At 45.2% G+C, this 72,089-nt stretch overlaps 2 protein-coding genes across 3 annotated transcripts in view; one reads left to right on the forward strand and one right to left on the reverse strand.

The window, feature by feature from the left end:
• Positions 1-222, reverse strand: part of LOC123142345 (uncharacterized) — a 750-nt gene extending 528 nt beyond the window's left edge. The window contains exon 1 of the mRNA XM_044561300.1: positions 1-222. This exon is cut by the window's left edge and continues 528 nt beyond it. Coding sequence (XP_044417235.1) covers positions 1-222 — 222 coding nt within the window.
• Positions 223-40,662: 40,440 nt separating this feature from the next.
• LOC123140846 (uncharacterized) lies at positions 40,663-44,769 on the forward strand. 2 transcript variants are annotated; one of them, XM_044560118.1, is made up of 2 exons: positions 40,663-42,019; positions 44,340-44,769. In XM_044560118.1, the coding sequence occupies exons 1-2, from the start codon at positions 40,756-40,758 to the stop codon at positions 44,375-44,377; spliced, it is 1,302 nt and encodes a 433-aa protein (XP_044416053.1). In that variant the 5' UTR covers positions 40,663-40,755; the 3' UTR covers positions 44,378-44,769. The 2 variants fall into 2 exon arrangements, with proteins under 2 accessions (XP_044416053.1, XP_044416052.1); XM_044560117.1 differs by lacking the exon at positions 44,340-44,769 and adding an exon at positions 42,138-44,333.
• Positions 44,770-72,089: the final 27,320 nt, after the last annotated feature.

Genomic DNA, 72,089 nt, shown 5'->3' on the forward strand with positions numbered 1-72,089 from the left:
GGCGGGCATTCCGTCGAACAGGTTGCGTGCGCCCGGCAGCACGTCAGCTGGCATGTGCCGCGCGCGTTTCCTCGCGCCTCCGGATGACGAGCCACCAGCCACCGGTGTGGTGTTGAGGTCGATGGGCGCGGGCGCGGGCGTGGAAGGCGCCACCAAGCTCACCTCGGGCGAGCACTCCCCGGAGAGGCGGGAGGCCTGCGGGTAGACGTGGAAGCCAGGCATCAGGGTGCAAGCCGACGCGCGGGGCGAGTCGGGCAGCACCATCCGAGGAAACGCGGATGAGCCGGTGCTGGCCGCGACCACGACCGCATTGACAAGGCCGTGCTGGCTAGGGTTTAACCCTAGCATATATAGCGCCTCCCTCGTTGCCACAGCGACGCGGGCGTTGGTGACCTCCTGCTGCGCGGCGGCGGCGGCCGCCGCGATGGCTTCGTCCCTCGCGTCCGCCGCGTGCCACCGACCCTTCCTCTTGGCCGACTCCCTTGCCCGCTGTTCTGGCGTCAGCGTCTTTTTCGGCTTGGGCGCGCCGGCGGTCTTGCAGGGGGCGTGAGGCTTGCCTTTGCCGGAGGGGGCGGTCGTCATGCCGGACGAGGCGAGGGAAGCGAGGCCGGCGGCGGCGTTGAGGTCGTCCTCCATGGGGGGGGAGGGGGAGCGCGCGCGGGTGGGAGGGTTTTTGGGGGGAAATGGTGGAGGCTGCCACCGATCAGCGGGCCATGGGGGGGAGGGGGAGGGAAGGCGAGCGCGCGCGTTCGTCTCGTATCCGCGCCGACGCAAATCCGGCTCAAAAATGGGCCAGGAATGTGTCGGCAGGCGGACGAAAAGCGGACGCGCGTCCATTTAGGTCGGCGCGTTGGGCCGACTTTTCTATCCGCGCCGACAAACGCCCGCGGACGAAATATGTCGCCCTGTTAGAGTTACTGTTAGTTATCTCCTTCCATCCATAGTTACCGGACATCCCGTCTGATGCTCATAGTTCGTTTTTGCGATTGGTAAGTCTTGTTACATGGTATGCTAATTTTTGTGATGACACTTTGCCGTTATGACAGCCGCCACTTCCCTTGATTGCTGATCGCATTGATCGGCTGCCTGGAGAGTCTTTTCTCAGATACATTGGTAAGGGTTATTCTATCTGGTCGGCCGATTGATCGGCGTTCTTTCTTTTGGTTTCCGTAGGTTCTGTTTGTGTCGCCCATTGTTGTTCCTCCGTTCGTCATCTACGTGCCTCTACTTCATCGTTGACGTCGGCTCCACCATCTTTTTTCGCTAATGTGGCGGCTGCTTGCGAACTCCTGTGCTGGCTCATTGGCTCGGACCATGTGGCCCACCGCCACTAAGAGCATCTACAACCGGGCATCCCAAATCGGCCTCAAACGCCCGGGCGGCCCGCCCGGCCACTGAACGGTCACGAAAATGCGACTCGGCCGGGGGCCTCAAACGAGCCTCAAATGCCCAGGCTGACCAGCACCCCTCATATCCATCCCAAATATGAGACATATATGGGGTGCCTAGGCGTGCCCGGGCACGTCCGCCATATCTGATTAACGTCGGGGTCCCACGCGGAATTTTTCGGAAACCCTCCAGCCTGACGGACGTCTCCTCTGTCGTCGCAGTGTGAACGTCGTATGGCGCCGCTCCGGCTATTTAAGCCGGCCGGCGTCCGCCAACCCTAGTCCATCCACCTCCTCCCTCTCTACGCCGCAACCCGAGCCCATCCACCTCCTCTCCCCCGCTCTCCCCAAGCTCTTCTGCATAGCCATGGTCTAGTAGAAGATCACCACCTACGCTATGCTCACACCGGAGCGCCGGTACAAGATCGCAGAGGAGATTCGGGCGAGGCGCGCCGCCCGCATCGCTGCCGAACTGCCTCCGGACTCACCGGAGCCGGAGGAGGAGGAGGAGCAGTAGCCGGAGAAGGAGTAGGGAGAGCAGCCGGAGCCGGTGGAGGTGGCAGATCCGGAGGAGGACTACGCGGAGCAGCCTGCTCCGGGCTTCAACATGGAGGATGCGGAGGCGGAGTTCACCATCGCCCATGCCCCGGAGATAGCGGTGCAGCAGGCCATCCTGGAGTCCATCCAGGATGAGGCCAATGGTGGTGTACCGCCTCAGGGGGTTTTCTAGTAGGCAAAGTACAAGCCATGCTCTTGGATCATGTCAGCATGGCCAACTATTGGCACCCCTGTCCACATCAAGGCAAAGCTCTTCTTGCGTGATGGTTCACGGGCTCGGGACGCCTCCCACTACTGGAGCCTCGCCGACGGTCTTCGGCACCTGACACTGATGCGTCCGGATCTTCAATACGTTGTGCAACAAGTGTACCTCCACATGCATGCCCCGACAAACAAGCACCCAAGCCTTATCAAGTGTATCCTTTGGTAAGTCAAGGGCATCCTCCACCATGATATGTGCATCTTGGGCTCTTTGCTCCAACATCGTTGCCTATTCGAACATCGATTAGGCCGGTTGCTTAGACACACGTCGCTCCACCAACGGATATTGTGCGTTCCTGGGCGTCTCGTTGATACCTTGGTTGTTCAAGCAGTAGGCAATTGTCTCGCGCTCTAGTGTGGAGGCAGAATATTGCGTCGTCGCTAGTGTCATCTTGGAGACCCGTTGGTTTCGCTAACTCCTCGATGAGCCACACAGTCTAGTTGCCAATGCCACTATGTGCTATTACAATAACGTATTTGTCGTGAATCCAGTGCACCACCATTGGTACCAAGCACAATGGACTCGATGTGCATCTCATCCGTGAGAAAGTTGCACTGGGTGACCTTCGCATTATGCACATTCCAACAGGCAGGCAATTTGCTAGCATCATAACAAAGCGGTTATGATTCTTGTAGCGCCCCATCATTCTTTGTATTTGTTACAATAAAAACGAGTCTCACGCCTCAATACGATCGTGTGCAACTATCTAGAGATTAGTTAGCATGTTTTCGTGTGCATGTATATATTGCCGATGTGTGTGTTGCATTTCTCTCATTCTCCTAAACTCAACACTAATTATTATTATTTTTGCGGGGTGAACTCAACACTAATTATACCTGCAAAACAAAAACTCAACACTAATTACATTGCCACCGAAGTGATCAAATTACAGATCAAATTGTCACCGAAGACTACAAAAATCACAAAATATTACAGATTTGCATCCACAATGAGCAGAAGTTGAGGAAGCACTTGTCACCACAACAGAATTGTGCTCGTTCGGTGCATAAGCAACGAACTGGATGGGAGCTTGGGAGTTAAAGAGAGGGCGTGGTATCGGTGACCCGAATGCCCCCCCCACCCCCGCGTCGTCTCCTCTGAGGCGACTCGAGGGTTGCCCTAACCGCCGCCGCCACCCTCCCTCCCCCTTCCCTACCCTCCGCCGCCGCCCGAGGTGCCCTCCGACATGCGCGCGCGACACCGATGAAGGTGGCGGCGGGGATCTGGCGGCTTCACCTGCGTGGAGGGCCTAGGCAGCCGGGGCGGCAGGCGCGCCCACGGGTGTGGGTCTTCGTCCTCGGCCGCGCGGGCGGCGAACGACGGGGGACACGGTGCGTGGTCGGTGGGCTGCTCCGGTGGCCCTCTGACCTCATATCTGAAGGTTGTTTCTCCTCTTTCCTCTAGCCCGCTCACAACCTGTGCTAGCGCTGGTGCTTCTTTGCCGGTCTGTTAGTAGCTGGTTGTGGTGGTGTTCGTCGGGACCGGGAGAAATCCCTGGTTGGTGTCTCCGACCACGGCGGTGGCCAGGCCGTCGGGCGCGGCTCCCCTTCTTGAAGGCACCGCCGAGATCCCCTCTTCCCACCCCTTCCCCTCCGTTCCAAGGTTAAATCCTGTAATCCCTTGCGGATTCGGTGGCGGCGGCGCTCGGCGTCGTAACCTCCCTGGGGGCGTCGTCTGGTTAGAAGGGTGTAGGTGTGTGGTGCTAGATCCGAGGTTTGCAATTGCAGCGGGGGTCCGTGTGACAACTTGGTTTCCAGCGATGTCGGGCTTGCCTTTCTCTGTTTGGTGCTTGTTGGCCATCCCCTATTCGCCGGTGCTCGGCTCCCTTGAGCCTGGGTGGAAGAGGAAAGGGTTCCCCTTCCTGGCAACAGAGCCGTGGCAGCTCAATGAGCATCAGGGCCATTTCCCTCGCATCCTGTGCATGATCTGTTTCCCTGTTGTTCGCCGCAAGCTCGATGCTTCTTCAGCTCCGATGTGTCGTTTCCTGTAGCTTACTCTCTTCTTGTTTGGACACCGGCGGTCTGTGCTTAAATGCCCAGTGAGTTATGCCCGTTGCTGCGACATGGATGCGAGCAAATGTTCTGTGTCTGCTACCCCAAGATCGTGCCTTTCCTTGTTCGAGGGTGAACTCATCCCTCGCTCAACGGTGCGGCGTCCTTCGAGCCAGGACGAGGGGGTAGGGACCCTCTTCGGCGAGGGAGAAGGATGGTGTGGTATCTTTCTGGTCCAGTGCAGGAGTTTTGGCGTGTTTGTGGCCAAGGCGGTAGGCAATGCCATTGTCGCTGTTGTTTCCTTGGGTGCCGATGTTTCGAGCTTCAAGGGCAGTCCTTTCTTCAAGCGGTTCTTCATCTCTATCTAGTTTAGGTGCTTGTAGTTTGGGATTGTGTTGTAAGCTGTATCTTCAGCACCCATGTATGTTTGGGCCACTCGTGTTTTATTTTCTGTGTATGTGGCGTTGGGCTGCACTTGTTGGCTGTAATACCTGGCCGGTTGATGGCTTTGTTAATTCAAAGCCGGGCTCATCCTCGAGCCTTCGTTCTAAAAAAAGCTTGGGAGTTGGGTGGTGGGACACCGGACTCTTCATTGGTGATATTTGCGCCAAGGTCCTTCGAGATGTCTGAATGGCAGCAACTCCCTTCTCATTCCCCCAAATCCTCTCACAGTCTCACTCCTCGCTCCCGTGTCGTCCGTCCGTAGATTCCGAATCGGAGGCGGATGGCCGGCGGCGCGGCGGACGAGCGAAAGATCCGCATGGATCCGGCCGTTCTCGAGCACCAACCTGAGTCCCCGCCTCGTCCGCTGCCGCGGCCGCATGGTGCCCGGGAAGTTTCCTCGCTGCCAATCCCAGGGGACCTCTTGCTGGACATCTTCCACCGCATTCCCGACCCAGCCGACCTCGTCTTCACCTCCGCCACATGCGTCACATTCCGCCGCCTCATCACCGACCGCTCCTTCGTCCTTCCTCCAGCAGTACCGCAAGCTCCCCGCCCCTCCTCGGCTTCGTCAACGCAAGCCAAGGCTTCCAGCCCGCCGAGCCGCCTTACCCCTCCGCGTTAGCAGCCAGAGCCGTCGCCCTCGCCTGCGACTTCTCCTTCTCCTTCGTCCCCGCCCCTGCCCACGCTGACTGCTGGGCTGTCCGGGATATTCGCGAAGGCCGCGTCCTCCTCGGCACAACCCCGGGGGTATTTTATGACGGGGACCGGTTCACGGAGATGGCAGTGTGTGACCCGTTGCACCGGCAGTACCAACTGCTTCCCCCAATCCCCGACGACCTAAGAGCTTCGGTTGAGGAACCAATCCGGCAGAATTTCTGTGAGACTTTCCTCTCGGGATGGCGATGAGGCGGCAACTACTGAAGAGACATCGTTCAGTGTGATCTGGATGGTGGAGTGCACAACTAAGCTCATTGCCTTTGTCTTCTCGTCCAACACTAGACAATGGCGAGCCATATCGCAGAGTTGGACCAATTTATTAGATGGTCTGCTAACATCCCTAAGGATTCCACTCTTCCAAAGGCGGCAGTATGCGTGTGGCTGCTTTTACTGGCTGCCAGACTGGCACTGGGAGCATGAATTGAAAATGTTGATGCTCGACACCCGGATGATGGAGTTCTCCATTGCTGAACTCCCATCCGAAGCCAAAAATCCATCCTATCTTTGTATAACTATATTTGAGTCAAGAGAAGGCAGGCCTAGAATGCTTGTTAGTCGGCCTGACATATCTAGCCGCAGTTACACTACTAGGAAAAGGCCTGCTAGTGACGCACCTGTTTTGCCTACTAATGGTGCACTACAGGTGCGCCACTAGCATCACGCCATTAGAATTTTTACTAATGGCGCACCAGGCAGTGCGCCATTAGTACATCACACGGTGCGCCATTACTATCTGACTTAGTAATGGCGCACCACATAGAAGTGCGTCATTACTAACATTTTTTTTCAAATTTTTTCAGAAATATTTTTTTCAAATTTTTTTTCGCTTTTTTCTTAATCTCGGGTCACTATGGCTTAATAGCACGCTTAACTTCAGAGTTCTATCCAACCCCAGCACTAGCTCACTTAACAGGCACTTGTTAATATATGTAGCATATCAATCCTATTAAACCTTGTTGATGTCTAGGACTTTGTTCATGTTCATGAGTGTGATGAAATTTTGAAACAATATTTCAAACTTCCGTTCATATTACGTATCATATTTCGAACATTTTTTCCAAAAAAAAATTTGAAACATTTTTTTTTCTGTTACTAGTGGCGCACCTAGCAAATGGTGCGCCACTAGTAAGTTTGAATTTTTTTTCATTTCCCCCCTCTAGATCTTAAAATCCCCATATATTTCGTTCTGTTAGGTTCAAATCATATGTAACTTTTCGAGTAGATGATTTTTCATATAAAAAACTTTTTAATCCGAGTTCGTATGCAAAAGTTATGCCCATTTTACAAATTCCACAGAGATTTTGCAAATAAAGTCGAAATTCATATTTGTAAATTTTCCCAACAACTAGACCACATATCACATGGGAAACTTATTTTATTTTATTTTTTTGACATTTCTATCATTTTCTTTTATTTTTTCTAAAACTGAAAAGGCAGTCCCGGGGGTGCATTCGGTGGAATTTTTGGGCAAAGTTAGTAATGGCGCATCGTGGGTGTGGTGCGCCATTACTAGTTTGTTAGTAGTGGCGCACCGAGGGTGTGGCCCTGGTGCGCCATTACTAGTTTTGAAAAAAAAATTGTCAATAGTGGCGCACCGAGGGTGTGGTGCGCCATTACTAGTTAAACTAGTAATGGCGCACTATCCCCTGGTGCGCCATTACTAGTTTTGAAAAAAAAATGTTAGTAGTGGCGCACCGTGGATGTGGTGCGCCATTAGTATTTGGACACTAATGGCGTACCAACACATGGTGCGCCATTAGTATATAGTAGTGGCGTACCACATGTGTGGTGCGCCATTAGTGTCCATGTTATTTATAGCCCTTTTCCTAGTAGTGTATCACTAGTAGAAAAAGGGCCTATTGTCCCGGTTCGTGAGGTCCTTCTGTCCCGGTTTGTGAACCGGGACTAAAAGGTCGTTATTAATGCCCTTGGCCTTTAGTTCCGGTTCTTACATGAACCGGGACAGAAGGTCCTCCACGTGGCCGCTGCGGCCAGCCCAGGACGGGGGGCCTTTGGTCCCGGTTGGTGACACCAACCGGGACCAATAGGCATCCACGCGTCAACATCTGGCTGGAGCTGAGCTTTTTGTTTTTTTTTTGAAATGGGTTGATTTAGGGGTTTTGGGGGTTAATTTAGGTTGTTATTAGGTAGCTACTAGAGAGAAGGTGTCCTCTCTTATATCTCCGTGCTTGGTTTACCAATGCTACGTACTGCTATGCCTAAACATGGCTTAGATTGAAGTGAAGGCAACATGTGGTGCATGTCGAAAGTAATACTAATCCTAACTTGATCAAGTTTGGATTGTACTACTTTCGACATGCACCACATGCATGTTGCCTTCGCTTCAATCCAATCCCTGTTCATTTCACCCGCTGATATATAATAACTCTTCATGCGCGCATCATGCATCATCATATATAATAACAAGTCGTACTAATCATCATCATACAACTTCTACTCGTTATTAATAACAAGTCATACGATCATCATCCACATAGTCATCGAACCAACCCTACTTAATTGTTCTTAGCACATGATCATCAGTATTAGGTAGGACTGAAATACCCTCTTTAAGGTAAAATAGTATAAAACAATATAGACCCTGACTCTCCATTATGGAGAATGGAGATCACCCTGTCTCCAATTCTTGCGCTTCGCTTCCTTTTGCTTCCAAGAACCTCCTTGCGACTGTCCATACATTTTTTCCATTCTTTGATTTGCATGTCTCCACTTCTTTTAGAAATCCGGTATGGACAGTTGAGATTCGTAGGATGACCTGGTTGTATGTTCAAAACATCAAGCCTACCATTCTGATACATCAAATGAGGCACACAATCCTCTGGGATTATCTGTTGAAAAACATAGTAATAACTTCATAGTTAGCAATGATGTACTAGTTTTAGGAGTATGCAAAATATGCACGGATGTCGTAATAGTAAGAAATCTTACCAAGGTATCTCCATAGTAGTTACTGTAGTTCAACACGTGCACTAGTGGCACGTATTGACCATAATGTGGAGGAGTTTTACAATAGATATTGTAATTCTCAAGATTAGTACAAAATCCGACCAGATGAGTTTTCTCCTTATAAGTTAACTCAGAGCCATCGGTGTAGTAGGTGTCTACCATGTTCCGCACATTGTTTGAACAATCAAAATAAGCTGTCAATGAAAATAAGTTGTCAACTATTTTGAAATGAACAATATAAATTAGCTAATAACTATGTTTGAGAAACTCACATAGCGGTAGAATTGGAGGCGTATCAACAAGGACCCAAATGTCCATATTGTCTTGCTCGATGTCAGGATCACCAAGATCCATGGTGACAAGCATACCCTCATCAAAACCATACATCTTGCATTATGCTTCCCAATTTTTGCAACCAAAATGGGTTACGCTATTAGAATTATACAGATTTACTTCAAAATCTATATCACAATGGGTCCTTTGGTGAATTTTCTTTGTTTCCATACTTTCATGGTCTTCAAAACCCATCCTCTCCAAGACGTAGCGTCTTGCATGGCATGGGATAAGCTAGCCGAATTGTAAAAGATGAAAAGTACACATTGAAATAGTTGAAGTCGTGCTTAATTACGAAAAAATAACACTTGTCGTCGTTGCGTACCGTTTCAACATCGAAGGTCTCCTCCAGCTTAATACTGAAGCGCCGATCTTCGTCCAGGTGAGGCCTGTCGCACTGACCTCGGTCGTCGTGGCACCAGTCGCACTCCCCCGGGAGACTTTCGTCGTCCGAGTACGACATTTCCTATGTTCATAATTCAAATATTAAACGTCTACAATTAAATATATGTACTAAAAAACCTAAGTTAGATCATTATTATTCATCACGGGTTGACTATCGGTTTGTCGAGTCTTTTCATGAAAACTCTCAGCTCACGTGGTGTATACATTCGACCGTTGGTGATTGTCGCTCCTCCATTTGTCCCCGAGTGCATTACACCAAAATGTCTAGCACACGGGAACAAAGGAGTGTTGCAAATATGCCCTAGAGGCAATAATAAATTGGTTATTATTATATTTCCTTGTTCATGATAATCGTTTATTATCCATGCTAGAATTGTATTGATAGGAAACTCAGATGCATGTGTGGATACATAGACAACACCATGTCCCTAGTAAGCCTCTAGGAGACTAGCTCGTTGATCAATAGATGGTTACGGTTTCCTGACCATGGACATTGGATGTCGTTGATAACGGGATCACATCATTAGGAGAATGATGTGATGGACAAGACCCAATCCTAAGCCTAGCACAAGATCGTGTAGTTCGTTTGCTCAGAGCTTTTCTAATGTCAAGTATCAGTTCCTTAGACCATGAGATTGTGCAACTCCCGGATACCGTAGGAATGCTTTGGGTGTACCAAACGTCACAACGTAACTGGGTGACTATAAAGGTGCACTACAGGTATCTCCGAAAGTGTCTGTTGGGTTGGCACGAATCGAGACTGGGATTTGTCACTCCGTGTAAACGGAGAGGTATCTCTGGGCCCACTCGGTAGGACATCATCATAATGTGCACAGTGTGACCAAGGAGTTGATCACGGGATGATGTGAGTTACGGAACGAGTAAAGAGACTTGCCGGTAATGAGATTGAACAAGGTATCGGGATACCGACGATCGAATCTCGGGCAAGTAACATACCGATAGACAAAGGGAATTGCATATGGGATTGATTGAATCCCCGACAACGTGGTTCATCCGATGAGATCATCGTGGAACATGTGGGAGCCAACATGGGTATCAAGATCCCGCTGTTGGTTATTGGCCGGAGAACGTCTCGGTCATGTCTGCATGGTTCCCGAACCCGTAGGGTCTACACGCTTAAGGTTCGATGACGCTAGGGTTATAGGGAATAGATGTACGTGGTTACCGAATGTTGTTCAGAGTCCCGGATGAGATCCCGGACGTCACGAGGAGTTCCGGAATGGTCCGGAGGTAAAGATTTATATATGGGAAGTCCTGTTTTGGTCACCGGAAAAGTTTCGGGTCTTATCGGTAATGTACCGGGACCACCGGGAGGGTCCCGGGGGTCCACCAAGTGGGGCCACCAGCCCCAGAAGGCTGTGTGGGCCAAGTGTGGGAGGGGACCAGCCCCAGGTGGGCTGGTGCGCCCCCCCACCAAGGCCCAAGGCGCATGGGAGAGTGGAGGGGGCAAACCCTAGGTCCAGATGGGCCTTAAGGCCCACCCTAGTGGCGCCCCCCCTCTCCCCCCTTGGCCGCCCCCCCTAGATGGGATCTAGGGCTGGCCGCACCTCTTGGGGGGGGAACCCTAAAGGGGGCGCAACCCTCGCCCCCCCTATATATACTTGAGGTTTGGGGCTGCCATACAGACACGAGAACGTCTCTCTTTTGACGCAGCACTACCCCTCTTCCTCCTCCTCCTCTCCCGCGGTGCTTGGCGAAGCCCTGCGGGATTGCCACGCTCCTCCACCACCACCACGCCGTCGTGCTGCTGCTGGATGGAGTCTTCCCCAACCTCTCCCTCTCACCTTGCTGGATCAAGGCGTGGGAGACGTCACCGGGCTGCACGTGTGTTGAACGCGGAGGCGCCGTGGTTCGGCGCTTAGATCGGAATCAACCGCGATCTGAATCGCTACGAGTACGACTCCCTCATCCGCGTTCTTGCAACGCTTCCGCATCGCGATCTACAAGGGTATGTAGATGCACTCCCCTTCCCCTCGTTGCTAGATTACTCCATAGATTGATCTTGGTGATGCGTAGAAAATTTTGAATTTCTGCTACGTTCCTCAACAGTGGCATCATGAGCCAGGTTTATGCGTAGTTTCTACGCACGAGTAGAACACAAAGTAGTTGTGGGCGTCGATGTTGTCAATTCTTCTTGCCGCTACTAGTCTTATCTTGTTTTGGCGGCATTGTGGGATGAAGCGGCCCGGACCGACCTTACACGTACGCTTACGTGAGACAGGTTCCACCGACTGACATGCACTAGATGCATAAGGTGGCTAGCGGGTGTCTGTCTCTCCCACTTTAGTCAGAACGGATTCGATGAAAAGGGTCCTTATGAAGGGTAAATAGAAATTGGCATATCACGTTGTGGTTTTACGTAGGTAAGAAACGTTCTTGCTAGAAACCTATACAAGCCACGTAAAAACTTGCAACAACAATTAGAGGACGTCTAACTTGTTTTTGCAGCATGTGCTATGTGATGTGATATGGCCAAAAAGGATGTGATGAATGATATATGTGATGTATGAGATTGATCATGTTCTTGTAATAGGAATCACGACTTGCATGTCGATGAGTATGACAACCGGCAGGAGCCATAGGAGTTGTCCTTATTTTTTGGTATGACCTGCGTGTCATTGAATAATGCCATGTAAATTACTTTACTTTATTGCTAAGCGCGTTAGCCATAGAAGTAGAAGTAATCGTTGGCGTGACAACTTCATGAAGACACAATGATGGAGATCATGATGATGGAGATCATGGTGTCATGCCGGTGACAAAGATGATCATGGTGCCCCGAAGATGGAGATCAAAGGAGCAAAATGATATTGGCCATATCATGTCACTATTTGATTGCATGTGATGTTTATCATGTTATGCATCTTATTTGCTTAGAACGACGGTAGTAAGTAAGATGATCCCTCACTAAAAATTTCAAGAGACGTGTTCCCCCTAACTGTGCACCGTTGCGAAGGTTCGTTGTTTCGAAGCACCACGTGATGATCGGGTGTGATAGATTCTAACGTTCGAATACAACGGGTGTTGACGAGCCTAGCATGTACAGACATGGCCTCGGAACACATGCAAAACACTTAGGTTGACTTGACGAGCCTAGCATGTACAGACATGGCCTCGGAACACAAGAGACCGAAAGGTCGAACATGTGTCGTATAGCAGATACGATCAACATGGAGATGTTCACCGATAATTACTAGTCCGTCTCACGTGATGATCGGACACGGCCTAGTTTGACTCGGATCATGTATCACTTAGATGACTAGAGGGATGTCTATCTGAGTGGGAGTTCATTAATCAGATGAACTTCATTATCATGAACATAGTCAAAAGGTTTTTGCAAATTATGTCATACGCTTTAGTTCTACTGTTTTAGATACGTTCCTAGAGAAAGTTTAGTTGAAAGTTGGTAGTAGCAATTATGCAGACTGGGTCCGTAAACTGAGGATTGTCCTCATTGCTGCACAGAAGGCTTATGTCCTTAATGCACCGCTCGGTGTGCTGAACCTCAGCGTCGTCTGTAGATGTTGCGAAACATCTGACATACACGTTTTGATGACTACGTGATAGTTCAGTGCGTAATGCTAACGGTTTAGAATTGTGGCACCAAAGACGGTTTTTGAAACATCGCAGAACATATGAGATGTTCCGAAGACTGAAATCGGGATTTCAGACTAGTGCCCACGTCAAGAGGTATGAGACCTCTGACAAGTTTCTTAAGCCTGCAAACTAAGGGAGAAAAGCTCAATCGTTGAGCATGTGCTCAGATTGTCTGAGTACTACAATCACTTGAATCGAGTGGGAGTTAATCTTCCAGATGAGATAGTGATGGTTCTCCATAAGTCACTGCCACCAAGCTATTAGAGCTTCGTGATGAACTATAACATATCAGGGATAGATATGATGATCCTTGAGCAACTCGCGATGTTTGACACCGCGAAAGTAGAAATCAAGAAGGAGCATCAATTGTTGATGGTTAGTAAAACCACTAGTTTCTAGAAGGGCAAGGGCAAAAGGGATACTTCATGAAACAGCAAATCATTTGCTGCTCTAGTGAAGAATCCCAAGGTAGAACCCAAACCCAAGACTAAGTGCTTCCGTAATGAGGGGAACGGTCACTGAAGCAGAACTACCCTAGATACTTGGTAGATGAGAAGGCAGGCAAGGTCGACAGAAGTATATTGGATATACATTATATGAATGTGTACTTTACTAGTATTCCGAGCAGCACCAGGGTATTAGATACCGGTTCGGTTGCTAAGTGTTAGTAACTCGAAATAAAAGCTGCGGAATAAACGGAGACTAGCTAAAGGTGAGATGACGATATGTGTTGGAAGTGTTTCCAAGGTTGATGTGATCAAGCATCGCATGCTCCCTCTACCATCGAGATTTGGTGTTTGCGTTGAGCATGATTGGATTATGTTTATCGCAATACGGTTATTCATTTAAGGAGAATAATGGTTACTCTGTTTATTTGAATAATACCTTCAATGGTCTTGCACCTAAAATGAATCTCGATCGTAGTGATACACATGTTCATGCCAAAAGTAATGATAGTACCACATACTTGTGGCACAGCTATTTGAGTCATATTGGTATAGAACGCATGAAGAAGCTTCATGTAGATGGATCTTTGGACTCAGTCGTTTTTGAAAAGATTGAGACATGCGAACCATGTCTATTGGTATATATGCATGAAGAAACTCCATGCAGATGGATCGTTTGGACTCACTTGATTTTGAATCACTTGAGACATGCAAATCATACCACATGGGCAAGATGACTGAAAAGCCTCGTTTTCAGTAAGATGGAACAAGAGAGCAACTTATTGGAAGTCACACATTTTGATGTATGCAGTCCAATGAGTGCTGAGGCATGCAGTGGATATCGTTATGTTCTTACTTCACAGATGGTTTGAGTAGATGTTGAGTGTATTTACTTGATAAAAGACAAGTCTGAATTATTGAAAGGTTCAAGTAATTTCAGAGTGAAGTTGAAGATCGTCGTGACAAGAGGATAAAATGTCTGTGATATGATCATAGAGATGAGTATCTGAGCTACGAGTTTTGCACACAATTAAGACATTGTGGAAGGTGTTTCAATATTAATACCGCCTGGAACACCATAGTGTGATGGTGTGTCCGAACATCATAACTGCACCCTATTGGATATGGTGCATGCCATGATGTCTCTTATCGAATTACCACTATCGTTTATGGGTTAGGCATTAGGGACAATCGCATTCACTTTAAATAGGGCACCACGCAATTCCGTTGAGACGACACCGTTTAGAGAAACCTGAGTTGTCGTTTCTTAAAAGTTTGGGGCTGCGATGCTTATGTGAAAAAGTTTCAGGCTGATAAGCTCGAACCCAAAGCGGATAAATGCATCTTCATAGAAAACCCAAAATAGTTGGGTATACCTCCTATTTCAGATCTGGAAGCAAAAGTAATTGCTTCTAGAAACGGGTCCTTTCTCGAGGAAAAGTTTCTCTCGAAACAATTGAGTGGGAGGATGGTGGAGACTTGATAAGGTTATTGAACCGTCACTTCAACTAGTGTGTAGCAGGGCACAGGAAGTTGTTCCTGTGGCACCTATACCAATTGAAGTGGAAGCTTATGATAGTGATCATGAAACTTCGGATCAAGTCACCACCAAACCTCGTAGGACGACGAGGATGCGTGCTACTTCAGAGTGGTACGTGATCCTGTCTGAGATATCATGTTGTTGGATAATACTGAACCTACGGGCTATGGAGAAGCGATGGTGGGCCCATATTCCGACAAATGGTTAGAAGCCATGAAATCCGAGATAAAATGGATCTTTAAGAAGAAGACGGACGTGGACGGTAATGTTACCGTCTATGAAGCTCGACTTGTGAAAAAAAAAGGTATTTTCACAAGTTCAAGGAGTTGACTACGATGAGATTTTCTCATCCGTAGCGATGCTTAAGTCCGTCGGAATCATGTTAGCATTAGCTGCATTTATGAAATCTGGCAGATGGATGTCAAAACAAGTTTCCTTACCAGTTTTCGTAAGGAAAGGTTGTATGTGATACAATCAGAAAGGTTTTGTCCATCCTAAGGATGCTAAAAGGTATGCTAGCTCCAGCGATCCTTCTAAGGACTGGAGTAAGCATCTCGGAGTTGGAATGTACGCTTTGATGAGATGATCAAAGATTTTGGGTTTATACAAAGTTTATGAGAAACTTGTATTTCCAATAAAGTGAGTGGGAGCGCTACAACATTTCTGATAAGTATATGTGAATGACATATTGTTGATCCGAAATGATGTAAAATTTCTGGAAAGCATAAAGGGTTGTTTGAAAGGAGTTTTCCAAAGGAAGACCTGGATAAAAGTTGCTTACATATTGGGCATCAAGATCTATAGAGATAGATCAAGACGCCCGATGATACTTTCAAAGAACGCACACCTTGACATGATTTTGAAAGAGTTCAAAATAGATCAGCAAAGAAGGAGTTCTTGGATGTGTTACAAGGTGTGAGTATTGAGTAAGACTCAAGACCTGACCACAGCAGAAGAAAGAGAAAGGACGAAGGTCGTCCCCTATGCTTCAGACGTAGGCTCTACAGTATGCTATGCTGTGTACCGCACATGAAGTGTGCCTTGCCATGAGTTGGTCAAGGGGTACAATAGTGATCTGGGAATGGATCACATGACAGCGGTCGAACTTATCCTTAGTATCTAGAAGACTAAGGAATTTTCTCGATTATGGAGGTGAAAAGGAGTTCGTCGTAAAGGGTTATGTCGATGCGAACTTTGACACTAATCCGGATGACTCTGAGTAGTAAACCGGATTCGTATAGTAGAGCAATTATTTGAAATGGCTCCAAATAGCGCGTGGTAGCATCCACAAGATGACATCGATATTCGTAAAGCACACACGGATCTGAAAGGTTCAGACCCGTTGATTAATAACCTCTCTCACAAGCATAACATGATCAAACCAGAACTCATTGAGTGTTAATCACATAGTGATGTGAACTAGATTGTTGACTCTAGTAAACTCTTTGGATGTTGGTCACATGGTGATGTGACCTGTCAGTGTTAATCACATGGTGATGTGAACTAGATTATTGACTCTAGTGCAAGTGGGAGACTGTTGGAAATATGCCCTAGAGGCAATAATAAATTGGTTATTATTATATTTCCTTGTTCATGATAATCGTTTATTATCCATGCTAGAATTGTATTGATAGGAAACTCAGATGCATGTGTGGATACATAGACAACACCATGTCCCTAGTAAGCCTCTAGGAGACTAGCTCGTTGATCAATAGATGGTTACGGTTTCCTGACCATGGACATTGGATGTCATTGATAACGGGATCACATCATTTGCTCAGAGCTTTTCTAATGTCAAGTATCAGTTCCTTAGACCATGAGATTGTGCAACTCCCGGATACCGTAGGAATGCTTTGGGTGTACCAAACGTCACAACGTAACTGGGTGACTATAAAGGTGCACTACAGGTATCTCCGAAAGTGCCTGTTGGGTTGGCACGAATCGAGACTGGGATTTGTCACTCCGTGTAAATGGAGAGGTATCTCTGGGCCCACTCGGTAGGACATCATCATAATGTGCCCAGTGTGACCAAGGAGTTGATCACGGGATGATGTGAGTTACGGAACGAGTAAAGAGACTTGCCGGTAACGAGATTGAACAAGGTATCGGGATACCGACGATCGAATCTCGGGCAAGTAACATACCGATAGACAAAGGGAATTGCATACGGGATTGATTGAATCCCCGACAACGTGGTTCATCCGATGAGATCATCGTGGAACATGTGGGAGCCAACATGGGTATCCAGATCCCACTATTGGTTATTGACCGGAGAACGTCTCGGTCATGTCTGCATGGTTCCCGAACCCGTAGGGTCTACACGCTTAAGGTTCGATGACGCTAGGGTTATAGGGAATAGATGTACGTGGTTACCGAATGTTGTTCAGAGTCCCGGATGAGATCCCAGACGTCACGAGGAGTTCCGGAATGGTCCGGAGGTAAAGATTTATATATGGGAAGTCCTGTTTTGGTCACCGGAAAAGTTTCGGGTGTTATCGGTAATGTACCGGGACCACCGGGAGGGTCCCGGGGGTCCACCAAGTGGGGCCACCAGCCCCAGAAGGCTGCGTGGGCCAAGTGTGGGAGGGGACCAGCCCCAGGTGGGCTGGTGCGCCCCCACCAAGGCCCAAGGCGCATGGGAGAGTGGAGGGGGCAAACCCTAGGTCCAGATGGGCCTTAAGGCCCACCCTAGTGGCGCCCCCTCTCCTCCCCTTGGCCGCCCCCCTAGATGGGATCTAGGGCTGGCCGCACCCCTTGGGGGGGGAACCCTAAAGGGGGCGCAGCCCTCTCCCCCCTATATATACTTGAGGTTTGGGGCTGCCATACAGACACGAGAACGTCTCTCTTTTGACGCAGCCCTACCCCTCTTCCTCCTCCTCCTCTCCCGCGGTGCTTGGCGAAGCCCTGCGGGATTGCCACGCTCCTCCACCACCACCACGCCGTCGTGCTGCTGCTGGATGGAGTCTTCCCCAACCTCTCCCTCTCACCTTGCTGGATCAAGGCATGGGAGACGTCACCGGGCTGCACGTGTGTTGAACGCGGAGGCGCCGTGGTTCGGCGCTTAGATCGGAATCAACCGCGATCTGAATCGCTACGAGTACGACTCCCTCATCCGCGTTCTTGCAACGCTTCCGCATCGCAATCTACATGGGTATGTAGATGCACTCCCCTTCCCCTCGTTGCTAGATTACTCCATAGATTGATCTTGGTGATGCGTAGAAAATTTTGAATTTCTGCTACGTTCCTCAACAAGGAGAAGCGACCCCACGACAACAGTCGGGATTCTTCGTCCTCTCATATATATATGGTGGAACTCTCCCTCACTGATTCCTCTCTGACATTTGCGACCGTCGGTGATGGTAGCTCCTCCTTTCGTTCTCGAGTGCATTACACCAAATTGTCTAGCACACGGGAACGAAGGAGAAGCTACCCCCACGACAACAGTCGGGATTCTTCGTCCTCTCATATATGGTGGAGACTCGACAGACTTACAGTCAACCCGAAATATCGTTTAATTATCTTTCTAAAAGAGGATTTGGCTGGTCTCACCTCGATGTCAGAGGGGGCGGTGACGGGGATGACGGTGGGGATGATGGAGGGGCCGGGGGCTCCTAGATTTCTGCGAAAACAAAAACCCTATAAGCTATCAACTAATCATATGCATACGCCTTGCATAGTGCTCTCCAATTTTAGCATTCAAAGTAGGAGTAGTTTTCCAATTTGAGCATTCAATAAGCAAAATCAAATCACAAAATAAAGTAGTATTCAAATTAGGATGCATTCAATTATAAGCAAAACTACATCATCTCCATGCGACCGTACATCGTCGAATATTATCACTAATACACCTCGAATACTATCATACATATAGCATCGCTAGTACAGCTAGAACCGTAGCGCCCGACGGGTATCGGCGCGGGCGGTGGACACCCAAAGGGACGGAACCATCACAGGATCATAGCTCCAGTGAGATCCCTGAAGAACCTGCCAGGTATTGTCGAACCTGCCCTCCAATGCAACCATGTAGCGACGGACGTGCTGGTCCTCCTCGCTGACACGATGACGTACCACCTCTGCGGTGTCCGGAAGCCTCGGCACCGTCACTGGCCCACGCGACCGCCACCAAACAAGGATCGGGTCAACGACGGGCTGGCTCCTCACCAACCTACGCCCACCGGTAGGTAGCACCTCCCAAAACCAGCCCGGCGGAGCCCAGTCCCGGACATTGCCCCTCTGATCAAGCCGGCCTCCTCCGCCGAGTCGACGACGAGGATGCGGGATAGGCATCGTCGACGTCGATGCGGGAATAAGTGCTTTAACTAAAAAAACAATCTAGTTCTATTAATTTCCTTGCTAAAAATAAACTACTTCTATAGTAAAATAAACTAGTTTTGTTAAATCAACTAGTTCAACTACTAAACAGTACAACTAACTACAACGACTTCGCTTGCATACATATGAACAAATATGATCGATCATCTATGAACAATATAAAAACATCATATGATATATGAACAAAAAAATCATATCTATGAACAAAAAAATCATCTAATCATATATTTTTTACGCCGGCAGCGGTGGCGGGGGGCAGGGCAGGAGCGCGGGGGCCAGGGCTCACTGGGGGCGGCGTCGGCGACGGCGTCGGGGCAGGGGCGGCGCGGACCGGGGCGGTGACGACGCGGGGCGGCGCGGCGACGGCGTCGGTGCGCAGGGGCGGCGCGCGGCGACGGCATTGGGGCAGGGGGCGATGGCGTCGGGGCAGGGGCGATGCGGACCGGAGCGGTGACGACGCGGGGCAGCGCGGACCGGGGCGGTGACAACGCGGGGCGGCGCGGCGACGGCGTCGGGGCAGGGGCGGCGGGCGGCGATGGCGTTGGGGCAGGGGGCGGCGACGCGGCGACGGCGTCGGGGCACGGGCGGCGTGCGGCGACGGCGTCAGGGCAGGGGCGCGCGCGGCGACGGCGTCGGGGCAGGGGAGCACGCGGCGACGGCGTCGGGGCAGTGGGAAGAAGAACTGAACCGAAAATTTCACAAGTGTGGCTTATATAGACAGACCATTGGTCCCGGTTCGTGGCACCAACCGGGACCAAAGGTCATTTTTCAGCAGCCCAAAGGGCGGGAAGCAGAGGCCTTTAGTCCCGGTTGGTGGCACAAACCGGGACTAAAGGGGGGGGGGGCATTGGTACCGGTTGGTGCCACGAACCGGTACCAATGTATGCCTTTAGTACCGGTTGGTGGCACCAACCGGGACTAAAGGCCTTGTGCTGCCCACATCGCGGCATGAAAGTTTAGTCCCACCTCGCTAGCTGAGGGAGCTCGAGAGTGGTTTATAAGCCCCACTCCCGCTGCCATCTCGAGCTCCTCTCAAATGCAGGCTTTCGGGCCTAAACACACTGTATCTGCCTGTGGGCCTATTGGGCCTTCTGCGGGCCTGAATCCTGGCCCATGGGTGGGTTTCTAGTCGTATTCAGGCCGTGGTGGCCCAGTAGGTGGCTTTTTTTTCCCAGTTTATTTCTTTTCTTTTTTGCTTTATTTATTTTATTTTGTTTATACTTACAACAAAATACTTATTTATTTTATATTATTTTGTTTCTAATTACTTATTTATTTTATTTTATGATAATTCTTTTTGCTATTAAAGTTTCTAACAAAAAAAGTTCTTTATGAAAATTATTTTTGCTTTTAATGATTTTGAACATAAAAAACTTTGATAATTTTAGTTGCATCAATTATATATAATTTTAGTTTCAGTAATACTAGCGGTTGCTTATAATGTTTTGAACAGAAAATACGTTGATAATTTTAGTTTCATAAATTTTATTTATGTTATTAAATTTATTTTATTTTTTTCCTACTTATATGTTTTATTAAAGTTTATTTTATTCTGTTTCTAATTACTTATTTATTTTTTATGATAATTGTTATTTTTCATGCATTTACGGATTATTTTGAGCTATAAGACCCTGACATTGAAAAGCACTAGAAATGAACTCTGAAAATGTTAAAAGTTGGCATGGTATCATCATTTGACCCACATAGCATGTGCAAGAAAGTAGAGAGGGTTACTGCAAAAACTGGATGCACTTCGTGTACAAAACGGATAATCTCTTTCAAAGTATCAGGATTTCATACGGAAACTCGTCTGTTACAAAAGGATTTCATTTTTTAAAACTTATTTGAAATCCTGACTTTTTGTGTGTTCAAAATGCACCATTCAAAGCCACATCATCATTTTTCAATCCTTTCTGACTTCATTTGTTATTTTTCATGCATTTACTAATTATTTTGAGCTATAAGACCCTAAAATTGAAAAGCATTTCAAATGAACTCTGAAAAGGTTGAAAGTTGGCATGGTATCACCATTTCACCCACATAGCATGTGCAAGAAAGTAGAGAGGGTTACTGCAAAAACTGGATGCACTTCGTGTACAAAACGGACAATCTCTTTCAAAGTATCAGGATTTCATACGGAAATTCGTCTGTTACAAAGGGATTTCATTTTTTTAAACTTATTTGAACTCCTGACTTTTTGTGTGTTCAAAATTCACCATTCAAAGCCACATCATCATTTTTCAATCCTTTCCGACTTCATTTGTTATTTTTCATGCATTTACTAATTATTTTGAGCTATAAGACCGTAAAATTGAAAAGCATTTCAAATGAACTCTGAAAAGGTTGAAAGTTGGCATGGTATCATCATTTCATCCACATAGCATGTGCAAGAAAGTTGAGAGGGTTACTGCAAAAACTGGATGCACTTCGTGTACAAAACGGACAATCTCTTTCAAAGTATCAGGATTTCATACGGAAACTCGTCTGTTACAAAGGGATTTCATTTTTTAAACTTATTTGAACTCCTGACTTTTTGTGTGTTCAAAATGCACCATTCAAAGCCACATCATCATTTTTCAGTCCTTTCTGACTTCATTTGTTATTTTTCATGCATTTACTAATTATTTTGAGCTATAAGACCCTAAAATTGAAAAGCATTTCAAATGAACTCTGAAAAGGTTGAAAGTTGGCATGGTATCATCATTTCACCCACATAGCATGTGCAAGAAAGTAGAGAGGGTTACTGCAAAAACTGGATGCACTTCGTGTACAAAACGGACAATCTCTTTTAAAGTATCAGGATTTCATACGGAAACTCGTCTGTTACAAAGGGATTTCATTTTTTAAAACTTATTTGAACTCCTGACTTTTTGTGTGTTCAAAATGCACCATTCAAAGCCACATCATCATTTTTCAATCCTTTCTGACTTTATTCGTTATTTTCCATGCATTTACTAATTATTTTGAGCTATAAGACCCTAAAATTGAAAAGCATTTCAAATGAACTCTGAAAAGGTTGAAAGTTGGCATGGTATCATCATTTCACCCACCTAGCATGTGCAAGAAAGTAGAGAGGGTTACTGCAAAAACTGGATGCACTTCGTGTACAAAACGGACAATCTCTTTTAAAGTATCAGGATTTCATACGGAAACTCGTCTGTTACAAAGGGATTTCATTTTTTAAAACTTATTTGAACTCCTGACTTTTTGTGTGTTCAAAATGCACGATTCAAAGCCACATCATCATTTTTCAGTCCTTTCTTACTGCATTTGTTATTTTCCATGCATTTACTAATTATTTTGAGCTATAAGACCCTAAAATTGAAAAGCATTTCAAATGAACTCTGAAAAGGTTGAAAGTTGGCATGGTATCATCATTTCATCCACATAGCATGTGCAAGAAAGTTGAGAGGGTTACGGCAAAAACTGGATGCACTTCGTGTACAAAACGGACAATCTCTTTCAAAGTATCAGGATTTCATACGGAAACTCGTCTGTTACGAAGGGATTTCATTTCTTAAAACTTATTTGAACTCCTGACTTTTTGTGTGTTCAAAATGCACCATTCAAAGCCACATCATCATTTTTCAGTCCTTTCTGACTTCATTTGTTATTTTTCATGCATTTACTAATTATTTTGAGCTATAAGACCCTAAAATTGAAAAGCATTTCAAATGAACTCTGAAAAGGTTGAAAGTTGGCATGGTATCATCATTTCACCCACATAGCATGTGCAAGAAAGTAGAGAGGGTTACTGCAAAAACTGGATGCACTTCGTGTACAAAACGGACAATCTCTTTCAAAGTATCAGGATTTCATACGGAAACTCGTCTGTTACAAAGGGATTTCATTTTTTTAAACTTATTTGAACTCCTGACTTTTTGTGTGTTCAAAATGCACCATTCAAAGCCACATCATCATTTTTCAATCCTTTCTGACTTCATTTGTTATTTTTCATGCATTTACTAATTATTTTGAGCTATAAGACCCTAAAATTGAAAAGCATTTCAAATGAACTCTGAAAAGGTTGAAAGTTGGCATGGTATCATCATTTCTCCCACATAGCATGTGCAAGAAAGTCGAGTGGGTTACTGCAAAAACTGGATGCACTTCGTGTACAAAACGGACAATCTCTTTCAAAGTATCAGGATTTCATACGGAAACTCGTCTGTTTCAAAGGGATTTCATTTTTTTAAACTTATTTGAACTCCTGACTTTTTGTGTGTTCAAAATGCACCATTCAAAGCCACATCATCATCTTTCAATCCTTTCTGACTTCATTTGTTATTTTTCATGCATTTACTAATTATTTTGAGCTATAAGACCCTAAAATTGAAAAGCATTTCAAATGAACTCTGAAAAGGTTGAAAGTTGGCATGGTATCATCATTTCTCCCACATAGCATGTGCAAGAAAGTCGAGAGGGTTACTGCAAAAACTGGATGCACTTCGTGTACAAAACGGACAATCTCTTTCAAAGTATCAGGATTTTATACGGAAACTCGTCTGTTACAAAGGGATTTCATTTTTTAAAACTTATTTGAACTCCTGACTTTTTGTGTGTTCAAAATGCACCATTCAAAGCCACATCATCATTTTTCAGTCCTTTCTGACTTCATTTGTTATTTTTCATGCATTTACTAATTATTTTGAGCTATAAGACCCTAAAATTGAAAAGCATTTCAAATGAACTCTGAAAAGGTTGAAAGTTGGCATGGTATCATCATTTCACCCACCTAGCATGTGCAAGAAAGTAGAGAGGGTTACTGCAAAAACTGGATGCACTTCGTGTACAAAACGGACAATCTCTTTCAAAGTATCAGGATTTCATATGGAAACTCGTCTGTTACAAAGGGATTTCATTTTTTAAAACTTATTTGAACTCCTGACTTTTTGTGTGTTCAAAATGCACGATTCAAAGCCACATCATCATTTTTCAGTCCTTTCTTACTTCATTTGTTATTTTCCATGCATTTACTAATTATTTTGAGCTATAAGACCCTAAAATTGAAAAGCATTTCAAATGAACTCCGAAAAGGTTGAAAGTTGGCATGGTATCATCATTTCATGCACATAGGATGTGCAAGAAAGTTGAGAGGGTTACGGCAAAAACTGGATGCACTTGGTGTACAAAACGGACAATCTCTTTCAAAGTATCAGGATTTCATACGGAAACTCGTCTGTTACAAAGGGATTTTATTTTTTTGAAACTTATTTGAACTCCTGACTTTTTGTGTGTTCAAAATGCACCATTCAAAGCCACATCATCATTTTTCAATCCTTTCTGACTTCATTTGTTATTTTTCATGCATTTACTAATTATTTTGAGCTATAAGACCCTAAAATTGAAAAGCATTTCAAATGAACTCTGAAAAGGTTGAAAGTTGGCATGGTATCATCATTTCACCCACATAGCATGTGCAAGAAAGTAGAGAGGGTTACTGCAAAAACTGGATACACTTCGTGTACAAAACGGACAATCTCTTTCAAAGTATCAGGATTTTATACGGAAACTCGTCTGTTACAAAGGGATTTCATTTTTTAAAACTTATTTGAACTCCTGACTTTTTGTGTGTTCAAAATGCACCATTCAAAGCAGACTGATTTTGAATGGTGCATATTCAACACACAAAAATTCTGTAAAGATCGCCAACCCTAACATAAAAAAATGAGCATAGATGCGTTTATAGAGAAAATTCAACCTAAATTCATAATAAATTTCTATGAATTTTAGAGAAACTCACTCTAAATTTAGATCAAATTCCCTGTATAAGGGCATCTATTTTTATTTTGAGAGGAGCTCAACAAGGCAGAGAGGGACGGGCTTATAAACCGGTGTGAGCGCCCTTCAGTTGGCGAGGTGGGTCTAAACTCTGGCCGCAACAAGGACCAACCCTTTAGTCCCAGTTTGTGGCACAAACCGGGAATAATGGTCATGGGCCAGGGGTGAGGCGCATTGGTCCCGGTTCGTGCCTTGAACTGGGACCAAAAGGTCCAGACGAATCGGGACCAGTGGCCCACCTGGCCCGGCCGGCCCCCTGGGCTCACGAACCGGGACTAATGCACCCCATGGGTCCCGGTTCGTGCGGAACCGGGACTAATGGGCTGGCCAGGCCTGAACGAAAGCCCTGTTTTCTACTAGTGTATACTTACCATTTGGAGGAAAAATGGTGGGAGCTCCAGCCAGTGGCAGAAGGAGAAGATAATCTCACTCCCACTGATTTCTGGGAACATGCTCAGATGTGCAAAAGGGACGTACTTCCTCCTGGATCATCCCGGAAGCTCATCGTGCGAGCAAGGCAAATGCACACTGGACATTGAAACATTACAGCTCAAGAGAGTGTGTGCTTCGACGGTGCATGGCCACACATATAGCAACTACCCACCGTCGTTCTCATCACCAAAAGTATCAAGTGGTAAACTTTCTGTTGCTTTGTAGTTATTCCCTGCCTTTTATTGTTATCCCACAGCTTTGTCTGATTCCTGATAGTTAGTTATTGTGATCTCTTTTTTGTTTACACATTTCATAGTTGTTAGTACTTCTGTGCTTGTGGCAAAGATGATCAAGGCTCACGAACATGATTGTGATTTATTTGCTAGTCTGTTCTAAATGCTACTTTATGGTAATCAGACAAGTAAGAGTGGATCTTGAACGCCATGAGTACCATTTTAGGAGCATTGTGGATTTGTACAGAACACCATATCAAAACAATTATTTTGGAGAAATAGCGTTTTTTTGTCAAGCTAATGGAGAAGGAATACAGCTTTGGATTTATGTTCATCCCTAGATTATTTCACCGTGGAAACATTTTTTTCCTAGTAGCAGGAGTTGGTTTATCTCAATGTGTTGGCTTCAGATAAGATATAAGGAGGCATAGCTGGTATGGTTGCAAATAAAAACCCAAGCAATTGCTACCACTAATGCATCGGTTTGTATATTGTGAGGATAATTGAAGGGTTGAGCTTGATTAATTTCTGAAGGGAGTACTATCCCACCCAGCAATGGTGTTGCGATTCAAATAGCTAAAAGTTTGTGCTGAGAAGCTATTTGATTTGAAATAAGCTTCTCGAGATAAATTAGAGGTAGGTGTTTGTACATCGTTTAAAATTTTGACCTTCTCACCATCCTTCAAGGCACTGCCGAATGCAAGTAGTTTGTTGGTTGTTGTTACTAAGACCTTTGAGTTTTTTTTCCTTTACTTGACTTGGAAAGTTGGTATAATATTTGGTAATTTATAAAGTCCTGCAACATGAATCTATCCTTTGTTTTGTGACTTTTAAGTTCCTGCATGATTCATTTCTAATTGACCGCGCCTATGTTTTTACACTTGTACTGCAAATTAGGATGCTAAACAAACAAAAGTGAGTGTTTGAGGTCGATATTAGTAACTGAACCATGGGGAAAAAGAATTCCGAAGGTTTATTTTCCATGGATCATGTGTGTCAGTTTGTTTTAAGCCCTAGCATTTTATCACATCTATTCTGATAGTTTCTTTATGTGTTTCCTTCAAGCGATTTGCTAAGTGTATCCAGTATCGAGAGCTGCTGTAAACAAAAAAGCTTCTGAATACACACACACACATTTTGGCTGTGCATAATTTTGAGTTATTGGACAGATATTGAGGAGGTGGTGCTGGAACAAGGCGTGGAGGCCTGCAAGCTGAAGGGCCCATGGATGGCCATCAACATGAGAGTACTGATGAGGCGGATGCTGGAGGTCAAGTTGATAAGTTGAGGGTTGGAGATGGTGCCTATCAAGGTTGTGCTGCAACTTGAAAATAGACTTGTTGTATGGTCATCTATATTTGACCTGGAGTTTATCTGAGAATTGTGGTGTATCTTTCGCAAAAGTTGGCGAGAGCATCATCGATGTTTAGTTTTTGTGCAATCAATTATCAAGTTAATTAAGACTCTGTATTAAGTCAAACTCATTGTGATCTACTGATGGTGTATGCCTGCAAGTACAAGTGTGGAATGACACTAGTCAGGTAGTATTTGGAATTGAGGAGAGAAGTTGATGTTTGTACAAAGAAAGTGATTTGCATGGTTATGTATCTGCTCAGTTGTGCAAACTGCGCTGCGTTCCAGGAAGGAATCAATGCCTAGGCTAAGTGTCGTTGGACATTGAATGAACAGAGCTATAAGTAGAGCAGCTAAGAGCCGGCCTGGCCTGGCCTAGCTACATGGTTATGGTTTACTGCTTGATGAGCACAAGAATTGTGGTCTGCAACTACCTTGCTCTGTGCTGTGACAGGTTATATTAATTCAACTTTTCTAGCAGGATAAACCACCGGAAGATCGAAAGAGAACTGCTGATGATGCAGGTGTTGGTTGTCAGACCAGTTGTATCACTCCAAAATTAACCACAGGTCGGTCATCAAAAGAGTACCTTTGGCTCAGTGTGGTCTGTAATATGGTCATCCAGAACAAACATGGAGTTCATCTTATGTGCCTTGATCTCACTATGGTTGGCAAAAGCATTACCATTTTGTTTCTGTGCTACCAGCAGGCTAATCAAGATTGGCAGCACCTCAACATCAAGTTGTTGTTGGCAGTGGCACTTCCAGTAGGCAAATGATCACCATCCTTTACTTCGGGACGGAGGGAGTATGTGTTTTAATTATGTTCCCTTGCCGGAGGTTGTCTATGGTATTGCCAGTGGAAGCGTCGCAGCTACCGATTGCTTTTACAGTTTTATGTGTTTTTAAGCATTCATTTCTTTTGTCCATGTTGCGAATGCTAAGACCTACCATATGCGGTATGTCCCTCTTTATTCTCGAGTATCTACAATTTGGATACACTTTAAGTTTTGGGATATTGTAAAGGTGTTGAAGGAGCTGAGAAGGAGAGGGTGGAACAAGGCCGTGCTTCAACCTCAAGCACACAGCCAGGGTAGTGCTAATGTGGATGTTGGAGATCAGACAGCGTTGATGATTAGAGATACTGGTGATGTAACTCGAGAATCAACCACGAAGTTGGTCAGCAATACATTGCTTTTGGTTTCGTAATCCAGAATAATAGTATCTGGAGTACTTATCTTGTTCGTGTTGATACGGCAATGATTGGTGCGTTTGTTTGTCCAATTAGCTAGTGAGAGCATTAATTGCATTTTAATTTCTCAGTATGTGTTAACTAATAAGAGTATGTAACCGGTAGTCAATGTGATTGTGATCCTTTTTGTATGCCTGCCAGTAGTTTCTGTACCTGCTACTACTACAACTAAATATCTAAATGTGTGTGGCCAAGAGGGTCTGTTAAAATTCAACTTGCAGCATTGATCAACTCTTACGGTTGCACAGTATGTAAAAAAGAAAAGTGTATGCTGTTGGCACAATAAGGTGGATCTATTCTATGTTTCTCCTGAATTAGTTGTAGAGAATTTTTTCCCTTTGATTTTGTTGCCAAAGAAGAAATTTCGTGAACAAGTTCAGAGTAGTTTTATCTTGCGGTGACGTTTTTTCCTTTGACAGTCGTCATGCATTTGGATAAAGGCCCTTCAAAATGAGAGAGTCAGGCAGCCGGATGTGTAAGCAAGAGACATGATGGGACCTTGTACATATGGACGAAGGCCCTTGAAAATGCCTCTTTGGAGGACTATTATATGTGGTTTAAATGATGGAAGAAAGACAGAGAATAGTTTGTTGACTGTTCGCTATTAAGGTAGCTAGTGTTCCCCTTCTGAGTTTTCCCCCGTTTAGTGTAGAAATTTGTTATGCTATATAGTGTCTAATCTGTTAAGTCATCGAACATGAAGCTACCAATTGTTTTACAGCTTTCAGTTTCTTTTATGTATGCACTTCTCATTGTTTGCATGCCTTGGTCCATGTGATTTGTTTGAGGACCTAATATTTCATCCCAGCTTTTCTTCTTGTACCTTTTCCTGTAAGCAATCTACAGATTGCCCAGTAGGAAGACTAAGACCTACTACCTTTTTGTTGCTCTTTGCTCACAAGGTCTTGTGTATCTGCATTTTCAATAAACTTCTAATTTTTGAGATTGTTGACGGGTGTTGGAACGGGGCTGAGAGGGAGATGCTGGAACAAGGCAGTGCTGCAAGCTCAAGACCAGAGTTACCATGGTCAGAGTACTGCTGATGAGGATGCTGGAACTTAGGCAGTGTTGAGGATTAGAGATGCTGGCGAGTTTGTGATGCAGCTCTGACAGACAGTTAACCACCAGTAGTTGGTCTGTAGTAGGGTGCTTTTGGCTGTGTTGGGTTGTAATATGGTCATCTAGAATCGATCTGGAGTTCATCTTTTGTGCCTTGGTCTTTAGTAGGGGTGTGTTGAACATTTTATCTGTTTTGGTATATTCAGGTGATATTTTTGATAAACACAAAGTGTGGCTAGTGAATATATGGTTTGCCGATTAGGAGTTGGTTGGATTTGGATGATCAAAGTTCCTGGAAGTGGAATGATCTTGTTCAGTTACTCCTTTGTTTTCATTCTGCATTCTGGAAGTTGTTTAATTTTCTTATCAGAATTTCAGATCACATGTGGTGCACAATTGTTATAGTATGTGATGCCATATGCTCAGGATGCCATTGTTGACATATGTTTCTCTCTAATTCAGACCCTTCAGAGATTCGCCATCGTTGGTTTGTCCAATTTCTATTTTGACGTTGCAAAAGACCGACTTTATGTTGGGTATGACATTCACCCAATGTTCATTTCCATCTGCATCTAGTTAGAATTGAATCTAGCTAGTGTTGTTTGTTAATGCAACTTATGTGATCTTATCTTATCAGTGGCCGAGTTAGCTACACAAGGAAAAGCTGCCAGACAGTCCTTGCTGCACATCTACTCTACTCTATGTGGCCGAGTTAACTTGATTAACGTTTTTAAAAACATATTTTCATTTTGTGTCTGCTTTTCCCAAAACATTGTATATTATTTATATACATTAGGAACATCATATATACACATGTTTAAAATTTGCCAAATACATGATTAACATATATTAAAACATATATTTTTGGATGTCTATTTTTTCACACACATTCTACATTTTTTGTATACATTAGAAACATTTTTTATACACGTTTAACATTGTCCAAATACATGATTAAAATATTCTTTAGAACTTATATTATTTACATACACATTGTACAATTTTTATACATTTTTCATATATATTGCAACCATTTGTTCTATACACATTCAACATTTTTAAATGCATTATAATTTTTTTCTCAAATATGAAAAATAATTTTCTACTTTTTCCCATATCCATTTTATAATTTTTGTATACATTTTTTGTACACATTGGAAACATTTTTCATTACATATTGAACATTTTATAAATTCAAGATTAACAATTTTTAGCTTTTATATCTAAAGTAATTTTTCAAATAGATATATTCAGAATATTATGAAATACAAGCGAAAGTAAAAAAATAATAAAAAATGAATGCATTAATGTGAAAAAATGGAAGAAAAAAGCGCTGAAAGCCTTTGTCCACGTTGGGCCGGCCTAATGGGGCGACTACCTTCAGCGAGACGTCCTAAACATGGTAAATATTTCTTAAAAATTATGTTTCTTTGTTTAAATGTTTCAATACAAGTTCGAAAAAGTTTAGTATACATCAGAATTATATTTTTTTTACATGTTTAATATTTTGAAATAGATGATAAACATTTTGAAAAAAAATTGTTTGATCATTTATTTTTTTCATAAACATTGTACATTTTTGGTATATACCAGGAACATTTTTATGCACATTTATTATTTTTTAAATATACGAGTAACATTTTTTATTATACAGTAAACATTTTATAAAAATTATTTTCTATGTCAATTTTTTAGAACATGTCTACATTGTTGGTATACATTAAGAACATTTTTTGTACACGTATAACATTTTTGAATAGATGATTACTATTTTTACAAATATTTTTCTTTGAAGAGTACCTATTTTCATACACATTGTACATTTTTTATGTATCTTCAATATTTTAAAATACTTGATTATCATTATTTAAATACATGATCTACTTTTTCCATACACATTGTGTATTTTTTATTTACAGTTTTTGTATACATGAGAAACATTTTTTAATACATATTTAACATTTTTTAAATGTAGATTAACATTTTTCAAATGTTTTCTGTAGATTGTTTTTGTAAATATATTGAAAATATTTGGAAGTATAAAATAATTGAAAAACAAAGCAAAAATAAAATATGTGATTTTTTTTTTAAGAAAAAAAAACGAGGTTGTGGCCTGTCGCGAGCTGTCTAGGCCCAATCTCACGCTCTCTCAAGCAAGGCTGCCCTATTTCTCGAGTCAAGCGAGACATAGGCGCTCCCGTAGGCGTGTGATGCGTCCATTGATCGATTACCGCTTGATTGCCCACCACTAGAGGTTTCCAAAATAGCAGTGGCAGGTTCCTGTCCATGTCTGCCACTAATTTAAGGCCATTTATAAGTCTTTTTCCAGTAGCGCGGTTACACCAATTTTTCTTGAAGATATTTAACTATACCGATTTTGTAATATTGACATATTGTTCGCGGTACAAGAATGTTGCTAACAATTTAAATCTCTTTCGCACAATACAAGATAATTAACTGACATTACCAGCAATTGTTGACATTTATCAATCCATGGAGTTGAAAGCATAACCATATGGAACCCCTAAAACCCGCCGCAGCGATGCCACGTCCACTATATGAAGTTTGTCTGCTATATTTCGAAAATTTACTGGCACTATGTTTAACATTTCTTTATCTAGCTGAATTTATAATCACCATAATTAGATCACAACAGATTAAACTGTTTTACTACGTGAAGTTAGTTTTCTCAATCATCTATGTAATTATTATAATATGCATGTTTGTGACTGTCCAGTTTGACCTCCTTCAGTATGCATATTAGTGACTGCATATAAATACCTAACATCTTCTGGCTCAATTGTATATCTAAAATCGAGGGGGGAGGGGGGCGGGGGGTAATCATGTCTTCGACACAAATTACATGATCACGTGATGGAATTATTTTTTTCATACGTTGCAACGCACGACACATTTCCTAGTTTTTGAATAATTTTAGGTCACCCTACTTATCCTTTTTCTTGTAAAAAATACTAGTATTATTAGTTTTTTTAGGAAAGGAAAAAAGAATGTCAAGGATGGAACATTGTTCTCATATGGGCCAGGCCTAAGCCTGTAGCCCATTCTTAAAAAATAGTCTTTTAGCCCATTTAGGAAGCAGTACACATCAGCGCTTTCCCCTTCCATTCCAACTTTCCATTCCTCTTCTCGAAGCCGGCGCCATTGCCAGCCGCAAGTCTGGAAATCTTCATCCGCCTACGCCTCCGTCGCATGCGTCTTCTTTAGTCGGACCACCGCCGACGTTCCTTCTACCGGCGGTACCGCAAGCTCCACCACCCGCCCTTACTCGGCTTTCTCGAATTCCAATGCAAAGTCCTCCCACCCAACGATCAGGCCTCACCCCTCTGCGGTGGCCGCCAGAGCCACCACCCTTTCCGCAGACTTCTCATTTTACTTCCTCTCCGGCTCGCCCGCGACTGGAGCGTCTATGACATGTGTGACAGTCGCATCCTCCTCGATAGGCACCGCTAGTGTGACTATGACGTTCTCTTCCTGGAGATGGGGGTGTGCGACCCTTTGTACCGCCGGTACCTCCTGCTTCCTCCGATCCCTGATGACCTAGCTGCTTTGGTGGAGGACGTACCCGGTAGAAAACCGCACCGATTTTGTGAGACCTTCCTCTTGCCCCCCGATGACAAGGAGGCATGGGCTGCAGAAGAGACATCATTCATGGTAGTCTGGATGGAGCAATGTTCAACTAAGATGGTTTCCTTTGTCTTCTCTTCTAGGACCAGACAGTGATGAGCCATTTCCTCCCAGAGCTGGAGCCATTTGCTTGTTGGCTTGACACCCACTGCTTGATGTCAGGATACTGCATTTACCTCGGCAACAATCTCATCTCCTGGGCTTCTAAGCGCGATGCTACGGTGTCCAGGTCTAGTGCAGTGGCGGAGTACCGAGCTATGGCCTACACCCTCGCCGAATCATGTTGACTCTGGTAGCTTTTGCAAAGATTCCCACACGTGCCACGATCATCTACTACGACAACATCTTGGTTACATACCTCTCCTCCAACCCCGTCCCGCGTCAGCGCACAAAGCATGTGGATATAGATTTCCATATTGTCCGTGATCGTGTGGACTTTGGAGATATATGTGTGCATCATGTTCCCCTCTACGTCGTAGTTCGCCGACATTTTCACAAAAGGGCTCCCAACCAGCGTCTCCTTCGAATTCCGGTCCAGCCTCAATGTCGTCGAGGACCCCATTTCCGCTGTGGGGGCTGTTGGAAAACGACTACTACCTCACCTACCTGACCGGTTCTCACGCGCCAACCTCCTGCTCTCCATGATGCAGGCCTGGAAATTGTTGGCTTGATTCAGATTTAGCTCGAAGCAATAGAAGAACAACATGGGACAGTCTGAAGATCAAAGAAAAATAAAAAGGCAACAACAGCGCTATTCGTTGCAGATCAGCTCCTTCATGGCGGATCACCATCCACTCGCGACAACACAATGCAGCACCGACTCCGATGGAGAATCGAAGAAGAAGTAGGCAAGTTGACGCCACAGAAGATCATCGAACGGACCACCGGTTTCCTATGATCGTACGCCTGCCGCCCCCACCACCGCAGCTTCGACTTCACGTAAACAAACAACCGAGGCAATCTCATGGGCACGCCGGAGAAGATCCGACTACCCAACCAATGCCATGTCTCCGATGTCAATCACCCCGCCATCGTTGCCACATGAGTATACCACTCGCACAGCCTGACAGACACCCTTCCGCGAGCCGCCGTCCACCACCGTCATGATGCACGGGACCCTTTGGCCGGATCCACCTCCAAGACGATGCCCCCTAGAGGGACAGCAGTGCCGAGCACATCTACTGGCATCGCCGTCGTCCTACCCGGAAGACTGGATCTAGTGTTTTCATCGGATAAAGTCAGGTAAGGAGGTGAGAACTGCGACGTCGATGCCTTCAGCAAGGGAACGACGCCGTGAGGCGCCGCCATCGACGACTCCGGCCATAACCGGAGTACGACTTTCGCCAGCGGCCAACCCACTTAAACCCAAAACTCGGCCAGCCCAGCGGCTGCCACCTCCCCGACAAGCAAGCTCGACACTACACCTCAGTCCTACGCTGCACGTTTCAAGGACCCACCCGCCGCAGACCCCCTGAAAATCAGGCCGGATCCCGAGGCCTGCGGATCTCACGCATCCGATTGACCAAGCCACCGCAGACACCTCCAAGCTCGCACTGGATGCATCGACAAAAACGGTCGCCTGCCCGCTGGGCTTCCCATAGAAGCCACCAGGCCACCGCCTAGCAGATCCGAGTTAGGGGCGCCAACTGTGCTCCTTCCGCGATAAGGACGCTGCAGATCCATGATGGGAGCGACACCTGGGCACCCTGCGCACTCGCCTCCCCGGATCTGACAACCGTCATGATGCTGACCGACTGGCCCATCCGCGCGTGCCGCATGCACCCGCGCGTAGCCTACCTGCCCGCCGCGCCACCCAAATGCCACTCTGTAGTCGAGCGGGCCGCACCACAGGAGGGGAGACAACAAAAAGCCCGCTCGGGGGGCACTACTAGGGAAAACATTATACACAACATCTTACTAGTAGCGCTTTTTAGGAGGAAACGTTGCTGCTAATGAACATTAGCGCTTGAGTGGAAAGAGCGCTGCTACTATGCACATAGCAGTAGCGCGGTATCTAGAAAACAAGCTACTACTATAATGGCCAGACCGTTGCCGGCAGGCTAGGTATACTAGTAGAGCTCAGACGCAAAACACGCTAGTGCTATTGTACTTAGCAATAGCGCTTTCCACCAATCAACACTACTGCTAAATTCAGTCCCCTCGTAAGACCCAAGTTTAGTCCCATCTCGCTCCGCGAACAGAATGTTTACCACCTTAAATATGGTGCTTCTCAAACTATCACAACCAATTGATTTTCATTGAACTCTATGTGTAGGATTTGTGGCTGCAATAGGAATCTTCGCCGGTTCCTAAACCGGGAAGGATTCCCACTGACAATTTAGATTCTAAATAAAAAGATCATTGATGACCAATGCTTTTTTTGAAGTTTCTTTTACATGCTTAGCCTTAGTAGTAGCGCTTGTTCTCAATAGCAGTAGCGCTGGTCCCTTTAGAGCACTATTGCTATGGAGCTTAGCATTAGCGGGCTTTATCAACCAGCGCTACTACTAAGGCCACCATATCCACACCCCGCGCGTCCTCACTCTCCCCCACACTCTCACTCGCTCTCTGACCGCCGCGCGCCGCCGCCGCCGCCTCCCCCAAGGTATCTGCCTCCCTCCCTCCCTCCTCCTCTCGCCGCCCTCCTCTCTCCTCCCTCCGGCGGCCCTCCTCTCTCCTCCCTCCTCCTCTGACGACCCTCCTCTCTCCTCCCACCTCCTCCGACCGCCCTGCTCCCTCCTCCCTCCTCCCACTTCCCTCCTCTCTCCTCCCTCCCCCAGCCGCCCGAAGCCCTCCCTCCTCCCTCCTCCTCCTCCTCCTCCTCCTCTCTTCCACACCTCTCTCGATAGCTGTAGGTAACACCTCACGGTGGCCTATGTTTTGCCAGAGTGTTGATTAATTTTCATTCCGACAAATTTCAAGCGCTCGATATGTCCTTTTTTAGCAAAGGTCATGCCGCCGTGAATTTTGGCATGACTTGTGCTAGAATATGTAGGAAATATCGAGTGGCCCAGATTTTCTAGAAAGATAATTAAACGACATTTCGGGTTGACTTTAAGTCTGTCGGGACTCCACCATATATGAAACAAGTAGAATGCCGACTGTTGTCGTGGGGGTCGTTCTTCCTCTTCCTTCTCATGATAGACCTTTTGGTAATGCACGGGAATGAAGAGAAGAACGACCATCATCAACGGTCACAAATATCAGAGATGAAGAATCGCGACTGTCGAATATATACACCACGTGAGCTGAGAGTTTTGAAGAAACTACTTGACAGACCGATAGTCAATCCGTGATGAATAATAATGATCTAATTTAGTTTTTGTAGTATATATATATATATATATATATATATATATATATATATATATATATATATATATAATTTTAGAAGTTTAATCTTTGAATTATGAACATAGGAAATGTCGTCCGACGACGATAGTCTCCCGGAGTGCGACTGGTGCGGCGACGACCGGGGTCTGTGCGACAGGCCTCACCTGGTAGAAGGTCGGCGCTTCAGTATTAAGCTCCAGGAGACCTTCGATGTTGAAGCGGTACGCAACGACGACAAGTGTTTTTCGTAATTAAGCACGACTTCTGCTTCTTCAAAGTGTAATTTCTGTCTTTTACAATTCGACTAGCTTATCCCATGCCATGCAAGACACTATGTCTTGGAGCATCTGGATTTCGATGATCATGAAAACATGGAGACAAAGATAGGTCATCTAAGGACCCATCATGGTTATAATTTTGCTGTAAATCTATACAATTCTGAGAGCGTATCCCATCTTGGTTGCCCGAATTGGGAAGCACTTTGCAAGACGTATGATTTCCATGAGGGTATGCTTGTCACCTTGGATCTTGGTGATCCTAACATCGATAAAGAAAATATGGACATTTGGGTTCTTGTTGATACGCTTCCAATTCTACCGCTATGTGAGTTTATCAAACATATTTATTAAGTAATTTATATTGTTTATTTCAGAATAGTTGACATCTTATTTCCATTAACAACTTATTTTCATACTTTAAAAAATATACGGAAGATGGTAGACAGAACCTACTACACTGATGCCGCAGAATTAACTTATCAGAAGAAACATCATCTTATCTCATTTATTAATGATCTTGAGAATTACAATATCTATTATCAAACTCCTGCACATTATGGTCAATACGTGCCACTAGTGCACGTGTTGAACTACGGTAACATCCATGGAGATTGCATGGTAAGATTTTTTACTATTACGACATCCGTGCATCTGTTGCATAAATTTTTCTAAAACTAAACTACATTGCTAACTACGAAGTTATTACTATGTTTTTCAACAGAAAATCCCAAAGGATTGTGTGCCTCATCTGATGTTTCCGAAAGGTCGCCTTGATGTTATGAGCATACGGCCAGATAGGCCTACGCATCACTGCTGTTCATACCGGATTTCTAAAACCGATAAAGACATGACAATCAAAGATTGGAAAAAATGTATGGTTAGTCGTAGGGAGCTACTTGGAAGCAACATTGTGCGAGGAGCAAGAATTGGAGACAGCATGATCTCCATTCTCCATAATGGAGAGTGAGGCCCTATCTTGTTTTATGCTATTCTACCTTAGAGTGGGTAGTTAGATCCTAGCTAATACTCATGAGGATGTGCTAAGAACAACTAAGTAGGGTTGGTTAGATGACTATGATGATGATGAGTATGACTTGTTATCATGATAACGAGTACAAGTTGTATGATGATGATGAGTAGGACTTCTTATTATGATACCAATGATGAGTTATTTAATATTGTGATGATGCATGATGCTAAGTTGTTATATGAGCATGATGAGTTATTACATCTTTTTAACAAATTGGTACTATTACGTGTTTACATACTATCTTTTTTTTCATGGATATGTTTACATACTATCCTCACCACAATTAAGGCCACTCATGAATTAAGCTAAAACCACCGGCTCCAACGCTTCAAAAATATCTATCACGTGTTGACACAAAAAAAGTCTGATCCATTACAGTTTTATTTGTTCGAGATGGTGGTTTTTTTATAGTCATCATCACACAGTGAAGTTTTTCTTTTGACAGCAATCATGATGAAGTTAATCTGAGCAGCAGAGCTCTCCCAGCAGATTATGGGCGCCCGATGTGCAGATTATGTGCAAGCAAAGCAATCACAATGTACATTTTCCAAAATGCCTTTCACAGTGTCCAAATTCCAGTCATAACTACTCGTTTCCCAGATTCCAGTCATAACAGTGAAATGCTAGATTTGGGGGTCGCGAAACAGAAGAGAAGCAGAGAGACATATTCAATCTCGGAGGGGCTCTCGCCCCTCCGCCGCCATGTAGGCCATGGACCAGAGGGGAAACCCTCCTCCCATCCAGGGAGGAGGCCAAGAAATAAGAAGAAGAAGGAGGAGGGCTCTGTCCCCCTCTCTCCCGGTGGCGCCGGAGTGCCGCCGGGGCAAGGATCGTAACGACGATCTACATGAACAATCTTGCTATCGTCAACACCAACTTTATCCCCCTCTATGCAGTGGTGTAACATCTCTACTCCCGTTCTAATTCTTTACTTAATCATGGTGCTCGACACTATATATTATTATCCAATGATATGTGGTTATCCTATGATGTTTGAGTATATTTGTTTTGTCCTATAGGCTAATCGATGATCGTGGTTGGTATGAGTTGTATATTTTATTTTGGTGTTGTCCTACGGTGCCCTCCGTGTCGCGCAAACGTGAGGGATCCCTGCTGTAGGATGTTGCATTACGTTCATGATTCTCTTATAATGAGTGGGGTGAGTGACAGAGACACATACCCGAGTAAGGGGGTTGTTGCGTATGGGAGTAAAGAGGACTTGATACTTAAGGCTATGGTTGGGTTTTACCTTAATGATCTTTAGTAGTTGCGAATGCTTGCTAGAGTTCCAATCATAAGTGCATATGATCCAAGTACGAAAAGTATGTTAGCTCATGCCTCTCCCTCATATAAAATTGCAATAATGATTACCGGTCTAGTTATCGATTACTTAGGGACAAATATTTCTCTTGTGTTACAAAAAGCTTTCTCTACACTACTAACTTTATTATCTTATAATTTATTCATAGTTTTATTTTAGTAAAGTACTTCTAGTTTTATTCTTGTTCTAGGTAAAGCAAGCTTTAAATGTGCATAGAGTTGTATCGGTGGTCGATAAAACTTGAGGGAATATTTGTTCTACCTTTAGCTCCTTGTTGTGTTCGAAACTCTTACTTATCGAAAAAGGCTACAAACGATCCCCTACAATTGTGGGTTATCACAGAGGCTGTTGCAAAACGGTGACTACCGCACCTGCCTGACCAGGTCTCACGCGCCCATCTCACGCTCTCCACGATGCATACCTAGGAATGGCTGGCTTGATTCAGATTTAGCATGAAGCAATGGAAGAAGAACATGGGAAGATCCGAAGATCAAAGGAAAACAAATAAAAAGGCAACAACAGTGCAATTCGCTGCTGATCAGCACTACACTTTCATGGGGGATCGCCATCCACTCGCGACAACATAGTAAAGCTCCGAATCCGATGGAGAAACGAAGAAAAACTAGGCAAGTTGACGCCACCAAAGATCACCGAACGGACCACCGGTCGCCTATCATTGTACGCCACTCAGCCCTGCCACCGCAGCTTCAACTTCATAGCAACAAACAACCGAGGCAGTCGCACATGCACGCTGAAGAAGAGGCGACTACCCAACCAACGCCATGTCTCTGATGTCAATCACCCCATCATCGTTGCCACAAGAGCATAGCCGCCAACACAACATACATACACCCTTCCATGAACCTCCGTCCACCACCGTCACGAGCCACAGACCCTCTAGCCGGATCCACCTCCAACACCATGCCCCCAAGAGGGAAAGCAGCCCCGAGCACACCTGCTAGAACTGCCGTCCTCCGATCCAGAAGACCGGATCTAGGGTTTCCCCCGGAGAAGGCCAGGAATGGAGGTGAAATCTACGACGTTGATGCCTTCAGTAAGGGAATGACGCCGTGAGGTGCCGCCATCGACGACTCCGGCAGCAAACGGAGTACGACTTTCGCCGGTAGCAAACCTGCCGGAACCCAAAACTCAGCCAGCCCACCGGCTGCCACGTACCTAAAAAGAAGGTTAGCACCACACCTCGGTCCTGCGCCGCGCGCAGCAAGGACCCACCCGCCCAGACCCCCAGAAACCCAAGTCAGGTCCCGAGGCCTGTGGTCCTCACATGTCCGACGGACAGAGCCACCGTAGACACCTCCTTGCGCAGCCACCACAGACACCTCCAAGCTCGCACAGGATGCATCGACAAAAACGGTCGCCTGCCCGACGGACCGTGCCACCTGAACACCACTCTGCTGCCGAGTGGCCCGCACCGCCCAAACCATAGGAGGGGAGACAACGAGAGGCCCGCCGCCACCGACGCCATGGATGCTAGCCCGACGGCGCTTCTGGCGGCGGCGGAAGAGGGTCTATGTTGGGCGGCGGCTAGGTTTAACGCCCGAGTCGCCCGTGTGTGTGAGGGGGGGGGGGGGGGGGGACATGTTTACATACTATAATATTTTTTCCAGATATGTTTACATACTATCCTCGCCACAATTAAGGCCACTCATGAATTAAGCTAAAACCACCGGCTCCAACGCTCAAAAATAACTATGACGTTTTGATACAAAAAATTTCTGATCCATTACAGTTTTATTATTTGAGATGGTGATCTTTTTTATAGTCATCATCACATAGTGAAGTTTTTCTTTTGACAGCAATCACGGTGAAGTTAATCTCACCAGCTGAGCTCTCCCCGCAGATTATGGACGCCCGATGTGCAGATTATGTGCAGAAAGCAATCACGATGTACATTTTCCAAAACGCCCTTCACAGTGTCCAAATTCCAGTCATAACTGCTCCTTTCCCAGATCCCACAATCCCGTGCTAAAACCAAATCGAGACCACCGAGCTAGGGTTTCTCACCACCGGCGGTGCCATGGACGGCAACGCGGCGGACCATCGCCACCAGTCCCCTCCTCCTCTCCTTCCGCCGCCGCATGCCCCCTGGGAGATGGCCTCTCTGCCGATCCCCGACGAGCTCCTGCGTGAAATCTTCCTCCACCTGCCCACCCCTGCCGATCTCGTCCGAGCCTCCGCCGCCTGCGTCTCCTTCCGCCGCGTCGTTGCCGATCGATCCTTCCTTCGGCGGTTCCGCAAGCTCCACGCCCCGCCCCTCCTCGGCTTCCTCAGTTCGCTCAGTCCGCATAGCGGCTTCGAGTTCCACCCCGCCGTGCCGCCTCACCCCTCTGCGTCGGCGGCCAGCGCCGTTGCCCTCGCCGCCGACTTCTCCTTCTCTTTTGTCCCCGCCCCAGCCACTTCTGACTGCTGGGTCCTCCGGGACATCCGCGACGGCCGCTTCCTGCTAGTCAGCGCCGGACGAGGTTTTTTGGGTGGAGAAATGGTGGTCTGCGACCCCTTGCACCGGCGATACATCCTGGTTCCACCAATCCCTGACGACCTAGCTGCTATGGTTGCGAACCCGGGTCTCTCGGAGACTTTCCTCGTTCCCCGGGGGGATGGCCATGATGACGAGGCAGCAGCTGAGGAAGAGACATCATTCAGAGTGATGGGTATGGTGTACTGCGAAGCTAACATCATCTCCTTTGTATTTTCTTCCAGCACCAGACAATGGCGAGCCGCTGCATCCCGTAGTTGGATCGATTTGTTAGATGGCTTGTTATGGTCGCTAGAGGAGAGACTCTTCTGCTGGCGCTGGCGCCAATACGTGTATGGCTGCTTTTACTGGATTCCAGACTGGGAGTATGAAATGAAAATTTTGGTGCTCGACACCCGGAGTATGGAGTTCTCCTTTGCCGACCCCCCATCCGAAGCCAAACATGCATCCAGTAATGATATAACTATGATCGAAGCAGGAGAAGGCAAGCCTGGGATGCTTATCCGTGGATATGAGTACGGCCCATTTGATCACATTTATACTATTTGGAGAAACAATGGTGGGAGTTCTAGCCAGTGGCAGAAGGAGAAGATAATCTCACCCTCATTGGGCTGTGAGTACATGGGCAACGGTTCAATGGGGAAGTACTTGGTCCTGAATCACTTGGGAAACTCATCACTTGAGCCAGGCTTATACATGTTGGACATCAAAACATTACAACTTGAGAGGGTGTGTGCTTCGATAGTGCATGGCTTCGCATATAGCAACTACCCACCATCGTTGTCGTCACCGACAATATCAAGCGGTAAACTCTCTGTCTCTGTTTCTTTTAGTTATTTATTACCCTTCATTGTTGTCCCACAGCTTGTAGATGCTTGATTGTTGGCTATTGTAATTGCTAATTCTTGTTTACACGTTCATAGATGTTACTTCTTTTGTGTTTGTGGCAAAGCTAATGAGGCTCAGGAACATGAAGAATGGATTGTAAGTTATTTTTTAGTCTGTTTTGGATGCCACTGTAAGGTAACAAGACAAGAGGAACAATCTTGAACACTATGAGCACCATTTTGGAGGCATGGTGAATTCATAAAAGCCACTAGATCACAATGATTATTTCAGATTAATGTTCTTATGGTCAAGCTAACTAAGAAGGTATACAAGTCAAATTCTTTTCACCTTTGATTATTTGACCTTAGAAACATTCATTCCAGGCAGTGGGAGTCGTTTTTTTCTCTTTTGATAGATTTAATGAGGAATGAAGTTACGTTTTCCTCATTTTTCCATCTATAAACAGGGCTGTTCCTGAGATTTCACTGGCCCATGGCGAAATTTGAACATGGGGCCCCTTAATACAAAGATCAAAATATAATATACATGTATGTTAAATGTTATCAATAAATACTTAAAGTGCATTGAAAGCTTTCATTTTTTTTTTTACATATTAACTTGAAAAAAATTCTTCTAACACTATTTATAGTTCTCTTATAGGCCCTTCTCCAATCTTATGTCCATTGCTTTGCTATCAAGATAATTCCAGTTTCTAGGATCATACACATCTAGAGTAAAATTGGTTCCGTGTCAAGACTAGCAAATTCTGTAGTAGTTGAATCACATATGTTCTCATAATGACTCGTATTGTTAATTGCCCTTGTCTTTTGGATTAACATTAGTTGTTCCTCCAAGAAATCTATGATCAAGTCGTCTGGATTTCTTCAGCTGCTCGTATTACTCTTAAAAAATCATCAGTAGACCCTCTTCATAATTCTATTAACTCATCTGCTCGTTTCCTCCCATTTTTCCTTTCCTGGCTGCCGGATGCATAAACATCTTAGATGATGTGCGATGCTAAAATCTAAATAAAAAATCAGTGTGGGAACACCACTGCAATGTTACAAAAGTATAGATCAATTCAATTAAAATCTAACAGATCATTAGTTTCTCATGCCAAACTTGGTCATGATAGTCCCAATAGCATATCTTCCTAAACTGAATACGTTGGGGTTGAGTTGTAGTCTAGATCCGTGAGCATGTAGTTGTTGCACAGCGGATCTTGGACCTGTTCCCTGTAGGATCAGATTTGTTGGCGAAGCATACCACGCGGAGGCCAGCGATGGCAAATCTTGGCACCGTCACCGGAGGTCCTCAAGATCAATTCAAGCGCATCAGGAGAGGATCTTGACGTGGCGATAGTACGTGTATTGCCTACGTTGACCTTATCTAGCGAACCATTTGGTATGCCTGTTGTGCGCTATTCAGGGCCCTGTGACGCTTCTACTACTTTGAAACGTAGACAGCCAGACCCAGTATGGAAAACACACCTGCTGGGGCCCCCTTTGGCGTCAGGGGCCCGGGGCGGCCGCCCCATTCGCCACCCTTAGGGCCGGGCCTGTCTATAAATTTATCGCATGGTGTTAACTCCGGATAAGATATATAAGGAGGCATCGCTGGTATGGTTGCTAATAAAAACCCGAACAATTGCTACCACTAACACATCTCCTGTGTATATTCTGAAGGGGTGAGGTTGAACAATTTCGCAAGGAGTACTGTCCTGGCAAAAAATTGCTCAAATATTTTGAAATGAACTTCTTGAGATAAATTAGAGGCACCGTGTTTTTTCAGTGTTTAAAATTTTGAACTTCTCACCTTTCCTCCAAGGCACATGCCAAATGCAATTAGTTTGTAAATTGTGGCTACTAATTAAGACCTGAGTTTTTTTCGTTGACTTGACTTGGAAAGTTGTGGTAAATTACTAGGTAATTTATGAAGTCTTGCAGCAGGAAGCTACATTTCTCTTCTGAAATTTTCAGTTCTCTATGATTCATTTCTGAATTATTGCATGCTTTTATGTTGCTGTGTATTTACTCTTGTGCTGCAAAGTATGATTGTAAACAAACAAAGTGAGTGTTTTGAGGTCATTATTACTAACTGGACCATGCAGCATGTGTGTCGTTTGTTTTAAGCCCTAGTGTTTTACCACAACTATTCTGCTAACTTCTTCATGTGTTTCCTCTTGAGCAATTTGCCAGTCGTTACCCAATATAAAGAACCACCTTTTGTTCTTTTCCTGCAAACAAGCTTCTGAATGTATACATTTTGGTTGTGCATAATTTTGAGATATTGTACAGGTATTGAGGAGGAGGTGCTGGAACAAGGTTATGCATAGATGCCCATCATGATGATGATGCGGATGGTGGAGGTAAGGCTGTGTGTTGAGGGTTGGAGATGGTGCCAATTAAGGTTGTGCTGCAACTTGGCGATAGGGTTGTGGTCTGCAGTAGGGTGCTTTGGGTCGTAATATGGTCATATATATTTGACCTGTTGTTTACCTTGCCTTGTGTGGCTTGATCTGACAAACAATGGGGGTGTCTATGCCGCATAAGGTGGCGAGAGCATCATTGGCATTAAGTTCCTGTGCAATTAGTAAGTAACTGAGACTCTGTATTAGATCAAAGTGATTGTGATGTTGTTGTATTCCTGCTAATACATGTGCCTGCTGTTGCAAAAACATAGTGTGTGGAATGAAGTCAGGTATCTGTAATGAAGGAGAAACGCCAATTTCGTCCTGCAAATGCATAATAGGTGATATGAAACTAAGTTGCTATGTGTACAAAGAAGTGAATCGCATGATTATCTATCCGCTGTTCTGCGGTTTTTCTAATTGTGCCGCATCAGATTGCAATTTATTTGAATGTCAGTCGGTAGTTTTTTCATTTTAATCATAACCAAGGTCGATGACAGTAGCATGTATGTTTTGCTCTTATTTGGAAGACAGTAGTAAGAGAGATGGTTTTATTATGCCTATGTTGTTTTGGACAGATTCTGTCAATTGTCTCTACTAAGACCTCTGAGAGCTCCATGATGGTGGTAGTTTGCTTTATGCTGTCACAGTTACCTTAGCTTGGCTTTTCTATCATGCTTTAGCCAATTCGACATGGTTGGTTGTGGATTTTGATGGGTTGCAGACTGAACATGAAGGAAGTATTTGCTGTTATATCTCTCTAATTCTGCCAGAGGTCAATGTCATAGCATTGTTTGTGTTTTGATTTGTGCCCTAGTACCTCATCTTAGCTATTCAGTTTCTTCCCGTGCTTTTCCCATAAAGAATTTGCCCACTGTTGCCTAATGTTTCTCCCTTAATATCAACAACTTGAATATGCACATAATTTTGAGATATCAAATTCAGACAGGTGTTGAGAAGGGGATGTTGGAACAAGGTGCCAAGGCACTGCCAGCTCAATCAAGAGCCCAAAAGAGATCACCATCATGATGATAAAACTGTTTGCGGTCAGGCCGGTGTGTGGACTGGATATGGTTCTAAATGAGGTTGTGCTGTCACTCGGAAAATTAACCACATGTTGGTCATCAGCAGCGTACGTACCTTTGGCATTATGTGGCACCTTTGGCACAAACAGGGCCAAATGGTTTCTTCAAAACTGTTCTCAAAAAGTGAAATGCCCAGCAAAATCTGGCAAGATTCCATAAAATTGATCTTATATACGTGAGCAATCTGGGAAATTTTGAGCAGATTGGGAGAATAATCAATTCCAATTTTCAGCTGCAAATTGTGATGTAAATTTCAGAGTTCATAGGAATTTTTGAAATAATTCCAGAAGTTGAATAATACATACATGAATAATATGGGAAAGTTTCGGCCCATTTCAATCATTGATTTGAGAAATTCACGTTTCCTAACTTTTGGCTTCAAAATTGGACTAAATTTTGACAGAAATTTCAAAAGTATCCAGAAACTTCTGAGCAAATCTGGGAAAGTTTAATTTCATTTGGACACTGGTTTAAGATATTCATGCATCTGAACTTTCAGCTTCAAAATTGACTGAATTTGTACGAGGAGGTCATCTGTTCAATTTTTGTTCGTTCAATAAAAATTAGAAACCATGTGAACAGTAAAATAGGGGCATGGTGGTCAGTTCTGATCCTTTTTTAAAAGAACAGTTATGATCCTCTTTAAAAGAAAATGTAACGAGAGTGTGATATGGTCATAGAACGATTGTCGGATATGTCCTCTGCATACAATGGTCCTGAAACTTTGTAAGGGCACGAAAAGTTTTTACACCTCATACAAAGCCTAAAATTTTGAACTTCTGCAAATAATTTGCTGGAAGTTCTTCTTTTGAGAAATAAGCAAATATACTTGAACACTGAAACAAATGTACACTCAAATCAGCGTACACTAAACCAGATCACAGGGCACCGGACGTGCCAGCCACACCGATGCCTGAATTCCATTCAGATTCACTGGAACAAGGTGTGGAGGCACTGCGACCTGAAGAGCCCATAAATGCTGATGATGGCGGTCATGCCCGGTGTGTCGAGGATTGGAGATGGCGACAGTTGACTAGAGCCTAGAGGTTGGTCATTAGTTGGGTGCTTTTGGCTCTAAAGGCCGTGGTAGTTTTTTGGGGCGGATTAGCACAAAACTGGTAGCTTCTTGTTAGGTCTCCGAATTGTGGTAGTTTTTTGGAACGGTCGGATTAGGTAGCAAGCATTAACGGCGCATAGTTTCTCAGTAGGTTAACTAAGAGTATATGTAACCAGTCAATGTGATTGCCATCGTGTTGTATGGCTGCCAATCATTGTACCCGCTATTTGCTTCAACTGCGAGTGTGTGGCTTGGAACTTGTTAATTACTGGATCAAGTCCCTTCGAGATGATCAAATTTCAGTCACAAGTGCTCCCAGTCTCCTCATTCGCTTGAAGTAAAACATATGGCGTGCTTCTGTTGCACTCTTGCATGTTTGATGCAATGGTGGTGGTTCCTGAAGACGTTCGCCTGCCAACGCTATCTTGTCTCTCCTGAAGAACCTACCAACGCTCTGTTTCGAAGAGAAGAAGCAAACTTGATGCTGAGAAAAATGGTCCTTTTTCATTCCCTTTGGGTTTTTGGCGGTGATTTTATTAAGAGAAGCAAACTTGGCTGGCATTTTTTATGTGTGTACTCACCTACTGTATGTCTGTAGAGCAACACGCAAACCGTCACAGCAGTTTACTGAATTTTTGTAGTCCAGACATCACCAGATGCCTACGTGTACATCCTTAGATGTTCTTGTAAATCAGTTATTTGAGCCGAGCTCGATGAGAGGTAGCGACGGAACTCGTAACCAGTGAAACAAAGCATAAATGTTGCCTAATCTTAGCATCAGAGGAGTCCGACCATGAATATCACATTGACCGAAGATACCAGCAGGTGTAAGCCACAGGCAGAGGACAATGAAATCACATCGAATGCAAAAACAGTACTCAGCTGTAGTTATTTGATACTAAGAACTATCGTTTGTTCCCTCTTTGCCCACAACAAGCTCTGAATATCCACAAACTGAATACGCCTAGTTTTGATATATTGGCCACGTGTCACCGAGGACGCTGGAACAAGGATGCGCTGCAAGCTCAAGCACATAGTCGCTATGGTCTGAATGGTGCTGATGCGAACGCTGGAGCCTGGAAGCCAGGCAGTGCTGCAGATTTGAGATGGTGGTGAGACTGTGCTGCAACTCGAGAGTTGACCACAGGTTGACTGTCATAGTCATCTACTCCCTCAGTTCCTAAATATAAGATATTTTAGAGATTCCAATATAGACTACATACGAAGCAAAATGAGTGAATTTACACTCTAAAAAATGTCTATATATATCCGTATGTTGTCCGCATTGAAATTTCTAAAAAGTCTTATATTTAGAAATGGAGGGAGTAGAACAGAGCAGTCCTAGAGTTTACCTTGTGTGCCATCTTCTGACGATATCGATGCGTCTTCAGGGTAATGTAGTGAGAGCAAGAGAATTATCGATGTTTAGTTTCTTGACAATCAGTAGGTTGATTAACGCTCTGTAATAAGTCAAAAGGTTTTCATCTTGTTGTGGGCCAGCCAAATTACAAGCGTGGAATGGAACTCGCCAGCCTTTTGGATGAAAACACAGGAAATGTTAGTATTATTTTATTTTTACTTGAACCAAAGTGTAGTGTGTGAGATGTGCATAAGCAGATAATATATATTTTATAGTATTATTTTAGTGGCTAATCTCCTACTTATCCTGTTATTTTACAACTTTATCAGCTTCAAAATTTAAACTACAGAAGTGGAGGCTTTCTGTTAAAAAAATCTGCTCAATTATAATTAGAAGACATATGACAGGTGGGTCCACGGGACAGGGATATAGGATCACGGTGTTTAGTTCCGATCCTTTTTAACAGAAAATGTAAATATGAGTGACGATGGCATCAAGCAGTGAACAAAGCATAAATCTTGCCTAGCGTTAACACCAGCAGAGTCAGACCATGAACATCACACTAAGCGAAGATGCCAGGCACCAGCATGAGTATGCCACATCCACAGGACATGGAAATCACATCAAATGCAAAAACAGTAGTTATCATTCAAACAACAACATGAGCAAGTCAGTGACAGTAACTACATATCCAAGTCAACAACCTTCTGTTGTTGCTAAACCCAAGATATCCAACACTCGAAACAGCTGATGCGGGATGCTGGAGGTCAGGCAGTGTTGAGGATTTGGGATGTGGTGATACAAACTCAACAATTAACCATAAGTTGTTCTGTAGCAGGGTGTATTTGGTTCTGTTTGGTTGTAATACGGTCATCCAGAGTTTATCTTGTGTGCGTTCATCCGGCAATGATTGGTGAGCTTGTTTGTCGGATCTAGCAATGAAACTGGGATTTATCTTGTGTGTCTCGAAAGCATGTGTTTATTTTCTCAGTAGGCTAACTAAGAGATGTGTTGAATCTAACGACAAAGGCCCTTAAAAAATGTCCAAGTTTCAGAATCACTGCAATGTCTCAGAGTCTAAGGACAAAGGCACTCTTACACGTTTGAGAGTTGAGACTGCAATGGCGGTTGGAAACAGTGTGTGTGATTTTATTTTATTTTGGCTATGAAGGAGGGATTTGTTCTGTTGTCGAAGAGAATAAGCAAAATTTGAAGGAAATATGCTCTAGAGGCAATAATAAAGTTGTTACTTATATTTATACCATGATAAACGTTTATTATCAAGCTAGAACTGTATTAACCGGAAACTTAGTACATGTGTGAATACATAGACAAACAGAGTGTCCCTCGTATGCCTCCACTAAGACTAGCTCGTTAATAAAAGATGGTTAAGTTTCCTAGCCATAGACATGTGTTGTCATTTGATGAACGGGATCACATCATTAGAGAATGATGTGATGGACAAGACCCATCCATTAGCTTAGCACTATGATCGTTTAGTTTATTGCTATTGCTTTCTTCATGACTTATACATGTTTCTATGATTATGAGATTATGCAACTCCCGAATACCGGAGGAACACATAGTGTGCTATCAAACGTCACAACATAATTGGGTGATTATAAATATGCTCTACAGGTGTCTCCGGTGGTGTTTGTTGAGTTGGCATAGATCGAGATTAGGATTTGTCACTCGATTGTCGGAGAGGTATCTCTGGGCCCTCTCGGTAATTCACATCACTATAAGCCTTGCAAGCAATGTGACTAATGAGTTAGTTACGGGATGATGCATTACGGAACGAGTAAAGAGACTTGCCGGCAACGAGATTGAACTAGGTATGATGATACCGATGACCGAATCTCAGGCAAGTAACATACCGATGACAAAGGGAACAACGTATATTGTTATGCGGTTTGACCGATGAAGATCTTCGTAGAATATGTAGGAGCTAATATGAGCATCCAGGTTCCACTATTGGTTATTGACCGGAGAGGTGTCTCGGTCATGTCTTCATAGTTCTCGAACCCGTAGGGTCCGCACGCTTAACGTTCGATGACGATTTGTATTATGAGTTATGTGATTTGATGTACCGAAGGTTGTTCGGAGTTCCAGATAAGATCACGAACGTGACGAGGAGTCTCGAAATGGTCGAGACATAGAGATTGATATATTGGACCATGCTATTCGGACACCGAAAGTGTTCCGAATAGTTTCGGGTAAAATCGGAGTATCGGAGGGGTTACCAGAACCCCCCGGAAAGCTATTGGGCCTCATGGGCCTTAGTGGAGAAGAGAGAGGGCCGGCCAGGAGGTGGCGCGCGCCCCCCTTGCCCCAATCCGAGTTGGACAAGGGGAGGGGGCGGCGTCCCCCTCCTTCCTTCTCTCCTCCTCCTCCTTCCCCCCTTCTCCTTGTGGAAGTAGGTAGGGGAGGGGGGCGAATCCTACTTGGAGTAGGACTCCCCCCCTTGGGCGCGCCTCCCCTGGCCGGCGTCCTCCTCCCTCCCTCCTTTATATACGGGGGAGGGGGGCACCCCATAGACACACAAGTTAATCTTTAGCCGTGTGCGGTGCCTCCCTCCACAGTTTTACACCTCGGTCATATTGTCGTAGTGCTTAGGCGAAGCCCTGCGCCGGTAACTTCATCATCACCGTCACCACACCGTCGTGCCGACGAAACTCTCCTTTAGCCTCAATTGGATCAAGAGTTCGAGAGACGTCACCGAACTGATCGTGTGCAGATCGCGGAGGTGCCGTGCTTTCGGTACTTGGATCGGTTGGATCGCGAAAACGTTCGACTACATCAACCACGTTACTAAACGCTTCCGCTTTCGGTCTACGAGGGTACGTGGACACACTCTCCCCGCTCGTTGCTATGCTTCTCCTAGATAGATCTTGCGTGATCGTAGGAATTTTTTTGAAATACTACGTTCCCCAACAGTGCCATCCGAGCCAGCTCTATGCGTAGATGTTATATGCACGAGTAGAACACAAAGAGTTGTGGGCGATAATATTCATACTGCTTACTAGCATGTCATACTTTGATTCGGCGGTATTGTTGGATGAAGCAGCCCAAATCGACATTACATGACCGCGTTCATCAGACTGGTTCTACCGTCATGCTTCGCACACAGGTGGCTAGTGGGTGTTTGTTTCTCCAACTTTAGCTGAATCGAGTGTGACTAAGCCCGGTCCTTGTTGAAGGTTAAAACAACACACTTGATGAAAAATCGTTGTGGTTTTGATGCGTTGGTAAGAACGGTTCTTGCTAGAAGCCCGTAGCAGCCACGTAAAACTTGCAACAACAAAGTAGAGGACGTCTAACTTGTTTTTGCAGGGCTTGCTGTGATGTGATATGGTCAAGACGTGATGATATATAAATTGTTGTATGAGATGATCATGTTTTGTAACAGTTATCGGCAACTGGCAGGAGCCATATGGTTGTCGCTTTATTGTATGAAATACTATCGCCATGTAATTGCTTTACTTTATCACTAAGCGGTAGCGATAGTCGTAGAAGCAATAGTGGCGAGACGACAACGATGCTTCGATGGAGATCAAGGTGTCAAGCCGGTGACGATGGTGATCATGACGGTGCTTTGGAGATGGAGATCAAAGGCACAAGATGATGATGGCCATATCATATCACTTATTTGATTGCATGTGATGTTTATCTTTTTATACATCTTATTGTGCTTAGTACGGCGGTAGCATTATAAGATGATCTCTCACTAAATTTGAAGGTACAAGTGTTCTCCCTGAGTATGCACCGTTGCTACAGTTCGTCGTGCCGAGACACCACATGATGATCGGGTGTGATAAGCTCTACGTTCACATACAACGGGTGCAAGCCAGTTTTGCACACGCGGAATACTCGGGTTAAACTTGACGAGCCTAGCATATGCAGATATGGCCTCGGAACACTGAGACCGAAAGGTCGAGCGTGAATGTTCACCATTGAAAACTACTACATCTCACGTGATGATCGGACATGGTTTAGTTGATTTGGATCACGTGATCACTTAGATGATTAGAGGGATGTCTATCTAAGTGGGAGTTCTTAAGTAATATGATTAAATGAACTTTAATTTATCATGAACTTAGTACCTGATAGTATTTTGCATGTCTATATTGTTGTAGATAAATGGCCCGTGCTATTGTCCCGTTGAATTTTAATGCGTTCCTAGAGAAAGCTAAGTTGAAAGATGATGGTAGAAACTACACGGACTGGGTCCGTAACTTGAGGATTATCCTCATTGCTGCACAGAAGAATTACGTCATGGAAGCACCGCTAGGTGCAAGAACCGCTGCAGGAGCAACTCCGGACGTTGTGAATGTCTGGTAGAGCAAAGCTGATGACTACTCGATACTTCAGTGTGCCATGCTTTACGGCTTAGAACCGGGACTTCAACGACGTTTTGAGATGTTCCAGGAGTTGAAGTTAATATTTCAAGCAAATTCCTAGATTGAGAGATATGAAGTCTCCAATAAGTTCTATAGCTGCAAAATGGAGGAGAATAGTTCTGTCAGTGAACATATACTCAGAATGTCTGGGTACCACAACCACTTGACTCAACTGGGAGTTAATCTTCCTGATGATAGTGTCATTGACAGAGTTCTTCAATCACTGCCACCAAGCTACAAAAGCTTCGCGATGAACTATAATATGCAAGGGATGAACAAGACAATTCTCGATCTCTTCGCAATGCTAAAGGCTGCGGAGGTAGAAATCAAGAAGGAGAATCAAGTGTTGATGGTTAACAAGACCATTAGTTTCAAGAAAAAGGGCAAAGGGAAGAAGGGGAACTTCAAGAAGAACGGCAAGCAAGTTGCTGCTCGGGTGAAGAAGCCCAAGTCTGGACCGAAGCCTGAGACCAAGTGCTTCTACTGCAAAGGGACTGGTCACTGGAAGCGGAACTGCCCCAAGTATTTGGTGGATAAAAATGATGGCAAAGTGAAAGGTATATTTCATATACATGTTATTGATGTGTCCCTTATTAATGCTTGTAGTAGTGCCTGGGTATTTGATTGATTCTGTTGCTCATATTGGCAACTCAAAACAGGGGCTAAGGATTAAGCGAAGATTGGCTAAGGGCGAGGTGACGACGCGCAGGGGAAATGGTTCCAAAGTCGATGTGATCGCAGTTGGCATGCTGCCTCTACATCTACCTTCGGGATTAGTTTTAGACCTAAATAATTGTTATTTGGTGCCAGTGTTGAGCATGAACATTATATCTGGATCTTGTTTGATGCGAGACGGTTATTCATTTAAATCAGAGAATAATGGTTGTTCTATTTATGTGAGTAATATCTTTTATGGTCATGCACCCTTGATGAGTGGTCTATTTTTGTTGAATCTCGATAGTAGTGATACACATATTCATATTATTGAAGCCAAAAGATACATGTTTAATAATGATAGTACAACTTATTTGTGGCACTGCTGTTTAGGTCATATTGGTGTAAAGCGCATGAAGAAACTCCATGCTGATGGACTTTTGGAATCACTTGATTATGAATCACTTGATGCTTGCGAACCGTGCCTCATGGGCAAGATGACTAAGACTCTGTTCTTCGGAACAATGGAGCGAGCAATAGACTTGTTGGAAATAATACATATTGATGTATGCGGTCCGATAAGTGTTGATGCTCGCGGCGGGTATCGTTATTTTTTGACCTTCACAGATGATTTGAGCAGATATGGGTATATCGACTTGACGAAACATAAGTCTGAAACATTTGAAAAGTTCAAAGAATTTCAGAGTGAAGTGGAAAATCATCGTAACAAGAAAATAAAGTTTCTACGATCTGATCGTGCAGGTGAATATTTGAGTTACGAGCTTGGTCTTCATTTGGAACAATGAGGAATAGTTTCGCAACTCACGCCACCAGGAACACCATAGTGTAATGGTGTGTCTGAACGTCGTAACCGCACTTCACTAGATATGGTGCGATCTATGATGTCTCTTACTGATTACCGCTATCGTTTTGGGGTTATCCTTTAGAGACGGCTGCAATCACGTTAAACAGGGCACCATCTAAATCCGTTGAGACGACACCATATGAACTGTGGTTTGGCAAGAAACCCAAGTTGTCGTTTCTTAAAGTTGTTGCGATGCTTATGTGAGAAAGCTTCAACCTGATAAGCTCAAACCCAAATCGGAGAAATGTGTCTTCATGGGATACCCAATGGAGACTGTTGGGTATTGTCGGTGCCAAAACCGGCGGATCTCGGGTAGGGGGTCCCGAACTGCGCGTCTAAGGTTGATGGTAACAGGAGATAGGGGATACAATGTTTACCCAGGTTCGGGCCCTCTCTATGGAGGTAATACCCTACTTCCTGCTTGATTGATCTTGATGAATATGAGTATTACGAGAGTTGATCTACCACAGAGATCGTAATGGCTAAAACCCTAGAAGTCTAGCCTGTTTGACTATGATTATGATGATTGGCCTCTACGGACCTAGCACTCTGGTTTATATAGACATTAGGTCGGTTACAGAGAAAGGAATCTTCATATTTGGTCGCCAAGCTTGCCTTCCATGCCAAGGAGAGTCCCATCCAGACATGGGAGAGAGTCTTCGGTCTTGTATCTTCACAACCCATTAGTCCGGCCCATGTCTAATAGGTCGGACGTCCAAGGACCCCTTAGTCCAGGACTCCCTCAGTAGCCCCTGAACCAGGCTTCAATGATGAGGTGTCCGGCGTGCAGATTGTCTTCGGCATTGCAAGGCGGGTTCCCCTTCCCGAACACGCCAAGATAGTTTTCGGATGCAACGAATGTGTCCGGATCTGCAACACAAGTACCACACACAACCGCAGAGAGTATAATATTTCACGAGTCCAATCTGCCGACAACTTTTTTGTAATGTGACATCACGTTTGCCCGGTCATTATTTCGAACCGTTTCTTGTCCTGCCGTTCCACGTTTCGAGGTGTGGTTTTTATTGGCATGTCTTGTCAAAGCAGAGATCGTGTCCCCTTATTGCGGGGTTCTCATCAATACGAGCGTGGGTAACCCAACTGTTCCATTGGGATGATTTCTTTGGAATAGGCAGATTTTTAGGCTTAGGAGGAGGCGTTCGATATCTGTTGCCTTTATAAAGGAGCCAAGGGTCGTCTTATTTTACGCCAACCCTTTCCTGAGCCCTTACAACCCCAAGTTCTAGCACCCAAGGTTCGACTTCATTGCTTCAAGCTCCCCAATCATGTCCGGACCCAGCCCACGGGGCCGATGGGTGGCTTCCTTTGTTACAGAGGAGGACATTGCGAAGCTTCGTGCGGCCAGATACCTGACCGCGGAGATCCCCCACAGGCTTCCTACTCAAGGACAGGTTATTCCTAATGCTCTCTGGCCAAAAGGCTCCTTCACCGAAACTCCCAACCTATGGCAGCGGGAGTGGTTTTACATCACTGAACCCCGCGGTACCAAGTGGGCAGCTATACCTGCGTTTTGATCTGGCCCTCCGTTACAGCTTGCATCATGGATTAATAAGGGGCTAGACTGGGGATGTATTGACGAAGTGCAGACTCTACAGAGCCGCATTCGGAGCCTCCTTGAGAAGGACATCGATCTTATCAACGTGATTCAAGTAATGCTGGTCCGCCGGGCCCTGCCGTGCCAGTGACGGCCTCTCCGTATGTGGGAGTTTAATCCAGAAGGACCATGGACCCTCCAACACTTCTTCGGCACTACGCACAAAGGAGTGTGGAAGTTGTTTTTCGGGAAACGAAAACAGTGGCCAGACACCACCGAGGACATCGGCCTTGACTGCAACCATCTGGATACCTCGGTAAGCGCTCGACTCCCGAACAATTTTTAGCTATGCATGCCATAATACGATACTGAGCAAACTATCTTTTTCCAGGGCTGGATAAAGAAAGCAGAGCGAATTAAGTGTTCGGCCCCCCTTCCCGAAGACTCAGCGGATCCCGTACTAACGAGGATGCTGGCCCCGACAACATACCAGATGCCTGTGAAGGAGAACAAGGCGGAGAGCGAGAGGACCAAAGGCGGCCTCCATCCCGAAGGTATATCAGACACTGTGTCCGGGGAAATCAAAATTCCATCGTCCGAAGACAAAAGTGAAGGAGAAGCCAACATCTCTTCTCCCCATGGCAAGAAAAGGGCCGCCTCCTCAAGTTGGGAGGAAAAGGCTCCTAAGTGAGGCAAGATGCCCCTGTCGCGCGGCTCGGGCTTGGAGGACGACGTTGTCGCGCAGTCCCACAGTGAAGACAAGCCTTTAGCCAAATCGTAAGTGAACAAGGGTCTTTTAAACATATCCCGTTCCTTTCCTGTGACCAAGGTAACATCTAGAATATATGTTTTTGTAGCTCGGCACACAGTCTTCTTCAACAATCCTCTTCCTCGGGGGATCTTCTCCCGGAGATGATGGAAAGCGAGACACCTCCACCGGTCTCCTCGCCCAATAGGGCGGACGACTTCGAGGTGTCGTCTCGGAGGGTCTCTCCTGATCAACAAGTGGTGCGAGGGATGACAAAGACACTACCCAAAGGTGATACTTCGGTAGCCCAGGGTCTGGGGGCCAACAATAAAGGCCCCGGACTGTCCGGCTTACAGCCGGAGACAACTCCAGGGACGAATAAACGGATCCCTTCAAAGGGAGGCCGTACCCCTACAGCAGCTTCCGGAGATCCAGAAGCGCCGGATATATTGACGAACATGCTGCGACAGGCGTCCGTCTCAGAGGAACATCGTACCTTGATGGGTACGGTGGTTGACAAGGTCCTGTCCGCGAAAAGCGGATTGAATGAGGCCTTCACGAGCCTGCTAAGAGGCTTCAAGGTTTGTACTGTAATATTTTTGATTGTGTTTTATTCACAAACTGCACCTGCGTGTAGATAGTAGCCCCTGAGACTCTGATTGGCTTCCCAAGGGAGGCGATCAGTGGATCAAAAAGATGCCCAAGAAATAATATGACTAATTGGAACACAGGTTGTTACCTCCCTGGCTACTGCCCAAACTACAGAGATTGCAGATCTGCAATGGAAGATTGATGAGGCGGATGATGACATCACGCTTATCAACAAGCGGCTTGACGAGGCGCAAGGTATGTTTTTGGGGCAGTCATTATATGCACGTGCTTACAATATAAGCATGACGCAAAGAATAGTATACTGAGATATGTATGACTGCAGATGGTGCCGCCGCAGTTGAGATCCTTTGGGCTGAGCTAGCCCGGGCCAAGGAGCAGGCCAGGATTAGTAATGCGGCTGCCTAAAAGGCATATGTCGAGTTAAAGGCCGAATAGGATGCTCGACGCCAATACGAGGAGAAAATATCCACGATGACGCTCGAGCTAAAGGATGCCGCTAGCCGCTGCGAATTTCACAAGAAGGATAATAAAGCCAGAACGGCTGATCTTGACAAGGCCTTACGGGAGGCGAAAGAGGCGCGGTCCGAGTCTAGAGCGGCTCGGGAGGAGGTCCGACAAGCTGGGGAGATCGCGGCTGGTAAGCCCTTTTTATTACAAACTAAGTTCGGCGATCCGAATTATGCCCCGCTTAATCAAGTGTGGAGTTCTCCAGACGCATTGTTGGCCCTGCCGAAGAGTGCCTCCGATGCGATGCAGTTTCTCCAAGCGCAAGAAGGACGCGAAACCGAAAAGCTGTTCTGGTCGCAGTTTAGCATGCTGAAGCGTCCGCTGTTGCTGAACGAACAGATGGCCCAGTGGGCAGAGCTCCACAAGATGTCCGGATCTGCCATGAAGGACGTCATGGTCCGGCTGTGGCTGCCCGAGCCAATTCCGGATAGTTATTTCGGTTTGGTGCAGCGACTTGTTGATGCGATGTCGTGTATCGACGCCGTTAAGCGATCGACGTGCATTGAAGGTGCACGGATGACCTTTGCCCGCGTCAAGAGATAGTGGGCGAAGATGAAGGCCAGCGATGTTGCAGCAAAGAGTCCACCCAAGTGCAAGGACCATCACGCACCAGAGCATTATTTCGAGGACGTCTTAGAGGGTGCCCGCTTGATAAAGGGTCAGTGCTCGAAAGACATAATATTCGAATGAAATGTATTGGAATTGTAATAGACAATATTATGACAATATTATGATAGTCGCTAAAAAGCTTTGGTCCCTCCTGTGCGGCCGTTTTTGTATAATCTAAAAGTTTTCCAGTCGCCGGCTTCAGCCCCCTCGTAGAAAATACGGGGGTGCTCGGAAAAGCACTTGATCACTCTTAACCCAACGTCTTGGTCCATGAAGGAGGTGTCAATGCGGCGAACTAGGCAATCGGACTATAGGGCGTTAACACTTTCACTTAGCCATAGGAGTTTTATGGTGGGTCTACGATATAGCCCCTGGTATGTACGCGGTTATCCGAATACGGTGCGTTACCTGTGTGACCTTAAGAATGGCCCTTCGTGTAGTACGGAAAGAATCACGAAAGATTCTAGTAAGTCGTCGAGTGGTTGACCAGCTCTCGCCATATCATGACAGTCAGTTTTCGGCTTTCTCTACTGAGGTGCTCATCCGGATGAACCAGGACACAATCGCAGTAGTTCTCCCTTTACTACCCTAGCCGATATAGCGGAACGTAAGGTAGTAAGCACAGGAGCCGGGCAACCCAACTATTAACCAAAGACATGATTCGGAGCTGGTGCATAAGGCCAAACTCGTGATGCCGAAGTGTGCTATAAAGTTGTTCGGACTTTGTCGGCAACTCAATTTGTTCCCATACCGAGCCCCTGGCGATTGTGCCGAGGTGCAAGTGTGAAACAACCGGAAGAATTTAGCTCTTTAGAGAAAAGTGAATACTGGATACGGATTATGTTCACTGGAACCTGAGTGATATGCCGATCGTCATTTTACAAATAATAACGCCACAACCCCGGCTATTTGACATGCCTGGGGTCGACGGTTGAGGAAAAAGGCACTCTACAGGCTCGAAAATAGAGAGTGCGGTCTACAAAAAGTTGTTGTGGACCTCCTGTCGCACGTCTACGCCACCTTTCCTCGGTGAAGTGGCTCCTTAAGAGGAGTAGCCTTTGGGTGAATGTACGAACCCGAACTCCGATAGAGTCAATGAGATGACCAGCCTTTGAGCCACCTGTGGTAAAGGATAATGAAAAAGAAAGAGTAGTTAGAAAAGAAAAAGGAAGGAGGTGGTGGGAGTACATGTGTGAATACATAAAATACATGTGTGAATACATAGACAAACAGAGTGTCACTAGTATGCCTCTACTTGACTAGCTCGTTGAATCAAAGATGGTTAAGTTTCCTAGCCATAGACATGAGTTGTCATTTGATTAACGGGATCACATCATTAGAGAATGATGTGATTGACTTGACCCATTCCGTTAGCTTAGCACTTGATCGTTTAGTATGTTGCTATTGCTTTCTTCATGACTTATACATGTTCCTATGACTATGAGATTATGCAACTCCCGAATACCGGAGGAAAACTTTGTGTGCTACCAAACGTCACAACGTAACTGGGTGATTATAAATGTGCTCTACAGGTGTCTCCAATGGTACTTGTTGAGTTGGCATAGATCGAGATTAGGATTTGTTACTGCGATTGTCGGAGAGGTATCTCTGGGCCCTCTCGGTAATGCACATCACTATAAGCCTTGCAAGCAATGTGACTAATGAGTTAGTTGCAGGATGATGCATTACAGAACGAGTAAAGAGACTTGCCGGTAACGAGATTGAACTAGGTATTGAGATACCGACGATCGAATCTCGGGCAAGTAACATACCGATGACAAAGAGAACAACGTATGTTGTTATGCGGTTTGACCGATAAATATCTTCGTAGAATATGTAGGAGCCAATATGAGCATCCAGGTTCTACTATTGGTTATTGACCGGAGACGTGTCTCGGTCATGTCTACATAGTTCTCAAACCCGTACGGTCCGCATGCTTAACGTTCGGTGACGATTTGTATTACGAGTTTATGTGTTTTGATGTACGGACGGTAGTTCGGAGTCCCGGATGAGATCTGGGACATGACGAGGAGTCTCGAAATGGTTGAGACGTAAAGATCAATATATTGGACGACTATATTCGGACATCGGAAAGGTTCTGAGTGATTCGGGTATTTTTCGGAGTACCAGAGAGTTACGGGAATTCGTATTGGGCCTTAATGGGCCATACGGGAAAGGAGAGAAAGGCCTCAAAGGGTAGCCGCACCCCTCCCCATGGACTGGTCCGAATTGGACTAGGGAGCGGGGGCGCCCCCTTTCTTCCTTCTCCTTCTCCCTTACCTTTTTCCTATTCCATGTGGGAGGAGGAATCCTACTAGGACTAGGGAGTCCTAGTAGGACTCCACACTTGGGCGCGCCCTATGAGGGCCGGCCTCCTCCTCCCTCCATCCTTTATATACGTGGCCAGGGGGCACCCCATAGACACACAAGTTGATTGTTCCAAGCCGTGTGCGGTGCCCCCCTCCACCCTAATCCACCTCGGTCATATCGTAGTAGTGCTTAGGCGAAGCCCTGCGTTGGTAGCAACATCATCACAGTCATCACGCCGTCGTGCTGACGGAACTCTCCCGTGAAGCTCTGCTGGATCAGAGTTCGTGGGACGTCATCGAGCTGAACGTGTGCAGAACTCGGAGGTGCCGTGTGTTCGGTACTTGGATCGGTCGGATCGTGAAGACGTACGACTACATCAACCGCGTTGTCATAATGCTTCCGCTTTCGGTCTACGAGGGTACGTGGACAACACACTCCCCTCTCGTTGCTATGCATCACCATGATCTTGCGTGTGCGTAGGAATTTTTTTGAAATTACTATGTTCCCCAACAGTGGCATCTGAGCTAGGTTTATGCGTAGATGTTATTTGCACGAGTAGAACACAAGTGAGTTGTGGGCGATATAAGTCATACTGCTTACCAGCATGTCATACTTTGATTCGGCGGTATTGTTGGATGAAGCGGCCCGGATCGACATTACGCATATGCTCACGCGAGACTAGTTCTACCGACGTGCTTCGCACACAGGTGGCTGGCGGGTGTCAGTTTCTCCAACTTTAGTTGAATCGAGTGTGGCTACGCCCGGTCCTTGTGAAGGTTAAAACAACACATACTTGACGAAATATTGTTGTGGTTTTCATGCGTAGGTAAGAGCGGTTCTTGCTAAGCCCGTAGCAGCCACGTAAAACTTGCAACAACAAAGTAGAGGACGTCTAACTTGATTTCGCAGGGCTTGTTGTGATGTGATATGGTCAAGACGTGATGAGATATAAGTTGTAGTATGAGATGATCATGTTTTGTTGAAGTTATCGGCAACTGGCAGAAGCCTTATGGTTGTCTCTTTATTGCATAAGACGCAAGCGCCAAATAATTGCTTTACTTTATCGCTATGCGATAGCAATAGTTGGCGAGACGACCATGTAACGACACGTTAATAGAGATCAAGATGATGGAGATCATGGTGTCATGCCGGTGACGATAGAGATCATAACGGTACTTTGGAGATGAAGATCAAAGGTGCAAGATGATCATGGCCATATCATGTCACATATTTTGATTGCATGTGATGTTTATCTTTTATGCATCTTATTATGCTTTGATTGACGGTAGCATTATAAGATGACCTCTCACTAAATTTCAAGGTACAAGTGTTCTCCCTGAGTATGCACCGTTGCCAAAGTTCGTCGTGCCGAGACACCACGTGATGATCGGGTGTGATAAGCTCTACGTTCATATACAACGGGTGCAAGCCAGTTTTGCACACGCAGAAATACTCGGGTTAAAGTTGACGAGCCTAGCATATGCAGGTATGGCCTCGGAACACTGAGACCGAAAGGTCGAGCGTGAATCATATAGTACATATGATCAACATAGTGATGTTTTCCATTGAAAACTACTCCATCTCACGTGATGATCGGACATGGTTTAGTTGATATGGATCAGGTGATCACTTAGATGATTAGAGGGATGTCTATCTAAGTGGGAGTTCTTAAGTAATATGATTAAATTGAACTTTAATTTATCATGAACTTAGTCCTGGTAGTATTAGCATATCTATGTTGTAGATCAATAGCTCGCGTTTAGCTCCCCTGTCTTATTTTTGATATGTTCCTAGAGAAAACTAAGTTGAAAGATGTTAGTAGCAATGATGCGGATTGGATCCGTGATCTGATTATTATCCTCATTGTTGCACAGAAGAATTATGTCCTTGATGCACCGCTAGGTGACAGACCGGTTGCAGGAGCAAAATGTAGACGTTATGAACGTTTGGCAAGCTTGATAGTTTAGTGCACCATGCTTTACGGCTTAGAATCGGGGCTTCAAAGACATTTTTGAAATGCCACAGAGCATATGAGATGTTTCAAGAGATGAAATTAGTATTTCAGACTCATGCCCATGTCGAAAGGTATGAGACCTTTGACAAGTACTTTGCCTACAAGATGGAGGAGAATTGCACAGATAGTGAGCATGTGCTCAGAATGTCTGTGTACTACAATCACTTGAATCAAGTGGGAGTTAATCTTCCAGATAAGATAGTGATTGACAGAGTTCTCTAGTCACTATCACAAAGTTACTAGAACTTCGTGAAGAACTATAATATGCAAGGGATAACGAAAACGATTCCCGAGCTCTTCGCGATACTAAAGGCTACGAAGGTAGAAATCAAGAAGGATCATCAAGTGTTGATGGTCAACAAGACCACCAGTTTCAAGAAAAAGGGTAAAGGGAAGAAGAAGGGGAACTTCAAGAAGAATGGCAAACAAGTTGCTGCTCAGGAGAAGAAACCCAAGTCTGGACCTAAGCCTAAGACTGAGTGCTTCTACTGCAAAGGGACTGGCCACTGGAAGCGGAACTGCCCAAGTATTTGGCGGATAAGAAGGATGGCAAAGTGAACAAAGGTATATTTGATATATATGTTATTGATGTGTACTTTACTAGTGTTTATAGCAACCCCTCAGTATTTGATACTAGTTCAGTTGCTAAGATTAGTAACTCTAATTGGGAGTTGCAGAATGAACAGAGACTAGTTAAGGGTGAAGTGACGATGTGTGTTGGAAGTGGCTCCAAGATTGATAAGATCATCATCGTACACTCCCTATACTTTCGGGGTTAGTGTTAAACCTAAATAAATGTTATTTGGTGTTTGCATCAAGCATGAATATGATTTGATCATGGTTATTGCAATACGGTTATTCATTTAAGTTAGAGAATAATTGTTGTTCTGTTTACATGAATAAAACCTTCTATGGTCATACACCCAATGAAAATGGTTTGTTGGATCTCGATCGTAGTGATACACATATTCATAATATTGAAGCCAAAAGATGCAAAGTTAATAATGATAGTGCAACTTACTTGTGGCACTGCCGTTTATGTCATATTGGTGTAAAGCGCATGAAGAAACTCCATGCTGATGGGATTTTGGAATCACTTGATTATGAATCACTTGATGATTGCGAACCATGCCTTATGGGCAAGATGACTAAGACTCCGTTCTCCGGAACAATGGAGCGAGCAACTGACTTATTGGAAATAATACATACTGATGTATGCGATCCGACGAGTGTTGAGGCTCGCGGCGGGTATCGTTATTTTCTGACCTTCACAGATGATTTGAGCAGATATGGGTATATCTACTTGATAAAAGATAAGTATGAAACATTTGAAAAGTTCATATATTTCAGAGTGAAGTGGAAAATCATCGTAACAAGAAAATAAAGTTTCTACGATATGATCGTGGAGGAGAATATTTGAGTTACGATTTTGGTCTCCATTTGAAACAATACGGAATAGTTTCGCAACTCACGCCATCTGGAACACCACAGCGTAATGGTGTGTCCGAACATCATAACCGTACTTTATTAGATATGGTGCAATGTATGATGTCTCTTACCGATTTACCACTATCGTTTTGGGGTTATGCATTAGGGACAGCTGCATTCACGTTAAATAGGGCACCATCTAAATCTGTTGAGACGACACCATATGAACTGTGGTTTGGCAAGAAACCAAAGTTGTCATTTCTCAAAGTTTGGGGTTGCGATGCTTATGTGAAAAAGTTTCATCCTGATAAGCTCAAACCCAAATCGGAGAAATGTGTCTTCATAGGATACCCTAAGGAGACAGTTGGGTACACCTTCTATCACAGATCCGAAGGCAAGACATTCGTTGCTAAGAATGGATCCTTTCTAGAGAAGGAGTTTCTCTCGAAAGAAGTGAGTGGGAGGAAAGTAGAACTGGATGAGGTAGCTGTACCTGCTCCCTTATTGGAAAGTAGTTCATCAGAAAAATCTGTTCCTGTGACTGCTACACCAATTAGTGAGGAAGCTAATGATGATGATCATGTAACTTCAGATCGAGTTACTGCCGAACCTCGTAGGTCAACCAGAGTGAGATCCGCACCAGAGTGGTACAGTAATCCTGTTCTGGAGGTCATGTTACTTGACCATGACAAACCTACGAACTATGAGGAAGCGATGATGAGCCTAGATTCCGCGAAATGGCTTGAGGCCATGAAATCTGAGATGGGATCCATTTATGAGAACAAAGTGTGGACTTTGGTTGACTTGCCCGATGATCGGCAAGCCATAGAAAATAAATGGATCTTCAAGAGGAAGACAGACGCTGATAGTAGTGTTACTATCTACAAAGCTAGACTTGTCGAAAAAGGTTTTTGACAATGTTCAAGGTGTTGACTAACGATGAGATTTTCTCACTCGTAGCGATGCTTAAGTCTGTCCGAATCATGTTAGCAAATTGCCACATTTTATGAAATCTGGCAAATGGATGTCAAAACTACATTCCTTAATGGATTTCTTAAAGAAGAGTTGTATATGATGCAACCAGAAGGTTTTGTCGATCCTAAAGGTGCTAACAAAAAGTGCAAGCTGCAGCGATCCATCTATGGACTAGTGCAAGCATCTCGGAGTTGGAATATACGCTTTGATGAGTTGATCATAGCATATAGTTTTATACAGACTTGCGGTGAAGCCTGTATTTAAAGTGAGTGGGAGCACTACAGCATTTCTGATAAGCATATGTGAATGACATATTATTGATCGGAAATAATGTAGAATTTTCTGGAAAGCATAAAGGAGTATTTGAAAGGAGTTTTTCAAAGAAAGACCTCGGTGAAGCTGCTTACATATTGAGCATCAAGATCTATAGAGATAGTTCAAGACGCTTGATAAGTTTTTTCAATGAGTACATATCTTGACTAGATTTTGAAGTAGTTCAAAATGGAATAGTCAAAGAAAGAGTTCTTGCCTGTGTTACAAGGTGTGAAATTGAGTAAGACTCAAAGCCCGACCACGGCAGAAGATAGAAAGAGAATGAAAGTCATTCCCTATGCCTCAGCCATAGGTTCTATAAAGTTTGCCATGTTGTGTACCAGATCTATTGTATACCCTACACTAAGTTTGGCAAGGGAGTACAATAGTGATCTAGGAGTAGATCACTGAACAGCGGTCAAAATTATCCTAAGTAGAATAAGGATATGTTTCTCGATTATGGAGGTGACAAATGGTTCGTCGTAAAGGGTTACATCGATGCAAGTTTTGACACTGATCCAGAAGACTCTAAGTCTCAATCTGGATACATATTGAAAGTGGGAGCAATTAGCTAAAGTAGCTCCGTGCAGAGCATTGTAGACATAGAAATTTGCAAAATACGTACGGATCTGAATTTTGGCAGACCCGTTGACTAAACTTCTCTCACAAGCAAAACATGATCACACCTTAGTACTCTTTGGGTGTTAATCACATAGCGATGTGAACTAGATTTCTGACTCTAATAAACCCTTTGAGTGTTGGTCACATGGCGATGTGAACTATGGGTGTTAATCACATAGTGATGTGAACTATTTGTGTTAAATCACATGGCGATGTGAACTAGATTATTGACTCTAGTGCAAGTGGGAGACTAAAGGAAATATGCCCTAGAGGCAATAATAAAGTTGTTATTTATATTTCCTTATATCATGATAAATGTTTATATTCATGCTAGAATTGTATTAACCGGAAACTTAGTACATGTGTGAATACATAGACAAACAGAGTGTCACTAGTATGCCTCTACTTGACTAGCTCGTTGAATCAAAGATGGTTAAGTTTCCTAGCCATAGATATGAGTTGTCATTTGATTAACGAGATCACATCATTAGGGAATGATGTGATTGACTTGACCCACTCCGTTATCTTAGCACCTGATCGTTTAGTATGTTGCTATTGCTTTCTTCATGACTTATACATGTTCCTATGACTATGAGATTATGCAACTCCCGAATACCGGAGGAACACTTTGTGTGCTACCAAACGTCACAACGTAACTGGGTGATTATAAAGGTGCTCTACAGGTGTCTCCAATGGTACTTGTTGAGTTGGTATAGATCGAGATTAGGATTTGTCACTCCGATTGTCGGAGAGGTATCTCTGGGCCCTCTCGGTAATGCACACCACTATAAGCCTGCAAGCAATGTGACTAATGAGTTAGTTGCGGGATGATGCATTACGGAACGAGTAAAGAGACTTGCCGGTAACAAGATTGAACTAGGTATTGAGATACCGACGATCGAATCTCGGGCAAGTAACATACCGATGACAAAGGGAACAACGTATGTTGTTATGCGGTTTGACCGATAAAGATCTTCGTAGAATATGTAGGAGCCAATATGAGCATCCAGGTTCCGCTATTGGTTATTGACCGGAGACGTGTCTCGGTCATGTCTACATAGTTCTCGAACCCGTAGGGTCCGCACGCTTAACGTTCAGTGATGATTTGTATTATGAGTTTATGTGTTTTGATGTACCGAAGGTAGTTCGGAGTCCCGGATGAGATCAGGGACATGACGAGGAGTCTCGAAATGGTCGAGACGTAAAGGTCGATATATTGGACGACTATATTCGGACATCGGAAAGGTTCTGAGTGATTCGGGTATTTTTCGGAGTACCGGAGAGTTACGGGAATTCGTATTGGGCCTTAATGGGCCATACGGGAAAGGAGAGAAACGCCTCAAAGGGTAGCCGCACCCCTCCCCATGGACTGGTCCGAATTGGACTAGGGAGGAGGGGGGGGGGGCCTTCCTTCCTTCTCCTTCTCCCTTCCCTTTTTCCTATTCCATGTGGATGGAGGAATCCTACTAGGACTAGGGAGTCCTAGTAGGACTCCACACTTGGGCGCGCCCTATGAGGGCCGGCCTCCTCCTCCCTCCATCCTTTAAATACGTGGCCAAGGGGAACCGCATAGACACACAAGTTGATTGTTCCAAGCCGTGTGCGGTGCCCCCCTCCACCCTAATCCACCTCGGTCATATCGTAGCAGTGCTTAGGCGAAGCCCTGCGTCGGTAGCAACATCATCACAGTCATCACGCCGTCGTGCTGACGGAACTCTCCCGTGAAGCTCTGCTGGATCGGAGTTCGTGGGACGTCATCGAGCTGAACGTGTGTAGAACTCGGAGGTGCCGTGTGTTCGGTACTTGGATCGGTCAGATCGTGAAGACGTACGACTACATCAACCGCATTGTCATAACGCTTCCGCTTTCGGTCTACGAGGGTACGTGGACAACACTCTCCCCTCTCTTTGCTATGCATCACCATGATCTGCGTATGCGTAGGATTTTTTTTGAAATTACTGCGTCCCCCAACAAGGAGTACTTGTAGTCCCGTCCGTATTGTGCTTCCACGGATGCCCAGGGTATTTTAAGTGCATTGCTACCTCTTGAGCACTGCGTTGGTTTTCCCTTGAAGAGGAAAGGGTGATGCAGCAAAGTAGCGTAAGTATTTTCCTCAGTTTTTGAGAACCAAGGTATCAATCCAGTAGGAGGCCACGCACAAGTCCCTCGCACCTACACAAACAAATAAATCCTCGCAACCAACGCAATAAAGGGGTTGTTAATCCCTTCACGGTCACTTACGAGAGTGAGATCTGATAGATATGATAAGATAATATTTTTGGTATTTTTATGATAAAGATGCGAAGTAAAGAAAGCAAAATAAAAGCGACGCCAGAAATAGCTTGTTGTCAGGAGATTAATATGATGGAAAATAGACCCGGGGGCCATAGGATTCACTAGTGGCTTCTCTCAAGAGCATAAGTATTACGGTGGATGAACAAATTACTGTTGAGCAATTGACAGAATTGAGCATAGTTATGAGAATATCTAGGTATGATCATGTATATAGGCATCACGTCCGAGACAAGTAGACCGACTCCTGCGTGCATCTACTACTATTACTCCAAACATCGACCGCTATCCAGCATGCATCTAGAGTATTAAGTTCAAAAGAACAGAGTAACGCTTTAAGCAAGATGACATGATGTAGAGGGATAAACTCATGCAATATGATATAAACCCCATCTTGTTATCTTCGATGGCAACAATACAATACGTTCCTTGCTGCCCCTACTGTCACTGGGAAAGGACACCACAAGATTGAACCCAAAGCTAAGCACTTCTCCCATTGCAAGAAAGATCAATCTAGTAGGCCAAACCAAACTGATAATTCGAAGAGACTTGCAAAGATAACCAATCATACATAAAAGAATTCAGAGAAGATTCAAATATTGTTCATAGATAAACTTGATCATAAACCCACAATTCATCGGTCTCAACAAACACACCACAAAATAAGATTACATTGAATAGATCTCCACAAGAGAGGGGGAGAACATTGTATTGAGATCCAAAAAAGAGAGAAGAAGCCATCTAGCTAATAACCATGGACCCGAAGGTCTGAGGTAAACTACTCACACATCATCGGAGAGGCTATGGTGTTGATGTAGAAGCCCTCCGTGATCGATACCCCCTCCGGCGGAGCTCCGAAAAAGGCCCCAAGATGGAATCTCACGGGTACAGAAGGTTGCGGCGGTGGAATTAGGTTTTTGGCTCCGTATCTGGTAGTTTGGGGGTACGTAGGTATATATAGGAGGAAGAAGTACGTCGGTGGAGCAACGTGGGGCCCACGAGTGTGGAGGGCGCGCCCAGGGGGGTAGGCGCGCCCCCCTACCTCGTGCCCTCCTGGTTGATGTCTTGACGTAGGGTCCAAGTCCTCTGGATCACCCTTCGTTCCGAAAATCACGTTCCCGAAGGTTTCATTCCGTTTGGACTCCGTTTGATATTCTTTTTCTGCAGAACTCTGAAATAGGCAAAAAAACAGCAATTCTGGGCTGGGCCTCCGGTTAATAGGTTAGTCCCAAAAATAATATAAAAGTGTATAATAAAGCCCATTAATGTCCAAAACAGAATATAATATAGCATGGAACAATCAAAAATTATAGATACGTTGGAGACGTATCATGCATAGTTATGTATGCACGGTACGGATTTCGCAGGTGTATGAGGCGGACGACGGAAGCCGAACTGCTAATCCCGCTCCGAAATTGGTCGGTCCTGCTGAATGGAGACCGGAGGCTTAATGGCCGACAAGGTATGTGGTTTAATAAGATCGCTTTGTACTTCGGCTGAAGTAACCATAGTATGATCCTCAGTCCGGAGGGAGCGCTTCTCACGCTCCCCTATAGAGGTGTGTGTCACGTATACCATGTTCACTGTTTTTACTTCGGGGGGAAATTGCTTCTGACCCCCGGTATTAGGTTGGTGAGTCTCTTTGTCGTCGCTATCAGCGGGCGGCCTCTTCCCCTTGTGTTCGGCTTTGAGCTTGCCGGCCTCTTTGAAAACCCAACAACTTCTGTTGGTGTGATAGGCTGGTTTATCGGGGTTGCCATGAATCTGGCAGGGCCGATCCAATATCTTATCTAGATTGGATGGTCCATCTCTGTTTGCCTTGAATGGCTTTTTCCGTCGACCGGGTTTGGGGCCACTGAATCCGGCATTGACCGTTGTGTCGTGCATTCTTTCATTATCATTGCGACGTTTGTGTTTACTGTGTCGTGGCTTGCCATTGCCGTCTCGGACATCGGAAGTGCCCGGATCGCTGGCGCTGTTGCTTCTATGAGCGACCTAGTTGTCTTCTCCCGTGCAAAAGCGGGTCATCAGAGCGGTAAGGGCTGACATGGATTTTGGTTTTTCTTGACCGAGGTGGCGGGCGAGCCATTCGTCCCGGACGCAGTGTTTGAAGGCCGCTAGGGCTTCCACGTCCGGACAGTCGATGATTTTGTTCTTTTTAACTAAGAACCTATTCCAAAGCTTTCTGGCTGACTCTCCGGGCCGCTGGACGATGTGACTTAAGTCATCGGCATCTGGTGGCCGGACATATGTACCTTGGAAGTTGTCGCGGAAGGCGTCTTCCAAATCCTCCCAACTGCCAATAGAGTTTTTAGGCAGACTGTTTAGCCAGTGCCGAGTTGGCCCTTTGAGTTTTAGTGGAGGTATTTGATGGCATGAAGGTCATCTCCGCGGGCCATATGGATGTGGAGAAGGAAATCCTCGATCCATACTGCGGGATCAGTTGTCCCATCATATGATTCGATATTCACGGGTTTAAACCCTTCTGGGAATTCGTGCTACATTACTTCATCTGTGAAGCAAAGAGGGTGTGCGGCGCCTCTATATTGGGCCACATTGCGACATTGTTCCGATGGAGTCCATCTGCGGTTTTTGGCCCCTTGTCACGTCCGAATAGGTAGCCATCGTCATGTGTCGGGGCACGTCCTCGCGATCCGTAGATCGATCTAGTATGTCCTGCTCTATTGTCCAGTTTGTGCCGCAAGTCGTAGGTATGTCCCCGAGCTGTTTTATCTCTGCCTTTACGGTGAGGTGGGGCGGGCTGGTGTTCGGCTTGAGTTGCCGCTTTGTCCCGTCCACATGGTGGTCGGTCAGCCGCATTGTGCGATGATGGTACGGGCTCTAGTGCCTCATCATCGAACTGAGGTAGCAATTTGCGCTTCAGGTAACTTTTGGCTGGGCGCTTTAGGCCGTATTCTTCGGCTGCTAGGACATCGGTCCATCTATTGTTGAGCAGATCTTGGTCAGCTTGCAGCTACTGCTGCTTCTTTTTCAGGCTCCTTGTAGTGGCTATTAGCTGGCGCTTAAAGCGCTCCTGCTCGAGAGGTTCCTCAGGCACGAGAAAATCCTCGTTGCCAAGGCTTACCTCATCCTCAGAGAGTGGAAGATAATTACTGTCCTCTGAGTCTTCGTTTATGGCCTGTTCGTCAGGGCTAACTTGCCCGTTTTCCCGTTCCTTCTGTTCGGAAGTTATCTCAATGGGGTCTTCATTATCTTCGGCATCGTCCGGAGTATTGTTTTCTCCCGTGCCAGTATTGCTGTCTTTTCCACGACGCGACTTAGAGCGGCGCCGCTGACGCCGGCGTTTTGGCTGTATCACAGGAGGTTCATCCTCAACTGGATCTTCTTTGTCATCGTCGTTAGTTCTTTTAGGTGTATCCACCATGTACACGTCGTAAGAAGAGGTGGCCATCCAGCGTCCGGTAAACAACGGGTTTTGGCCCTGCTCCTCATCGGCATCGTCGTCCATACCGTCGATGTCTTCGGAGCCGTAATCGAGCGTGTCGGTTAAGTCTTCGACAGTGGCTATGAAGTTGGCGGTGGGTGGGAAGTGAAATTCTCCGCCATCAGGCTCCAGTTCGAACCGGATATAATTCGGTTGTGAGCGCCCCACTAAGCAGAGCGCTCTTAACGAGTTTAACATGTCGCCCAGAGGCGAGTGCCAGAAAATGTCCGCGGAGCTGAATTCGACGATCGAAGACTGATCGAGCTCGACGCACGTGGACACACATGGTTCAGAACCTGTAGCCGGAAACGAGTCCGAGGCTCCGGTGACACGGATTCCACTCGAGGTTGGGTCTGTGTGCGGCTCTGACGCCGCTGAGACTGCCGCATCCGTGGCGGGGTTGAGCTTCCTGTATTTGGATGGCGCGATCTGCTCCGGATCTAAGGCCAGTGCAGTTACAGGTGCTACCTCCTGCGTATGGTCTGATGACGGATTTACATCATGTTCATCATGGTGGCAGGGATCGGCTGCCACGGTCTCGAATCCGTCAAAGATCAAGTCTCCACGGATATCCGCGACGTAGTTCAAGCTCCCAAATCAGACCTGACGGCCAGGGCGTAGCTGTCGATCTGCTCCAGATGGCTAAGCGAGTTGGCCCGTAGTGCGAAGCCGCCGAATACGAAGATCTGTCCGGGAAGGAAGATTTCTCCTTGGACAACGTTGTTGTAGATGATTGAAGGGGCCATCGGAACCTTTTAACGACGGTACAGTGGAACTCTCGATGAAAG

The sequence above is a fragment of the Triticum aestivum genome, chromosome 6D (genome assembly GCF_018294505.1).
Source record: "Triticum aestivum cultivar Chinese Spring chromosome 6D, IWGSC CS RefSeq v2.1, whole genome shotgun sequence".
Lineage (NCBI taxonomy): Eukaryota > Viridiplantae > Streptophyta > Magnoliopsida > Poales > Poaceae > Triticum > Triticum aestivum.

Excerpts from the sequence above, each read along its gene's own strand:
- LOC123140846 (XM_044560117.1), top strand. The coding sequence starts at position 40,756 with ATGGACGGCAACGCGGCGGACCATCGCCACCAGTCCCCTCCTCCTCTC. Across the intron at positions 42,020-42,137 it reads GTCACCGACAATATCAAGCG|ATGTTACTTCTTTTGTGTTT; the intron begins GTAAACTCTCTG and ends ACACGTTCATAG.